We start from the raw sequence: 72089 nt of genomic DNA on the forward strand, positions 1-72089 counted from the left end.
GGTCTGGATTACCTCATTCAGGGTGGCTGTTGTTAGCTCCATCAATTTACTTGTTAATTTCATAATTCCACTGCTGAGTAATATTATATTGTGTAAATGTAACACATTTTCATCATATATTCATCAGTTGATGAACATCTAATCTGCTCCCAATTTCTGGCTGTTATGAGTAGAACAGCAATGAACATGGAGGAACAAGTGTCTCTGTAGTAAGATGTAGAGTGATTTTGATAAATGCCCAAAAGTGGTATGGCAGGATCTTTTGGCAGATCAATTTTCTATTTTTTGAGGAACCTTCATACTGAAACTGTGTCCTCCAGACACAAGACTGATACACATATGAACTCACAAAGACTGTGACAGCCTACGCAAGACCTTCATAGGCCCAAACCAGACAAAATCCCAGCAGTGAGAAGGGGAAGTGGACACAAGTCCTACCCCTAATGAGAAGCTATTTATAACTGATACCTCCTAGGTAAAAATCAGTTTTCTCTAATGGAGTGACACTGGGCATATCAGCTATATTTCAGGGCATGCCCCATGCCAAGGAGTGGTTGCCTAACACAAAGCAGACTCCTTTTTTTTTTTTTTTAATTTTGGTTTGGTATTTTTGTGTTGCTATTCTTAATTCATTTGTTTTGATTTTTTCCCTTTCTTTCTTTCCTTTCTTCCTTCTTTTCTTTTCTTTGAAAGAGTGAAGGAGAGAGTTCTGAAGTTGGGTTGGTAGTGATGTGGGGAGGATCTGAGAAGAGTTCCAGGAGAGGACAGAATATGATCAAAATATATTGCATAAATTTTTTTTAAAAATAAATAAAAACCACTACTGATATTCTCAGACATGAGCATGTTATATAGAATATAAAAATGAATATAAAATTAGGATATAGGGGTAAGAGTTGGTAAGTTGTTAGTCTGTCCTTTCTCACCTAAAGCAAATTGAAATTCTGAGACCCACAAAGCCTGCATCTTGTGCCCATTTTAATAAAAAACCAACCCCTGAACACACATACAATTCTAGCTAAGCAAAAGAGCAAAATGTGTATTTGAAAACCATCCTTCTCTCTATAAAGCAAAGATCTGGACTCAGCTTCACTATTGGTCTATAGCTATCACATCCCTGAGGTGCTTCCCATGAATCCTCCCTCACCCGAGCTCGCTCCCTCTGTGGTCCCACAGCAGCTCATACATAATTCTGTCAAAACTATCCACACAGTTTGTGATTGCCCTCGAGCATGCCTGTCTTCACAGTCCTGATAGGCATTCAAGGCCCTGGGCTTTGTCCCATTCATCTTTAACTTTCTATGTAGCAGATGCTTTGTAACATAATAGGTATCTGTCAGGTGCTTCTCAGAGTAGAATCACGGCACCGAGCATAGCAGGGCGGGGCTTCTATCCAGAGACACTTGGTAGGCAGAGGCAGGGATGTTAAGGAGTTCAAGGCCTGCTTGGAAAAGTTAGTGAAACTCTTTTTCACAAAGTAAAAAGAGGGCTGTAGATGCAGCACAGTGGTAGAGAACTTACTTAGCATGAACAAGACCCCAAGTCTAACCTACAGTAAAAGTGAGGAGAGTAGAATAATTTTCAAAGCAGTTTGGAAATATTTAGGAAGATAGTGCTTTATTTCCTCACTTCATCTATGTCTGACTTGACTACTTCTTTTTACATACTCATTGTATACAGTACATGCTGGTTTTCTACCTACATATGCTATTATATGGAACAGATAGTCACACAAGTAGATAACCGGATTACACCAAAACTGACCTTTTAGGCTTGTGCTCAAGCTAGTAACAGTTTCAGCAGTGGAGGTGAGTCTAGGCTGTGGTAACAGACTCAGGGACAGTGGCTTAACACATGCAGGATGACTTTTCTGACTTATGTCAAGTACAGAGCACATCTGGTCAATCTCAACAGCTGCTTTCTTGCAAATTCAGAGTCTCCAGCTTCCAACACTTTGTAACTCCACTATGTCAAACAGTAGGCTTCCCAGTTGCCACTGCAGGAGGTAAACGCTGCACAGTGCTTTCTAATTGCTTTGGTCTTGACATGATACACTTCTGCTCACAGCCCTTTGGCAAGGACAGCTCTGCCAAGTTCAAGGGAAACATAAAAGACAAGAGCTTGGAAGCAGAGCAAGAAAAATAGGATCCAATGGCTGATATTTATGTTTCGTTTCCATCTGGTATGCCTGTTTTTAAAAGTAGAAGTAACCAGCTTTTAATTAATTCGCTATTTTTTTTTTTTCAGTAATGAGGATTTAACCCAGGTTTCATGTATCCAGGTAAGTAAGTACTCTACTACTGAGATGTATCCTCAGGCCCTTAGTAATGGGGAAAAAAGGCTAATACGTTATTCTAAAGAAGTTTTCACCTAAAGATCAAAAAATGTTCCTTTTCCCCCAGTGACAGGGACCAAATTAATAAATGAATAGAGACAATTAAAACTGAAAGTACACAAGAACCCTTCTGGTAGAGTGTAAAGACTACACAACTAAGTTTACTCCATTTCATTATTCATTATTGTTTTTTTTTTTTTCATCATGTATGATGATCCTGGAGTGGCCCAAGCCATGATATAGTATGCTTCTCAAGAGCCAGATTTCTCCTCTGCATCTCTGTGATAATTGGAAGCAGTGTTCCCTGGCAGAGGCCCAGCTGGTCCCCTCAAGACTGTGTTGGGGAAGCAGAGGTACTCAATCTTCCAGCCATGTGATCTCCTAAAGGAATGTAAACATGGCTGAACTGGTCTCAGTATCTCAGAGGACTCATGTCACTCAAATGACCAGTGATGCCTGATAAGAGAGGATGCGTTTTTGCTACCTATGTAGTGTGGCTAGTGTGGCAAATGACCTTTCGGTGCTATGGAGGAACACCTGGCTCATTGTTAGACACTTAAGTCAATGAGAAACCCCTGTCGTGTTAAGGCATTGCCATTGCTGGGTTTACTGACCATAGCATCGTACTTTCTAACTTGCCTTGTACAGTCCTGGATCTATAAGGCATTTTGCTTGGGTCCACTGTGCAGATCCATTGTCCTTACTGTTCTATGGGAGAAAACTGTTGTAAGGGGCTGGAGCTTGCTCCAGCTTAGACTCTTGATTCTATTATTGTATTAAGCAACTAAAAGCTTGGTTTGCACTTTCATTTTGAACTGTTTTAGTGCTTATTCTGCCGCATGGCTGCTCAGTTAGCAATGTTAATATCTCTACATAGATTTAATCACATAAATTCCATTGTAATCTCTTTTGATGTTTCATGTTTTAGTTGGCTATTATGTTAGTAGGTATCTCTTGCTGATTTAGAAAAGATTTTTATATATTAAAGAATTGCCTACTTATTTGTTGTATTTGTGGCCAGCTTTTTTATTTGTCTTTTGATTTAAATTATGGTAAATGTTTCTGTGTATTAAATTTAAAACACTGTAGTTTAATCTACCTTCTTTCTTGTACTGTCACTGGTTTTATTTTCTTGTTTGGGTCAGATTTTAGAAGAAGTTATTTTTCTACTGTGAGATTATGAAAAATTGCCTCTATGTTTCTTTTTGATTTGTCTTTTACAGCTAAATCCTTGTGTTATCTTGGATTTGCTATGCTGTAAGGGGTAGGACAATTCAATTGCAGTTTTCCTTACTGGTATCTAAATCATGAGATAATTTGTGATTAATTTATTTCTTTGTCATATAAATGCCATCTTTCTTATATACTAAATTCTATGTGCACTTACTTCTTGGTAGTTCATGGATCTGTTTACATTGTACTCTTGTACATTTTCATTTGTTTCAGATTTAAATATGTTTCAGTAACTCATTATACACTTCACTTACTTAGACTGTTCCTCTGTTCCAAGCTTTTTAAATTTTTTCATGTGTTCTTTATGAATTGACAAATTAGCAGTGAAATCAATTTCTTTTTATTCCAAACAGATTATGTCTTCTAATTTATACTGTTTTCCTGTTAATTTGTTTAGTTGCTGTGGTAGTTTGAATGCAATTGACCTCCAAATCTCATAGGGAGTGGCACTATTAGGAGGTGTGGCTTTGTTGGAGTTGGTATAGCCTTATTGGGGGAAGTATGTATCTGTGGGGGAAGGCTCTGAGGTTTCCTATGCTCAGGATACTACCCAGTGTCTCAGTCAATTTCCTGTTGACTGCAAGATGTAGGACTCTGAGCTACTTCTCTAGCACCATGTCTGCCTATGTGCCGCTATGCTCCCCGCCATGATGATAATGGACTGAACCTCTGAAATTATATGTGAGCCATGCCCAATTAAATGTTTTCATTTAATAGAGTTACTATTGTCATGGTGTCTCTTTACAGCAATAAAAACTCCAACTAAAATAGTTTCGTTAAAATTGTTTCATTTTAATTTCGTGAGGCCTTTTATCTTCTTTCTTTGTTTTCCTTCTTCATCTCTTTATAGCCTCCCATTACTCACTGTTTTTAAATAAAAGATTACATTTATCTTTTATATCTGTATAAACATTTCCACAAATAACATCACAATGATTATTAGTAAGAGTCTGTCAGTAGGCTGATTCAGATCTGATAGACAGGCGCACCAGACAAGCTGGCTTGGAGTCCCAGGCTTGTGGCATAAATGGCTACTATTGTGAAAATTAAAGATAACCCATGAACCATGCTTAGAATGGGACTCTATCAAGGTAACTACCATCCTTAACCAGGAGGTAGTGTAGAATTTTCTAGTTAGAGTTTATGTTGCTATGATTAAAACACCATGGCCCAAAGGAATGTGAAGAGGAAAAGGCTTGTTTTGGTTAGGATTTTTGTTACTGCAATAAAAGTAACTTGGGAGGAAGGCAGTTATTTCATCTTTAAGTTTCTAAGTCCATCCATCGTTCAGCAAAGCCAGAATATGAACTCATAGCAGGAACCTTGAGGCAGGAGTTGATGCAGAGGACATGGAGGATTGCTTTTTATTCCGTTTCCTCATCATGGCTTGTTTACTCTACTTTCTCATAGCATGCAGGACCCTTAGCCCAGGAGTGGCACTGGCCACAGTGAGCCGGGTCCTCTTAAACAAATCATTATTCAAAAACTATGCACTACATGCTTAACCCCAAGGCAATCTGTTGGGGTCATTTTTCTCAATTGAGACTCTCTTTTCCCAAATGACTCTAGATTGTGTCAAGTTGACATAAAAGTAGTTAACACAGACATTTCATTTCAGAAAAAAAATGGTGCTTTCTTTTTCTATAGTTTGGAAAAGATAAAATGGGATCTTCTTTTTTTGCTAATAGAAAGATGAATATAATTGGCTTAAATCTGGCATTTCTTGTATGATCTCACTCATCTGTGGCTATAAGAGGCTGGGCAGGGCCTGGGGATGATGGTTAGATATTGGTCAGTTGGTACAAAATTACAGCTGGATTTAAGGGCTAAATTGTGACATTTTGTAGCACAGAAAGGTGACTAAAGTTAATACAACTGTATTATGTGTTTCAACCTAGGTGGAAGAAAAACCTCTGAATGTTTACACCACAAAGAAATGACAAATGTACAGAGGGAGAGGTGTACTGCCTACTATGATTTGATCAAGAAACAATGTACACATGGATCTAAATATCATGTGGCACTGCATAAATATGCACAATTATATGTTAATTAAAAACAAAATCAAAGTAGATCAACATTTTGTTCCATGAAGGGACACTTTCCTTATGAACTAACTCATTTGATCCTCCAAATCCCTTTTGGTAGAAGAATAATTATTAGGATTTCACAAATGTAAAGTCTATTACTTGTAGATGTTTAAAAGGTATTGAAATCAACCTTTAAACCAAGGCTTCCTATTCTATAGCCAGTCAGGAAGATGTATTTGTATAGAAAAGCTTTGGGGACTTGTTTAACAATACATGCTCTTTAAACTTCGATTTACTTTTTAGTCTTTGACATTAACCAATAAACCAAAAGTTTATGTGCAGCACGCTTTAATGTGAGATGTGTTATTTGCTTTTCAGATTATGAGAATATCTTAAGTATAGTTTCAAAGAAAAGAAAAGGAACACAATTGTGCTGGCTGGCTTTGACCCTTTTCTTTCATGTGTTCTTTTCCTTCAGGTTCTCTGGCACATCCATGCTACTGCTTTTATCTTTTTACCTAGAGAATAACCAACACAGACACTATGGCAGCCTGGAAAATGGTCTTGGGAATCTAGCTTTGCTCTTCTTAACCATTCTCTATGCTACCACCAGAACAATACACTACAGATATAATCACCCCTTCCTTTCTGCAGGAGTGAGCATGCACTGGAGATTCTCAAGGCTCTTCTTGATGGAATCTCTGTTTTCCAGACTGAAACATTGCTCGGCAACTCTACAAATGCCAGTGCTCAAAGCTTTTCTAAGTACACAAAATGACTTTTGGTCCTTCTCCATTCTGCCCATTACTACCAAACACTCCTGTTTGTACCTAGGTCAAAAAGTTCCTTTCCAACAGCAAGCTACCTATCTTTTTCTCAGAACCTAACTGCTTAAATTCTTTCTTGTAGTACTTGCATTAGTGTGTGTCTTAGAGTGCTTAGTAGTCTTGTCCTGAGACTGTGGGTGTATTGAAGACTGTACCCACATCTTATATTCCTGTTCCTATGCAATGGCTAATCTTGGATTCAACCTTGAGACACCTGAGAAGAAAGTACCTCAATTGAAAGACTGTCTCCATCAGATTAGCCTGGGGTTATGTCTAGTGTATCTATGGGGACATTTTCTTGATTGCTAACTGCTGTAGTAAGGCCCAGTCCATCTTGGACCATTCCCAGGCATGTTGACTTGCTGAAGTGAGATAGCGGAATGTAAGCCTGGGAGTAGGTCAGTGAGCAGTGTTTCTTTTTGGTTTCTACCCCAAAGTCCTTTGATGATGGACTGTAACCTGTACCATGAAATAAATACCTTTCTCTCCATTTTGTTTTTGATTGTGATATCTTTTATAGCAAGGGTAGCACAAACTAGAACACCCCAGCACCTTCCAGTGTGCCTCATAGAAAATAGGATACTCCAAACACACTAGTTCTGTGACAATATAAAGAAACCCTTCTCCCTTCTTTTAACAAATACTTTAGGAAAACATTTTTTAACATAGAAAAAAATCTCAAGAAGATTAAACCAAGCTTCAGAAAGCTTAGTTTTAATCCTGGTTGTATCTTCGTTCTTTCTGGATTGCTAAGACTGTCTCTGTAGGCGTGTGCGCACGTGATTCTCCATGGAGAGTTTGGAGTCTGCATCAGCTTGGAATCTGGGTAAAACTGTGCTTGTTAAAGTTCAGCTGTTAAAATCAACTTTGCTGTACCTCAGAGTAGACCATTCTTTTCCCACTCTTTTCCCTGTGTAGTCTCCTTTTTTATGTTTTTCCTAGGGATTTATTAAGGCATGGTAATGTATTTTAGAAATACATATGCTACAGTATATATATCATATACACAAAGGGCTCATTAGCTTTGTGATACCCCACACCTCTTCCCAGATCTCAAGGCTAAGGCACTAACTTCGGATTTAATGTAACTCAAAGCTGGAGACGAATGAGCTACTCCTTCAACAAAATAATGTTGAGAGGGTATCTGAGTGGAGTTGTATTTCTCATCACAACATGACTTGGTTGTTTTCTCCATAGAGTCTGGATCACCATGGAAAAAGCAAAGTGCATTTTCTATCTATTACCCAAAGCACCAGGAAGGAAATGAATGACTGAAACCCTCTCTGTGCTAGCTAGTTGGGAGAACAAGGAACAATGAGTGGGATGAGTGAACCAGAGGCGAGCAGGGGAGAGGGCATGGAGGCCTCTGGAGACAATTCTCTCATGTCAAGAGAGACATTGTGAGCCAGGACTGAGGTCTCAGGACCTAAGTAGAAGTGGAACTTGTTTTTGGGAAGGCTCTCAGATTTCTGACCCCCTGGTCTCCTTTCACTTCTGCCCAAAGTAAATGAATACCCAAACTTACTAAATTTTGTTTGATCTTCTTTCTGACCTAGACAGGTGGTATATTCTATTTTCTTCCTCTTCTTGATCTAGAGTTTGAAATGCAGGATGATGAAAAGGCCTCCTAGGACTCTGTGGGTTCATAGAGGACATATTGTCTTGTCAGTGACACAACAGCTTCCTTCCATAATATAAGGTTTAGTATTCAGGAAAAACAGTGGGGACCAGCAAAAAGGAAATAGCATTTTTTTTTAAATAAAAATTCCGCTCAAGTAATTTAGTCTCCTCCCCTTTCATCTTTTCCTGTCTTGAGTTAAGCATTTGCATTTGCATTTGCTTCAGGCTTTGAAATAGTCATTTCATCAAACCATATTTTCATATATTGTAATAGAATACATAACAATATGTTGTCATGGAAAGTATTTTATAGTTGTGTAAGTTAGGAATCCATAAAGAAAAAAGCCCCAAAGAATAAAGTGCTTTAAAACATTTCAGTTCCAGCCTCTTGTTGTTTTTACATGACATGATGGAACATCGAGGCTAATGTTTTTCTTCATGTCAATTTAAAGTATAATTTCCCTAGGACAAATTTTCTTTTCCTTGATCCTAGCATAGACAGTAACCCAATCTTTCAAGATATGCTGTGACCAAAAACTGAAACAAACAGAGATAGGGCAGAGAGGGCACTTTCTGCTCAAGGCCCGCTGCTGGGCTTCACCTCAGTATTAATTAGGGCTTCACTAGAGGTGGAAGGTGAGCTTTGAGTCTCAGTTCCATCCCTTCTGGTGTCAGAATCTACATACAGCTCCTAACGTCTTCTGACAGCTGTGAGTCTGCTGCTGCTTTTATATACTTCCAATTTTATTCTTCTGATAGCTAGAGCTAATCAATTTTTTTTAAAACAAAGAAATTACTTTTATAATTATCACCTAGGACAAGAGATAGTGATTTGTCAGGCACCTCTGAAATACCTCAGGGTTGCAAAGATGCCTATCAAAGTAAATGCTCTTCTGAATTTTATAGAAATAGCATCCTTGTGTTTTATTTACAAATTTGCCACCTAAGATTGTGTCCCTGTGTGTTATGCCTTAGCCTTTTCCATAAGAATACTGATGTGTTTAGATTCACAGTCACATATGACATCTCATGTCTTTCTTTTCCTTACAGTTTTCTCAATCAAGAGCTCAGGCAATCTAAGCTTTCATTTCCTATTGTCTTGATTTTGTTAACTGGGTTCTCCTGTCTAAATTCTCATGTTCTTCTTTACTTTCTGTTTCCTGAAACACAGCAATTTAATCTAGAGGGCTGATGTTTTCACAAAAGTATAGGAAACCCAAAATAACTGCCTGTGCTTTTGTTAGCAGATATTAGCTCTCAAAATACAGATCTACTAATTTATTGGCGGGGGAGCCATGGTAAATAGAAAGTCTGTTACTTAAAAGAATCACTATCTGTGATATTTTAAGATAGTTTTTATTTGTTAATTCTTTGAGAATTTCATATTATTTATTTTGTCCATATTCACTTCTCACTACACACAACTTGTTCCACATCTACCCCCAGCTCACCACTCCCTCAACTTCATGTACTCTTTTAAAGTTTTTAAAATAACCATGCAGTTCAATATGTGCTGCCCATATACTCATGAGTGTGGGACCATCCACTGGAGTGTGGTCCACCTAGCAGGAGCCATACCCTTAAGGAAAACTGACTCCTCTTCCTCAAGAAGCCATCAACTGTCCATAGCTCCATAGCAGTCAGAACTTGTGAGTCCCTACCCATTCCATGCTGGAATATTGACTGGATGACCTTGTGCAGGTGACAACAGCCACTGTGGGTCATGTGTGCAGTGATTCTGCCATGTTTAGAAGAAGATGAACTCTTGCTCTGGTCCTCCTCAACCTCTGGCTTTAACAACCTTTTTCTCCCTCTTCTGTGATGGTTCATGAATCTTTCAGATAATGGATGATAGAGAAGTCTCATTTGTGCTAGAGCATGTCAGTGACACTTATTTTCTGCATAATGATCAGTTGTGAATTTCTGTGATTAGCACCATCCACTTCAAAAATAACCTCTGGTGAGGTCTGACAACTGTGCCAATCCATAGGGATTGAGGTATAAAGTTAGAGGGCAGCTTGCTGCTGTGTCCATTTAGCAGAATACTATTTAGATCCATTTTTGGGGCCTGGGAGCAGCCCATCCATGAGCTGTTGGCCAGATTTACAGTATAAAGCATATGTTTCCTCTTGTGGAATGGGGCCTGAAGTCTAATCAGAAAGAAGTTGGTAATTCCTATAATATTTATGCCACTATTGTACTCTAGGGCAGTCTATACCCCTTTTCCACATCTATTATTTACTTATTCAGGGTTATGTTTACAGAGACTAAGTACTTGATTTATTTTTAATTTAAAGTTTTATAAAAGATTAATTAAAAAATTAAATATCATGAATTAGTAGATGTAGAAGCACTGGTTAGTTTTTTTTCATCCATGAGAAATTATTGTCTTTATTGATGGCACATATTCCTATCTTTAATCAGTAGAAACCTCATAAGGTTGGCCAGTATACTAGCATGCTTCTTGTAGTCTTTGGACATTACTTGACAAACTGTTAATCGTGTTTTGTATATCTTTTCCTCAAGATGGGTCAGCCCATCCACCAAGGGGCCGTATTTATTTTAATAGGAAAAGGCAAATAAACATCTTAGTCTCTTTTTTAAAAAGTATTCTCTCTCTTTTGATTATTTGTTTCATTTATTGTTTTAATTATTTTTCATACAATATATTTCGATCTTATTTTTCCATCCTTCAACATCTCCAAGTTCTTCTCTACCTTTCTACCCACCCAACTTAGTGACTTCATAATCTCTCTCTCTCTCTCTCTCTCTCTCTCTCTCTCTCTCTCTCTCTCTCTCTCTTTCTCAAAATAAACCCCAACAAAACAAAAGTTAAAAAATCCAATAAAACAAACAAACAAACAAAGAAAAACCCCCCACTAAATCGAAGTAAAAGACATATTTGTAAAAACATGGAGTTCATTTTGTGTTTCCCAACTGCTCCTGGGTGTGGGATCAGCCTCAGAGTGTGGTTGATAGACCCAGAAATACTCTGTTGGGGAAAATGGATATTTCTTTTCTGAGCAGGTATCAATTGCAAATAGCCTTTTGGCTAAGGATGGGACTTTGTATCCGCTTCCCCTTCCCAATGCTGTGATTTTGTGTGGTTTGAATCTTGTGCAAGCTGCTACAGTCTCTGTGAGTTTATATTTATATCAGTCCTGTTATGTCTGGAAGATGCTGTTTCCCTGGAGGTGTTTCCTCCACCACCTCTGACTCTTTCAATCTTTCCAACTCCTTTTCTGCATAGATCGCTGAATCTTGAGAGGATGGGTTTGATGAAGACTTCCCACTTAGGAATGAGTGCTCCAAAGTTTTTTTTCACTCTCTAAGATTGTCCAGTTGTGGATCTCTGTGTTAATTATCATCTACTGCAAGAAGAAGCTTCTCTGATGAGGGTTGAGCAAGTCATTGGTCTACAAGGATAGCAATATGTCATTAGGGATAATTTTATTGCTATATTCCTTTAGCAGAATAATAGAAGTAGGTTTTCCCCTAGTCCCAAGACTTTACTACTCTTAGGTTCTTGGCAACTTTAACAGTGTCACATATGGTTTCCATTTCATGGAGTGGGTCTAAAATCTAATGACAAAATGTTCAGTTAATCCCATGTTATAGGAATAACATTGGCCACTATTGCATTAGTATATATTGCAGGCATGTTGGGTGATAGGTCACAGGTTTGTAGTTGGGTGATATTGATAGTAGCATGAAAAGTACCTTCAAGCATAATTAATGTTAGTCAATAGGCATAAAGTTTCTTGTTGACACCAGCTTAATTTCTTAGTGTTCATTGAAGTAACAGGAATCTTCAGCAATAGGGTCTTACCATCAGGTTGTGGAGAATAACCAGTAGCCTTGGAAATAGCCTAAATTTTTTTTTTGGGGGGGGGGAGTATATGAAGTCTCCTTGGCCAATGACTCAACAAGATGTTACTCATTCCTAGTATTGATGGTTTTGTTAGGTAACATGATTTCTAAGAGGTATTGTCTCCCCATAATATGGCAACTCCATTTCAATTTATTTTACATATAAATATATTTTTGGAAGCTTCTATAGAAGTTATGTTTCCATATAGCTTTCTAAAGGACATTTAATGTTATTTGGTCCTCTCCATATTCTCTCTTTTACTCTGCCCTTCCATACCCGAACACATTTAATCTTCCTATTTTAGTTTCTTTGGTCCCTCTTTATAAAACTGTATTGTAGCTAGAGTTTTCCTGCCTTGCCCACAGTCAGGACAAATCTCTATCACTCATCAGTCCCACAGCTGCTCAGACCCAACCAAGTAAACACAGAGACTTATATTGCTTACAGACTGTATGGCTGTGGCAGGCTTCTTGCTAACTGTTCTTATAGCTTACATTAATCAATTTCCATAAATCTATACCTTGCCACGTGGCTCATGGCTTACCAGCATCTTCGCATGCTGCTTGTCATGGCGGCGGCTGGCAGTGACTCCTTCTGCCTTCCTGTTCTTTGTTTTCTCCTCTCTGTTAGTCCCACCTATTCTTCCTGCCTAGCCACTGGCCAATCAGTGTTTTATTTATTGACCAATCAGAGTAATTTGACATACAGACCATCCCTGTATTCTATTTCCCCTTCCTTGGGAGATCTTTAATTTGAGTTGGCTCTAACCTGAAAACCTCCTTCCTGTGGTCTACCTTTCATGGTACCAGAAAATACTATGTAAGCTGTTGGGGAATATTATTTTAAGGTGTGTTACATTTGTTTATGTTGCATTTGTTTAACTCCGTGGAAGCTGTGTTACTGTGCCAATGTTAAACACCTGATGATCTAATAAAAAACCAGCCAATAACAAGGGAGGAGAAAGATAGGAGGGGCTGGCAGGCAGAGATAATATATAGAGGGAGAAACCCGAGAAAAGAGAAAGAAGAAGCCAGAGAAGGAGGAGGACTCCAGGGGCCAGTCACCCAGCTACACAACCAGCAAGCTGCAGAGTAAGAGTAAGATTTATGGAAGTAAGAGAATGGGAAAAGCTGAGAAGCAAAAGGTAGCTGGAATTAGTTAAGAAAAGATAACTAGAAACTAAGCCAAGCTAATGCTGGGCACTCATAATTAAGAATAAGCCTCCATGTGTGATTTATTTGGGAGCTGGGTGGCAGGGCCCCAAAAGAGGGAAAAACAACCAGTTTTACAACAGTAAAATGATCAGCATGACAAGACATCTCTAAAGGTGTGATCAGTAGCACTCACATATTGGTAGTAACCAACAACTGTCTAATTAGATTTAAGGTCCACTCAACAGGAGGGAAATATTGGCCTCTACCAAACCTAGCCAAAATTTCCAGGGATGGTGTAGTCATGGAACTTGGAAGAGAATCTCCTACCACAACTTTGCTAGGTCAGCATAATTCCTTTCTACATTCTAAAGCCTATCCTTATACCCATAGCTAAATGTAGTTACCACCAAAGAAGCTTCTCTCTACAGCATATGGAGACCATTGCAGAAAAATACAACCAGACACAATTCAGAGATCAGTGGATATTGGGGGCCCTGCCTCAATCCATACATTTATATCAAAGCTCCTGACTCTGTGGCACAAAGAACATCTCAGAAACAGGGTTGGAAAGATTGTGAGATCCAGAATACAAACCTGGTCTGAATAGTGAGTTCCAGAGCTACACATTGAGATCCTGTCTCAAAAACAAAAAAGCAAATAAACAACCTCAGTAAATAGTAGATGTGCGTTATTCAGGTTCCTCCTGAAATCCTCTTCTGTGACAAAGTCAAGAACCCTGGCTTCATTGGAGTTGAGCTCTGTGAAGAAGTCCTCAAGCTGCTGCCAGTAGCATCTTGGATCTGTGTCTTTAAGCCCTGTCCCATTATCACTGATATCTTTGACATGTAATCATAGCACAAGTGATAATACTGTCATTTAAACAGAAGTTTTTATTATTATTATTGCACGTTATCCTTTATTTTCTTGTATTTAACTTTTTTATAATCTCTCTTTTCTAGTATACTGCTTATACAAGGTGTTATATAACTGCCAGTACCTTGCAGTATTCTTCAAGTTAGCTTATAAACAACCACCAATCTACTTCTTCTATTCTTCCCCCACTTAACCCAAGCCAGTTTTTATACAGATGGAGAAGGTGTCTCATGACATAAAACAGTGACTTTATTTGATTAGCCTTGTGAAAGATAATTAAACAAAATTAGTTTGGTCTATAAACACAGACATCAGCTTATTCTGTTTTGCCCCCCACCCCAGTTTAAAATATAAGTTTAGTTTTAAATGTTTGCAGCCAGGTAGAATCATTAAGGCCAAAAGAAATAACTTGAGGAAGGTTGTTTTTCTTGACTCCATTAAATAACCTGACAAAGAGACTTGTTGCTTACCCAATACCCAGTATGTTCATTTGGAATGCTTTGATGTTCACTTTTATTAGGCATTTATAAAACAAAGCTTGTTTTCACTCAGCATTATAATTACTGTAATTAGAGTTTATGGGGGAAGTATCATATATCTATTGTGTACAAGTTTTTAAAAGTAACAAGCATACTGAATTACCTAACTAATTTTGTTGATTTCAATAATTAGTTTATAAAGGACATTTAATAATGTCTCACACTGCAAATTAAAGTCCCTCTAATCAAAACAACACTAAGATTTAGAGCAGGAGTGTTTTCTTGCTTGTACTCCCCATACTTTTCGGGGCTCTCTGGGCATAATGCTTGTATAGGAAATGAAAAGCAGAGAAGGGCAGGGTTATGGGATGATATATTTTTTCCCTGAGAGGCTAATGAGAATGAGTGTCATGCCATGTTTTCCCAGGGAACAAAACTGTAAATATGGAGAGGAGGAACAGGTCTCCAGCTTTATAGTGCTGCTATCTTATGGGGATTAGCTTTGCTTGTCACCATAATGTGTTATGTGGAAAGGGGCAGGCAGCATTATTGAGTGGCTGGTGCAGAGTCCCAAGAGTGTATCCAGGAAACCTAGTGGCAGTAGATGCTGCCTCACAAGTGAAAATAAATCCACAGGATGTGGTTGTCTGTCTGGAAACACTTGCCATTCACTGCATAGTTCATCTGAATGGTGATACATCATATGTTTCTTTCAAATTACAAAATATCAAATGCACTTCAGGTCAGCCCTGAGTCTCCAATCTTCTCTCCCAAGAGTAGGGTTTACTCATGCTATTCAGGAGCTATTGGGCTTTGTATGGAGTCACATTTTTCAATGGAGTTAAGGTTCATCTAAAGCGGCTCTTGTTATTTTAGATTGATTTTTAGTTAATTTTATTTTTTCTCTACTCCCAAACTCTGCTATTAATCACTAGTTAAATTGCATAAAAGTTCTGTGGATAAGATATTGTTATCTCAAAAAAAAAAGATATTGTTATCTCTGTTTAACATACTCTTCTCTCACCTCTCCAATCTTTTTGCTTTTAATTGAACTTAATTATGTTCTTAATTGAACTCAAACCTATGTTGTATTAAGTTCACATGATGTTAGAGTTCATGTATAGATTTCTTGCTGTTATGAATTCAGAAGAACATGCATATAATTCAAGTGAGTGAGTAGGGGATACATCAGGGGTGGTGAGTGATGGTGTTGTACAAAGAGGTGAGAGTTTTCCTGGGTTTCATCAGTTTATCTGAAATGAGAGAGACTGTGGTGCTATTTATAAAGAAGTCTCAATGATCTCAACCTTTAATTTGTTTCTAGATAAAAATCTTAAATTTTCACCATTTATTATTACAAAAAGTTTTCCTCATACTGCTTCTGTGGTAACTGCTCTGTCACCTTTGTTCAGTGGGTGGAGCTGTGTAGTATGTGTACCCTCTAGATGACCGACCATTTAGAAGGAGTTCAATTGTCCCATTGAATACATTCAGCTCTCTTTGAACAGGGAAAAGAGAAGGCCCAAAGTCAGAGATTCATGCCATGAAAACTTAGAAACTATTTTTGTGAGATGCGTTGGATTTTATTTTTAGACTAAGTTTCTGCTGTGATCATAATTAGAATTTTGGAAGGGGTGGAGAAGAATATGATTAAGGTCATGATTATGGTACATAAATGCTTCTAGACTTACTACCATATTAAAGATGGTTTTATACTGAATTCTTCACTAATGCAAGGTGGAATTGATGCCCAGATCATCTGTTCTACTCCAGGAGAGAAACAATTCAATCTTATTAGTTTCCTAGGTGTCAATGAGAAATTTTGTTCTCAACTGAATTGTGACACTTAAATGGCTCCTAGATGATATTTTAAATAACATTTACTTTCAAAATTATTTACCAAACACATAAAAGTTAATAATATTTAGTCATCTCAAGTCTCTATTTACTCATCTGCTTATATCTTGAAGGTGACTTTTATGTCACTTGAGCTTGACAGTTTTGTCAAGAATAGCCTACCATGGTTCCATGTTTTCTTGGCTCTCATGTTTCTGATAAAGAAGCATGTAGCAGAAACACTTCCAACCTCTATGCATATCTCTCTACATGTTATAGAGCATTTGGAGGGACATATTTGTTCAGCTCTAGACTAACTTTTCAAGGAGCTCCCTGTAGTTGGATACAGCCATGGGTTGGATTTCAGCAAAGGGAATGTGATTGGAATTGGTATACCTCATTCTCAGTCATAACTCACAAAAACCTTCTATCACTATGGTGGTTAGTTTTAACCCAACATAGTCTGGAATTATTGGGAAGGGAGTTTCAATGAGAATTGTCTAGATCCAGTTGGCTTGTAGATATGTTTGTGAGGGACTGTCTTAGTTATATGAGTTGAAGTGAGAAGATCTGCTCACTGTGGGCAGTACCATTTCCTGGGGTTAGGTCTTGGCCATATAAATGTAGAGATGAAGCTGAGCACAAGTGAGCATTCATGCAGTTACTCTTTGTTTGTTCTTGACTGTGGATTGTGATGTGACTAGGCAGTTCAAGTTCCCCCTGTGACTTCTCTGCAGTGATGGGCTGTGACAGAATTGTCAGCTGAGTAAACTCCTTAAGTTGCTCTTGTCAGGGTATATTATCTCATAAACAAAACTAGAATGATCATACTCACCCTCAGTCTCTTTCTCTCTAGCTAGGTGGTCTGGAGATAACTTTGTGATAAAGATAATAGAACTTGTGCAAACTGGCTTTTTTATGTCTCCATCAAAAAATATGCTGTTCTTGTTTAGGTCTGTTACATGAGCAAGAAAGAAATTAATTATTTTGGGTCTGAGAAGTCTTTGATTTTATTAATTATAATGACCAGTACTCCTCTTATTAATAAGGGATATAAAATCATCCAAGTATATATATTTGTAAAACCTTAAATTAAATGAAAGACAGAGAGAAGGTTAGTAGAGAGGGTGAATGACTATTTTGAGTCCTATATTACTTCCGTGCGGTGTGGAAGAAGGACATTGATTCACTTTTTTCCCAAGTAAAATTGAGACCAATAGGATTCAAAACGCTTATTAATTTACTACTTTGTTTTTAAACTCAACAAATGCCTACTTTGTGTGAACACTGTCCTAAGCCCTGAGGATAACTCGGTAAGAACAAAAAAATAAATAAACCCACAGATTTCAGGTGATCGAGGCAAGAATGCACAGGGGTCACTTAGCAACTTAGGACCCCGCTGGCTTGAGCTATAAGCTCACTTCTCTACAAAGCAGTCAGATCACTCTGACTTAGAACTCCATAGCAACCCTTAGTAATTCCCCTTTTGTAGACAAACACATTCCTAAGCATATCCTGATCTTAGGGGCAGCACACCGATCCAGCCTGTACTAGTTTTAGCTACATATGCAGTAAGGCAAATTGTGTCCACTGAAGGGACACTTAGGAGAAATCGCCTATTTATTATATATATATATATATATATATATATATATATATATATATATATATATATCTCATTCATGTCAATCCAAATAAGAAACTAACTACCAATGTCTTAACCCTTAGCAGCTAGACCTTCATCCTCTTGGACTCATTACAGAAATCTCCAATCAGTAACACAGGCTTCTTGATCCATGTACATGCTCAGATCAAGCTACTCTTTTGCCACATACCTAACCAGAACTTTCTCTTTGCTTAGCAATAAAATCCTTTGATACTTTGCAATTTATATGTGCTTCTTCAAGTTTTGGAACAAGACACCAAGCCCTGGGAAACACCCAGTCCAGACAGAGACCACGGGCAGCACTATCACTAGCCCTTATCCTTCCCACTCAGTAGTTTTTGGTTAATGAGAGAAATCATGATCACAGCTTTGGTTTCGATATTCAAATGAGTCATTAAGATCCCATTATACTTTGCTCTTCTAATTTTCGGTCTCTCTGAACACTAAGTGGTTTTAGATAGGATGCATTCAGACTGCTAGAATTTCTCTGGTCTCTTTTTCTACCTCAAGCTTGCTTCTGACAACAGAATAAATGAAAATATGTATGAGTCTGTGAAATAACTTCTGTTAAAATGTGCAGGATTCAACATTTAAAAGGAATTCCATTTCAGTACATGATAAAATTTCCAGATTATCTTGAGAATTGGGGCAGTTACTGTCAGTTCTATTGAAAGAATTCCAACATGGTAAATTACCTGACAAGTTGTGGTATTTTATGTGCTGTATTGAAATTGGAGTATTTGTTTTGCTTCAGTGGGTACTTAATTATTTGTTTCTTCTTGACAATGTGCTAGAATTAATTCATAGCATTATGAAGCTGCTTTAAACATCCTCTGGAGAGCACAGATTGGTTCCTGTGAATTGATACTCTGTCTGAATGCTTTGCCCTCATTTTAAAGATACTAAATCAGGGTCATGAATTACTTTTATAAGGAGGGAAATTATAGCTTTTCTATCCTAAAGGAGGTTTCAGGGATGCAAGCAGAAAGGAGACAAACACAATGTGTCAAGTGGAACCTTCTGTCTGAATTCTGTTTGTGCTGTGCTCATGGAGGTATGGCTCCCAAAGAGCATACTGCACAAGGCAAGGCACACTCTCCCTCGCCGGCAGTTAAGCTGTGTGTTTTCTACACAAAGTTAAATTCTGGCCAAAGCCCCTGCTATAGCATGATTATGATTTGTCCCATCCAAAACTCATGTTGGAATATAATCCTCATCAGGAAAGATTAAGAAGTGGGGAAGGGCAGCTCGTGACCCTCCCTCCAGTGTCTTTGGGCTAAGTCAGGAGTGTTTGAATGAGGAGTTGGACAATGCAGTGTGACCTTATTATTATTATTTTTTAAAGAAGGAAGAAACAGAAAAAAGATGTGGTGCCAATGGAGACCTTTAATGGTGATTATGTCTTTGCTTTCATGAGTGGATTAATCCATTCAAGTGACTAATCCATCCGTTGATTTTTTTTTTGTTTTGTTTTTTTTTGAGACAGGGTTTCTCTGTGTAGTTTTGGTGCCTGTGCTGGGATTAAAGGCTTGTGCCACTACCGCCTGGCCTCCATCCATTGATTAAAAGATCAATTCATAGTAAATGATTATTTTGAGAGTCAGTCTGCTACAAACACTAGTTTTACTGGTTTCTGTAGTGCTCTCTTTTGTGCTTCCTGATTCCCTGAGCCACCTTGGGATTTGGCTTCCAAGAAGGCCAACTCTAGCTGCAACTGGTTTCTTGGCCAGGGCTGTGAGCCAAGAATAAGCCTTTTTATAATTTATGAAGACTGTGGCATTGTGTTATCAATAGTAGAAGATGGACAAAGATCATTCTTTGTGGGCAAACAAATGGCATAGAATGAATTGATCCAAAGGTTTTTATAAATTCGTGATATCTCTTAAGATCATACTTATATATTATATCCATTCAACTTTTGCAAATTCTTTAGTAATTACAACAGCCCAGAATGTTAAATGGTAATTTTTTTATTTAATGCTGGAATTTCATTTTTAATATGGAAGGAACTGAGTCTATCAGAATGGTAAACTAATGTCCTTTAGGGATTCATGAGAATACATTTTACCCGAGAAAAGAAAATTCTAGGGATAGTGAAAATCGACTTCTACTAGAAATGTAATCTTTTATCTCATAACCAATAGTTTCCAATAAAAATTAAACTGATGTGTGTCAGGTTTTATGCTCAGCAACTGAAATGGCGTAAGCAAAGCCCCATTCTTTATAAAATTGTGGCAGCCATTTTGAAAGGTAATTGTGTTCTCAATAATTTAGTTTTCCTTGCACTCTTGTAGTATATTTAAATGTGATTAAAATACTGATACTCTCCCTCACTAGGAGTTTCAATAGAGGCTCATTTTGCAAGAAAACACCTGTATGAACAAACCATTCTGTCATCTTTCTAAAGTGGGCATTTGGGAGACATGTGGGAAGCAAAAGAAAGAACGCCATTGTGTTCTCCTGGGCTGCGCATGGTTTTTCCTGTTGTCATCACAGAAGAAACATGCACTTGATGGGTCAAGAATAATCAGAAAATGTTACAAACTAAAACCCAAATAAGGCCCTATCTTTGTGTTCTTAGTGTCACTAGCATTCTGCACAGGTTAGGATAGCTATAGTAGTCATATCAACCATTTTATAAGGATCCAAACCAAGATTGCCCATTTATGCTTCATTTTTCTATTGTGTTCATTTTTGTGAGTTGGCTTTGGAGAAAATACAGACAATATTAAAACCTAGCCCTTTCAATGTTTAGAGAAAGTGGTTTGATATTTGTTCTAGGGTTTTATGTGTGGTTGAAGATGTCTGCCTTATATTTTGAGATATTTTCTCGCTCGGTCCTGGAGATCACCGACTAGGTGAGGCTAGCTGCCCAGTGAGTCCCAGAGATCCACCTGTCACTGCCTCTTTAGTGCTTGGATTACAAGTGCACACAACTATAGGCCTGATTGATTTTTTTCCAGATGCTGGGCATTGAAAACTTCCCAACTGAGCTATCTCCAACCTACATCTCAAATTATGTTACTAACAGGTAAATTTTCCAAGTTCAAGAGTCCTTACTGTAAGGAAATAACAAAATAAAACATTGCTAAACAGTATAGTATTAAATACTTAAACATAGTGTTAGGATTTTTTTTTCTGTCTGTGAAGAATCACCTTGGAAATTTGATGGGAATTGCATTGAATCTGTAGATTACTTGTGTTAGAATGGCCATTTTTCACAATATTAATTCTTCTGATCCTGAGCATATGAGGTCTTTCCATTTTTCAGTATCTTCCTTGATTTTTTATTTATTTATTTATTTTACAATACTATTCAGTTCTACATAATAGCCACAGATTCCCTTAAAGGTCTTAAAGGTTTTATTTAGAGGTCTTTCTTTTTCCTTTGTTAGGTATTTTTTTTTCAAGTGTTTGGAAGTAAAAATGCTTGCCCTGTTATTACTTATATATGTTTACCTGTATAGATGTCCACATAAATCCTAATAGTGCACAGAAATTCATGTGTCCATCCTAGAGGAATGTGAATTAAACAAAAGACATATAATGATGTAGCCACTCCTAACCACATTTTGCAAATCAAGCCCTTTGCTATGATATATTATTTGTGGAGACTGGTGACAAATATCTGCGACAATTTTACCTGAAAAATAGTGAATGATTGCTTATTATAGATTATCCATTAAATTATGCAACTTATTTTGTTATTAATAAGTCAATATGTTGATAATAAGATAATAAAAGTGCTTGCTGGTAAGCAGGCAGTTTATTATGAGAATAATTCTCTGTTAAAAGGAAGTAACCATCAGTAATAGGCACATTAAGGTAGAAGCTTAAATTTCCATAGCTCTTCTTAATATTTAACAATAAAATTTCTCCTGGGATGTAATCTGTGTTAGACAAATAATTAACACTAATGAGCTCATCATTTGTGTTTGAGGTCTGTTTGTTTCTGCTGGTCCTCCATCCCTTTGCTCTCCCTCCCCTTGCAGCCACACAGAAAAAGAATAATCATTTCCTGTTTGTGTAATCTTTCCAAATTCGAATCAGATCCTGTTACACTAGTTTTTCATCATTTGGAAGGTTTCTTCTTTTAAATTTTCATACCTACATCTCTGTACCTCCTGCTTATCAGCTTAAGTGGTCCTTAGCGCCTGTGGGGGCAGCATTCCAATAGGAACTGGAGTGTGTGGCCAGGTAAAAGGGTACCAAAGATTTTATTTCACTCCGTATGTCTCTATGGTAGTTCCAAGAGTGATTTCCCCCCTTAAATTTCAGATCTTTTCTGCTTTTGTAATTTTGTCTCTGGTAGTGTGTCTCTGTGGATCACTTGAGTGAAACCAATCTGTGTATGTTCAAATCCATTAGATTTGGTATGTTGCTAATGGAGTGATTGTATCAGTTTTAATTCCAGTAATAGAATGAGTTTCTATTACTTTGTTTCCTTCTCAACATGTGACAAGACCAGATGGATGCAAAATGCTAACTGGTTTTACTTTTAAAAGCAGATTTCCTGGGGCTAGGGAGATGGACTAGTGGATAAGAGCACTAGCTGCTCTTCCAGAGGACATGGGCTCTTCAAGAATCCACATGGTGGCCTGCAATTCCAGTTCCAGGGACTCCAAAGCCCTCTTCTGATCTTTGCAGGTACTAGATAAGCATGTCCTGCATAGACATATATTTAGGCAAGATAGCCATATGGGGAAAAAAAAAGAAGTAAAAACAAATTTCTTGATTTCTAGAGAGCCTGAACACCTTTTCCTATATTTATTGATGACTGAGCTTTTTCTTCCATAGGCTCCATTTGATTTCTTCTGGCCTAAGTGTGTTTAGGCTAAATAAGGCTTATCTTCTTAGGCTTTTTCTTTTAATATTGACTCTCAATATGCAGAATTTCCTAACTTTATTACTTTATAGCTTATTAATCTGATCCTTTTTGTTTCACTTCTGGTCTATTAAGAGACAGCTTGCTTTTATTTCTTCCAACTGTTGCAATACTTTAAAGGTAGCTCTTGAAGCTATCTGGAATTCATTTCAGTTCATGGGATGAGGCAGAGAATCTGATATTTTCCCCCATGTGTCTAGTCAATTATCTGAGCCATACTTGTTGAAATGTTCATATTTTCTTGGCTGATGTAGACTTCTCTTATACATCAAGATAACCAATATACACAGGCTGATTCTGAGCTCCTATTCTCTGCTATAGCATCTTAACGTCTTTGGTAATATAATTGGTAATAAAACTTGCTGTTTTGAAGGCAGACTCCCTTTTGCTCCCTAATAAAAGCTTGTCAAGGTTCCAAATAAGACAAGGCAAGTGGGGTTGTATTTGAAATTGCATTGAGTTACATTTTTTCAAGTGTAGAAAAAAATTAAGTCCGATTTTACTTAATTTCCTATGCACCCTATGAAGAAAATTTTGTACTTTGTATTTTAAGAGTTGTACATTGGCCTCCTGAAGACAGCTGCCTTTGGAGCATTATGGGGAGCTGTTCTTTAAGCATACTGCTGGAGAGAGAGAGAGTCTCAATGGGAGGGCTCCATCAAATTTCTGCTCTCAGAACTCAGGGAATCCCATTGAAGCAGAGGAGGAGAGAGCCAGAGGGGATGGAGGACACTAGAAGAACAGGCTCTCTGAATCAACTAAATAAGGCACATATGAGCTCACAGAGACTGAAGTAGTAATCATAGGACCTACATGAATCTGTGGTGGTATTCTAATTGTACTGAAATGTGATTTTGATTGTATGTTAATAAATAAAGTTACTCGGGGGTCAGAGCTATTAGAGCCATAGCAAGAGTGTGGCGGTGGTGGCACATGCCTTTAATCCCATAGATCTCTGTGTGTTCAGGGATACAGCCAGCATGGGAGACATATGCCTTTAAGACCTGGGGGGCTGTACATACAGACAGTGACGAGGCAGTCATGTGTTTGGGTTTACAACCAATGAGAAGGCAGAACAAAATACTATAAAAAGACGGACAGACAGGATATAGCTCTCTTTCAGGAAGCTGGGACACAGCAGGAGGAAGGGTGAGATTTTAGCTCTGAGCTCTGACCTCTCGGCTTTCTCTTTTACATTGGTTCTGTGTTTCTTATTTAATAAGACTGTTGGTTACATCTACATGAATCTGCACTAGGTCCTCTGCATATATATTATAGCTATTAGCTTAGTATTTTTATGGGACTCTTAACTATGAGAACAAGTAGGTCTCTCTGATTCTTATGCCTGCTCCTGGGACTCTTTTCCTCTCAGGGTCATGGGTTTGTGCCCCACATTGGGTGCCAGATGTTGGTGAAATTATTAAGGCCACTCCACATAGTTAAAAGGGAGGCTTATTTTGTGGGGTAACTTACAAATGAAGGGATAGGTAATAGGGTCTGAGAAAGGTGTAGCGTAGTTCAGCAGTGTTCTCTGGAGAACTCTGCTTGGTCTACCTCCAGTGTCCAGGTCCAGGAACCAAGAGAGCCGGTACATCTGGATCTTGGGTCTTTAGGGTCATCTCTTGGCCCTGCCTTGTAGGCATGACAGTTACCAAAGTCTCAATGGGGGTTGGAACTTCAAGATCAAAGCTGGAATGGCTACCCACTACAGGTTGCCATGTCCAACTTTGATATGATAGTTTTTGTTTTATCTTATATTTTATTTTGTCATGTTTTATTGTTTTCTCTTAGATGCCCTTTTTTTTTTCTAATGAGAGACAAAAAGGGAGTGGATCCAGAGGGGAGGGCTTGTGGGGGGTAGAACTGGGAAGAGTGGAGAGAGGGGAAATTATAATCAGGATATGTTGTATGAGAAAAGAATCTATGTTCAATAAAAGGAAAAAAAAAAGAATGCTGCTGGACACTTCACACTTCTTTGACTCAAAGATGAAAAACCAAGCAAGGTCATCTTCTGGGAGCAGCCTCTGTGGTAGTCAGTTTCTTGTTACTTTGAAAAACTCTCCAAGAAAATAGTGAAAGAGGAAAATGGCTCACAATTCAGAGATTATAGTTTAGGGTCTTCTGGATCCATTGCTTTGAGCTGGAATTGAGGCAGAACATTGTGGCAGGGGGAGGGGAGTGGGTGGCAGAAGAAGCTTACCTCATGTTGGCCAAGAAGGGCAGAGAAAGGAAGGGAGAGGGAGGGGGAGGAGGAAAGGGAGTGAGATGAGGAAAAAGGGGAATGGGGAAAGGAGCAAAGGTAGAGATGGAGAAAAGGGGGGGGATCCTGGAACACGATATATTCTCCAAGGACATGGCCCCAGTGATCGACTTCCTCTAACTAGACCCCATCTAAGAATAATTCCATCACTTCCTAGTATTGGTATCAAATTAGGATCCAGCACTAGATTAATCCACTGCTTAGATCAGATCCTTCAGTGACTGAATTAACCAGCCGAGGCCTGAACATTTAACATTTGCACCTGATACAGACACTTGATATTCACATTATAGCAGCTCATAGGATGTACAAATTAAAACTTGGAAAAGGAAAAAGTCAGTCATTAGAAGAAAGATGATATTGAAATTCCACTTACATATTCTCCAAGTCTATTACCTTTCTGACTCCATAGTGATGTAACTTTTCTTATACAGGAGAGGAAGGAAGAGATAAAGAAATGGGGAATAACTTTAAGATGGTAAAATGGTAAGAGGTAATGCATAAAATCCATACATCGTACATTACATGCAGATATAACTTTAGAGATTGTCTAATCCACTCATTTAATAGATGGGTAAAACGACTCAGATAAAGAAGCTTGTCCAAAGAATTTTAACTTGGCATGGAAGAGGCAAGATTATTGGATTACCTGTCTCATTATTCAATTGTGAACAAATAAAAATATTCAAAGAACAAAAATAAATAATAATTATACTTTCACTGAAACTTGGTGCTTCCAGATTTTACCACTTCCACGATTTTATCACCGTTTTAAATGTCTTCATGTTTCAAAATTTTGAATTTTTCACAGCATAAAACAAAGCCTCAATAAGTCTATTTATCTATGTATCTACCATCTACCTATCAATCTATTCATCCATCCATCCATCCATCCATCCATCCATCCATCCATCCATCCATCCATCTACCTAACTACCTGTCATCTATCTGACATCTAATAGACACCTATCTCTATTTCTATACTTTATTCTGCTGCTGTATGAATCATTCAAGAGCAGCTGGTACTCACTGGTTTGTGTAGTTGTATAGGAACATTGCCTGTTGTAAGTCTGAATCTGTTGAAAAAGAGTTCCTAAATATTTTTATTAAATATAATGATATAATGTATTTACAAGCATTTTAATAGACATGTTAACACTATTTTCTTTTTTCACTTAAAAATGGGAAAAATAATTTTTGTGCCAATTTTAATCATTCAGACATAATTAATAGTACATTGAAAAGTCATTTCATACTTGTACTTCAAAGTGGTAATATATTTTATTTAACTGTGATTCAAAATTATATTACATTAAAGCATGACAAAATTATAATAAAATCATTTAATCTAGAAAGATTAAAAGAGTAGTTTTAGGGATGTGCTAAATAGAAAAAGATAACACAGGAAGCTATTCCTCTTTTACAGAGTATATTTATAGAAAGAGCTTATTATGTCATTTCTTACATTCATATCAAGTACTTTAATTCTTTTATCTCATCTCTTACCTGCACTTAACCTCACAATTGTGGTCCTTTCCCTATTCTCTAGTAGTTTCCCTTCTAGATTCAAATTCATGACTTGATTTTTTAAGATTCCAATGGAGGTTTCTCAGGTTTTGGACTTTTTTGTAGTCTCTGGCCCCTGTGGCAAGCATTGTCAGCCCAAGTGGCATAACTTCTCTCTCTGTCTCTCTCTGTCTCTCTCTGTCTCTCTCTGTCTCTCTCTCTCTGTCTCTCTCTCTCTCTCTCTCTCTATATATATATATATATATATATATGTGTGTGTGTGTGTGTGTGTATGTGTGTGTTTGTGTGCGTATATGTGCATAAGCTTATATATTATATATAATTGTTTATATTTTAGGTAAATAACAATAATTGATTCCTTTAGGATTTATCAAGCAACCGTAGTGTTATTGTCTCTCCTCCCTCCCTCTCTCTACTGTATTTCCCCCTCTCTTCTCCCCAGTTAGTGTCATCTTCCTCTTTTTCCAGGTTCTCCACCTCATATCACTTCTATCCTATCTTCCCCTCTGTAGTACTCTTCTCCATTGTCCCTTTTTACTTGACTGGTTTCTGTGGTTATTCTAGGTTGTATATTCTCATCTGAAGATTAGGAGCTAGAGACCACAGGGGAGAGAGAACATGGGATGTTTGTCTCTTTGGGTCTGGGTCACCTCACTCCATATAATATTTTCTAGTTCCACCCATTTACTCATAAATTTATTGATTTCATTTTTCTTTACAGCTAAATATTATTCCACAGTGTATATGTTCCACAGTTTCATTATCCATTCATAAGTTTAAGGGTATTTAGTTTGTTTCCATTTGCTAAATATTGTGAGAAGAGAGGCAATAAATACAGGTGAGCAAGTATCTGTGGAATAGGATGTGGACTCCTTTGGGTATATGCCAATGAGTGATATGGCTGGGCCATACTGTGGATCTATTTCAGATTTTTGAGAATCTTCCAGAGTGGCCATGCCATTTTGCATTGCCACCAGCAGTGAATGAGGGTTCTCCTTTAAAGACATATCTTTAGTTGTTTTTCCAAAGTGATTTTGAATCCTGTTAAGTTGACAATAAATATTAACCCCCACAGCACTCTTTGTGAGAAGATATCTCAAAGCTGGTTCTTTCTATTCTTAGCCACTCTCTTAGGTCGATATTTTGGGGGCCCTGTAATGCTACATTGCTCCCCAATTCACATCTCTACTATCTACTTACTGATGTAAGCCCTGTATCACAGCAGTTAGAGTTCTCTGTTGAAATCATGTAGCTCAAATCTGATCCTTCTCTGCAGCATGAATTCAATCTGTGTTGTAAATTTGGTCTCCCTGACTTGGAATGTTCTGGAATTGTAGGCACCCTCTACTGCATCCCCTATCTCTTCACTTTACTGTGGTTACTTCTCTCATCCTTGGGCTTATCATGCACTAGCCTCTGTACCTTTCAACAAGGATTATATGTGAACCCCTCTGAAGAAATCCCCTGGAGTCCCTTTCATTTGGCTTGAGGTACAGTGGGAATGAGAGAAAATACCCAGCCTACATCACCTCCATGACTCTCTATAAAGTATTCTCAACTCAGGAGGCTTAGGGCATCCATCTTCTGATGGAAGTGTAAGGGGTGAGTGGTGAGGATGTATTTGCATAACTAACTTTGGACCAACTCTCACAAATCACATATAGGTGCTTCAGCATATCTTTTTGGCATACTTTACAACCTTTCTCTTCAGGTTTAGGGCTTCAGCTAAATCTGTGTGACAACAGGAAATTTCCTACCAAGCATATACTCTTCTGTATGCCAAGGTACTTTCTTGGGTTGCTCAGTTTTAAGCTGAAAGAAGCAGAATTCATTTTTGGCCTGTGGTAGAGTCACTACAGCATACACCACATTTTCAAATTTCAGCTGTCTTTAATTTTTAACAATGATGCTTCCATCTTTCTCTTCTTTCTTCTTCCCCCATCCCTCCACTATGTACATAGGTTTATATATGAGCATTATGGAAAATAGTGGTATATGAAAGGTTATTTAGAGAAAGAGAACACTGTTCAGAATTGGTTCATGTAATTATGGAAACTTAAATATTCAAAGCAAGCTGGAAATTCATCTTAGAGTTGATGGTGGTCTTGAGTCTAACATTTACAAACTGAGTCAGCAGACTTTAATCTCAGGGAAGACTTCTGTATTACAGAGTATTAGACAATTTTCCTTTTGCGAAACTTCAGCTTTTTATCTTAAGGCCTTCAATTAATAAGCTGAGCCTTACCCCTACCATGAATGATTTACTAAAATTCACTGACTGTAAATGCTGGTCACTCTTAAAAAAAATACCTTCAAAGCTACACCTAGATCCTAGATGAGGGTTGATCCTATAGCTTGTCTAAACTGACAGAAGTAATACCCATAGCTAGGTAGAACTGTGGACTTTTCTTTTTTTCCTTAATTTATTTCTCAACAATGTAAAAGGCTAAGACCTGTTTTTATCATCCCAAACATTCACCTCTCATTGTTCATGGACCAAAAAACATCAGACTACTAAGCATTTGGTCATGTAGTGCTCAGGTTTACATCTGTCTTCCTGACTAAATTATGAGCCATTGAAGGCAGGTCTCACATCACCTGTCCATTGGTAACAACTGGAATTTAGGGAGGAGAAACCGAGGGAATAGTTGCAGTCATCCAGCCTATTTAACCAGGCCCAGAAAGAAGACTTAGGGACAGAGATTAGGAAGGCACAATCAATAGGTATATGCTAAAAAAATTCCTATATTCAGTCTCAAAACCAAGCAAGGCAGCTGAAGTAAGATGGGGTGAAGATCAACATGGCAGGAAGGTCGTCAACAGACATCTTATTCTAGGGTAGTTTATTTCTTTGCATTATCACTGTATGTAGAAAGAATCAGGGAGAAGTAATGTTGTATAACCAAGCGACTGGGTCTTGATATTTTGACAAGCTGAGGATTAAAATACACTTGTTAAAAACTGAAGTGCAAAATGTTTCAAAGGGCTTTTGAAGCTGGGCTGTTTTGAAATTGGGAACTCAAGGACAGTGGAAATGGAGAAAGCATTGTATTCAAGGCCAAAGAGGTTGATGGGAGGACCCAAGGGCTGTTTTGTCCTCTGTGTTGTGTGACCATGAGATTCTAGGAAAGAAATAAGAAACTTTCCTGCCCCTTGTGTATCCTTACATAAATTCTGTGATTTCCACCCATTTATTTTTCTCCTTTAATCACTCAATTAGTATATCTGATGCCTGGAATGGGGGAAAGTAACTGAAAAGATAGTTTTCTGCAGTTCGTTTTCTTCAGGCCTTGGATTTAACACAAGGCTAGTCTCATTTCTTCCCTGCCTCCACAGGGTGTAGTGTTCATGGAAGATGAACTCTGTGTGGCTACAACTCATGTGGCTACCATGAAGCCAACAGTTAGTGCAAGGATGGAGGAGAGGTGAGAAGAACAAATCTACTCATTGCTGGCCAGGTGGAAATATCACAGTGGGTGCTCTCTCTCTGCCACTTCTCACTTACTCCATGGATGGAAACTGATGCATTTTTTTTTTTACAATTAGAGGAATGTAGATTTATCCAGGAAAAAGAAAAGAATTTAAGTGACTGTCTTTTTCTCTCTTTCTGCTTCTGTCTTTGTCTCTCTGTCTCTGTGTTGTTGAGGAAACTAAAGTTCAAAAATTTTAGTGATTTGCATAGGTTATCAACAAGAAATTAATGGATTTGGGACTGAAACTCATTTGATCACAAATATTTGTTGCTCTTCTCTACTGTTTCCTGCCAGTGTTGCAAGTAAATAAACATCTTGTAGTAAATGACAATAAATTCTGCAATATGACTAGACTGTCAGTTCTCCAAATATCATCTTTATCCCTTGATCTATTGGTAGACTCTGAAATACACCCATGTACATACATAAACACAATTACATGCCCCTTAGGGCACCCCGTGAGCTGTATGTGTAATACATACATATGATGTATACATTGTCACCTGTAGTACTACTTACAATTCTAAAGGGTAGGTAATGTAATTCATACTACTAAGAAAGAAACAGAGACTTAGATGGGTATATTCCTTAAGGCATGTATCAAGTAATGCAGCTGAGATGGGAAGCTATGCACATGTGCAGTCAAAGCTGTGTTGTTAGTAACAAGTACTATAGTACCACTCAAGAAGCAAATAATGAGAGGGTTCCCTGTATCTGCAACTATAATTGGTAACATCTACAATAAAAATAAAAATCACATGTCTTCTACATAAGGGTGCTCCATAAGTTGTTGGAACTAAACACATAAAGCAGGCAATATGATCTGATAAAGCAATGATGGATATTAATGTAAGGCCACCATAAGCATCAAGTGTGAAACCTGTTCACATCCTCATCACAGCAGTTCAGTTACTTTTCTCCCATCACAGGATTTGTGCTTATTGAGGATTATGTTAGGAAAGGAGGCTGTTGGGGAAAGATGGCAGGAATATTAATCAGTGAGAAAAAGCCTATCAGATGCAGACAGCTGAACAGGAGAAGGTACCACACAGAAAGGGAAGTGTGTGTTCAAACACACAAAGGAGAAACAAAGGTGTCATGTACAGGAAAAAGACCATAGATGTTCAGTGATGCTGAGATCTGAGAGAAAGAAAAGGTGTATGGAGAGTTTGGTTAGAGAGGATTTGTTTTTTTGTTAAAAGTGAAAACGCTGATTTCTTGACTGATGGTTATGGACCTATGAGAATCTGAAGAAATATATAAACTTTTCAACAGAGAAATAATGCGCACTGGGACTGTGTGCAGAGCAACCCACCATGCACTTATACAATGTCATGTATGACTCATATGGCTGTCCTGAGTCCCCAGGATGTAGACTAGGGAGTATTTCTGTTATAGAGGATGCTACAGTATAATGGAGGAAGTTGGGATACTAGATGGTTAACTTTTTTTCCTGAGGAAAATGTTGCTCCTTGTATTTGAGATTATTCGCCCATTTCTGATTTTCCTCCACCTATTTTAAAAGCTGTTTTGAACAAATGAAGTGGCACATGATGTGAGAGAGAAGAAAGATAAGGCAGAGGGAAACACCACCACCTCTTGGGTGTCTAATGAGTCCCAGCTGATTGACATAAGTTTTCACAATGCATCTTCAAAATCCATTCTTATGTTAGAGAAAAGAGAATGGAAACACATTTACAAAAATCCTGATTCATCTTCATTCAGTTAAAGGGAGTCCCAGATATGAACCCAGAATTGTTTTTTCTAAAGCTCCATGTTTTGTACATAACACTACTCAACATCTCGGAGACAAGAAGATGATGGTTTCTATGGCATTTCCCACTCACTACATTTCTGTGCCATCGAACAAACTCAACAAAGAAAACCTCAGATTCTCTTTCAGTAAATGCTTGGGTAATAAAACAGTTTGGCATTTTATTTGTCTGTCTTCTCAAGTTGGAGTTTTATTTACTGGATGAGTTTTATGTAAGTTAATAAAAGTCAATAAACTCAATATTCCAGAAATCCTTTGCAATTTAACATCTAGATAATTAGGGTAACAAAAGGAAGTTAATTCGATGCTGGTTTATGAAGGTGATTAACTCAATCCCATTTGTCTCCCTGAAGAGTTTCGATAGAAAGTATTGTGCATCTTCTCCATCTAAGGAGATAGATGCAGGAACAAAAGATATGCTATGAACTCTTCCAAACCACCATGCCCTTTTAGCTAAGTATGGCAGCTTAATTAAAGTTATTTTAAGTAATAGTTAATTATGCTTAATTAAAGTAATTATGGAATTAGCCTTGGGAATATGAATGAACCACAATGCAGACATGTTTGGCCTCTTCAGATCAAGTATACTAGTTTTCTTAGATCCCAAAATACCTCTGTATGTGTGAATCAGAGACAATATGACATAAAGCCTGGATTATAGCTTTGATTATCCAAAACTAATACTAACAATGAGTAACTGAATGATAGATATAAATATCTGTGTGTGTATGAATGATGTCACAGAGTGTACTGTGTTTTCCCCCAAAATACAGTGTGTGAGAGTATATTAAATTTGATTTATTTTAATGTAGGATTACTTTGGGGAAAGCAAATGAAGATCAAAGGTCTAGAAGGCAATGCTGTTTATGTTTTCAAGGACTAAATTGTCCTTTTTTTTGTACATGCATTATTCATATTTACCAGATGCTTTAGGGATTCTGGCTGACTTTAGGAAAGATCTAGCATGTTTTTACTTGGAGATATAATTTAAACTGAAACATCTAGGTCTGGCATTGTTACCACAGTGGTCTTGATTTAATAAGAGCCACTGGATATGAAGGCAAATGGATAGTCTTCCCTGGGTCTTGGTAGTGCTTGCTAATAACATCCCTTAATGGCTTCTTGGCTTTCCTGAAGTTGAAAATCTATCATTATGTTTATTGGGAGAATTTCTAGTGAATTATAATGAGAATGATTCTTAAAGTATAGTGTCCCAGAATCTTTCAAGTTGTATTTCCTCAAATTTCATTTCAGATTTCCAAAGTATTGTCCATTTAACTGACACTCTCAGAAATAAAATAGTCTCAAGAAGGCTCCTGACTGACATAGTCTTTCTTCTACATGTTCGACCTCCTTAGTTACCTCATTGGTTTGTCTGGTGGGTAAATCTCTCTGTCCTCTATTAAAATGAGTGTTGTTTGTCATAAGTTTTTATTGAGTATAAGGCACACTGGAATGGAGGAGTGGGGTGGAAGCCACAGAGATTAGGCCATATAGCAGGGAAGACAAGAAGAGACCCTTTCTCAAATGCTATGGAAGATGAGGACTGGTACCTGAGGATGTCATGTGACCTGTACATAAGGACTGTGGCACATGCACACACACACACACACACACACACACACAGTAGAGAAAATAAGTTCTGACACTCCCTTCTCAGGGTTTGGTTGGAGGGGGCCACACAGGTCATTCCCAGTAGTAGAGGATCACAGCACAAAGGGCTCTTAGTAGAGTATCTAACTTTCTCAAAGTTTATCAAACAGCTCATGAATCTCCCGGAAACTAGGAGATACATTTAAAGCATTGATCAACTTTTATAATGAGTTTATTTTTATTTTAAGTAGAAATGTAGTTGCCACTTAATGAAAAATTATAGTAATTCATGTTTATTATATAAAAGGTCAGAAAACACCACCTAAAGGAAAAATATTAACAAACAAATACATCCCACTGGCCAGAGTTAAATATAGCAGAGGTGCCACAGAGGTCAAGTACAACAATTTTCTGTACTTCTGGGTAGATATCTAAAAGAAATTCTTGGTGTGCTATATATATTATATATATATATATATATAATATATATATATAAGCTCTGATAAGACATTATGGCACAAGGACCCTCAAACGATGCTGGGTTCTTGTTAGAGATGGAGATGTATGTTCCCTTTTCCTTTCAACTCTAGGACTGAAAGACCCTTGCAGGCCCTGTGCTTCCTGCCTTAGTCTCTGAGTTCATGTGTTATCAGTCATCTTGGACTTAGAAGACCTTGTTTCCTTGGTGTCCTCTATCCTCTCTGGCTTTACACTCTTTTTGCCTCTTGCTCTTCAGGGTTCCTTGAGTCCTGAGGGGAGGAATTTGATGAAGACTTTCCATTTAGGCCTGAGAGTTCTGAGGTCTCCCACTCTCTGCATATTTTGTGGCTGTGGGCCTTTCTGTATTTGTTCCCATCTGCTGCAAAAAGAAGCTTCTCTGATGATGGCTGAACAAGGCACTGATCTAGGAGTATAGCACAATGCCATTAGGAAACATTGTATTGTTATATTCTTTTAGTAGCACAGTAGTATTTGGCTTTCTTCTAGGTCCCTGGGCTATCTAGTCTCAGGTTCTTGTCACTCAGGCAGTGTTGGGTATAGGTTCCATCTCAAGGAGTGGGTTTTATGTTGAATCATATGTTGGGTGGTTACTCCCACAAGCTTGTGCTACCATTGCACTAGAATATCCTGCAGGGAGGACATCATTGTAGATGGAAAGGTTGTAGCTGGGTTATTGTTTACCTTTCTCCTTTGGTAGTGTGCAGAGTACCTTCCAGTTCCTACAACACTAGACCGTAGGTGTGAATGCTCTAGGTTGGCACCTGCTCAAGTTCAATGAGTTGTGCAGAAGTTGTTTCCAGCAATAGGGCTTTGCCTTCAGTTTGTGGAGATATCCTTGGCAACAGCCTGAGTATTTTGTGGGTTCCCATAATTAACTGATCAAGAACTCAATTATGTGTAAATCATTGCTGGTACTGGAAGCTTCAGTTGACTACAAGATGGCCAATTGGGGCCAAAGTAACCAGTGGGTTCCCAGGCAACCTCTTCACGCCTTCAAAACCAGTACCACCTGCATGACATTTACACCACCAAGTTTGGCTGCCAGCAGGAGATAAAAGCTCAGCCAGTTCTGGAACACAGATTATGTGTACTGACTCAGAGGAAATACTTTCTGGAAGATTTCACCTCAATGATACTGATCTATCCTTAATCATTGCTAATTTCTTAGCTCCAGCTAACCTGCCCTAGTAACGTAAAGGTTTCACTTCATTTGTGCTGGTCTCTTGTTAATCATGGTTGACTCTTCAGCTCAAGCTGACCAGAATGACAGAATCTTAATTCAATATAGCAAATGACCTCATAGATAGAGTCTTTGAACTTCCTTTTGAAACTTCACAAGCCAGGCCTCCATTCTCTTCATGGCTTTTAACATTCTTATCTTCCAAGCTCCCACAAAATATCCCACTGTTCTCCATCCTCCGTGACTTTTCTAGCTCAAAGTTCCAAAATGCCTCCACAATCCTCCCCAAAACATCATCAAGTCTGTCAGAGCAATACTCCACAATGCTGGCACCAACTTGTCTAAGTTACGCTTTCTATTGCTATAGCTTGCTCAGTCTGCTTTCCTGGGGAAGATTGTGCTCCTGCTCTCAGCATTCCTTAGTTGCCTGAAGTTCATTGTCTAGAATTGAGTCTTCCTGAGCTTTCCTCCTTCCATGTTAGCATGCCTGTTGATGCTGTCCCGGCTCAGGTCTTCTTTTGGCATCCGTGTTGGTGAGACTTCATAGGTATAGCTTCTCTGACATTTCTAGGAGACACAGTATCTCAGCACACTTCCTGTTCCTCCTGCTTTCTGTCTCCTCTTCTGCAATGTTTGTGAGCCTTAGGTGCAGGGGTTGTTTTCTAGATGAATAAACTGGGATTGGCCTCTCCAACTCTGCCTTTTGGTCAGTTGTGGTCTTCCATGATGGTCTTCATCTGCTGCAAAGAGAAGTTTCCTTGGTGAGGGTGAGAAGCGCACTGAGTTAGTTAGACTCTGGAGAAGGATGTGTCCATAGCAGTTTTGTCACACGTATCCTCTGTTTCATCAATGTGGCATCAGCTCTGTCTGCTCTGCATTTTAGCAGTTGTCTTTCATTTTGGTAAGTTCCAGTTGGTTCTTTTTCGCATCCTGTCTGGGCATTCTTGATTGTCCTCTGTGTCTTTCTTGGATGCAGCAGAACAATGGGTTTATTTTCTATTCCATTCTGTTAGTCCATGTCTTTTTTATTGGGAAATTGAGACCATTAATATTTAGAGTTATTATTGAGCAGTGCTTATTAACTTTTGTTATTTGTTGTAGTGGTATATTTTTTCCTTCTCTTGATTAACTGTTCTGGGATTCTTTATTCATTTTTTCCTCTTGGGTGTAGTTAACCTTCTCTTCAGCCTGAAGTTTTCCTTCTATTGTCTTCTGTAGATTTATGTCTATCAAATTACTTAAATTTGTTTTTTTTTTCATGAAATGATTTTCTTTCTCTTCTCACTGTGATTGATAGTTTTGGTAGTATAGTAGTTTTGGTAGCATGTGTGATCTTTCAGCTTTTTTCTAGGCCTTTCTAGCTCTCAAGAGTCTCCATTTAAAAGTTGGGTGTAAATAATCTAATTAAAAAATAGGGTATAGATCTAAACAGAGAATTCTCAACAGAAGAATCTCAAATGACCAAAAACCATTTAAGGAATTGCTCAACATTCTTAGTCATGGAAATGCAAATCAAAATGATTCTGAGACACCATCTTACACCTGCCAGAATGGCTAAAAAAAAAAAAAAACATTGATGACATTTTATGTTGGAGAGAATGTAGAACAAGGGGAATACTCTTCCACTGTTGGTGGGAGTGCAAACTTGTACAGCCACTTTGGAAACAATATGGTGACTTCTCAGAAAATTGGGAATTAATCTATGTCAAGACCCAATGATACCACTCTTGGGCATATACCCAAGGGATGCTCAATTATACCACAAGGATACTTGCTCAACTATGTTCATAGCAGCATTATTCATAATAGCCAGAACTTGGAAACAACCTAGATGCCCCTAAACTGAAGAATGGATAAAGAAAACCATTTACACAATGGAGTACTACTCAGCTGTATAAAACAATGACATCATGAAATTTGCAGGCAATGGATGGAACCAGAAAATATCATCCTGAGTGAGGTAACTCAGATTCGGAAACAAACACAGTATGTACTCACTCATTAACAGATACTAGATGTAAGGTAAAGGATAACCAGACTACAAGCCACAGCTCCACAGAAACTAGGTATGGAGGAGGACCCTAAGAGGACTGCATGGATCACCATGGGAAGGGGAAATAGATGAGATCTCCTGGGTAAACTGGGGGAGAGGGATAACAGAGGGGAAGGGGTGGGGGATGATCAAGCTGGAGGAGGGACAGAGTGGGAGAACAAAGAACAATGAATCCCAGCTAAGACCACTAGCAGTATTAGAGAGTGTGCCTGAATTGGCCTTCCCTGTAATCAGATTGGTGAATACCCTGTCATGATAGAGCCTTTATCCAGTAAGTGATGGAAGCAGATGCAGAGATCCACAGCGAGTTCAGTCAAAAAGAGAAAGGAGGGATTATTTGAGTGCCGGTGGTGGTGGTGGTGGTGGTGGTGGTGGTGGTGGTGGTGGTGGTGGTGGTGGTGGTGGTGTCAAGATCATGATGGGGAAATCTACAGAGACAACTGAGCCAAGCTCATGGGAGCTCACAAACTCTAGACTGACAGCTGTGGAGCCAGCATGGGACCAAACTAGGCCCTCTGCATGTGGGTGACAGTTGTGTATCTTGGTCTGTTTGAGTGGCCCCTGGCAGTGGGATCAGGATCTATCCCTGGTGCATGAGCTGGCATTTTAGAGCCCATTCCCTGTGGTGGGATGCCTTGCTCAGCCTTGATGCAGGGAGGAGGGGCTTGGTCCTGTCTCAACTGAATTTACCATGCTTTGTTGACTCTCCATGGGAGGCTGTACCCTTTTGGAGGAGTGGATAGGTGTGGGGCAGGGGGCAGGTGGTGGGTACAAGGAGGAGGGATGGGAGAGGGAACTGTGGTTGGTATGTAAAATGAAAAAAAAAAATAAAAAAAAAGAAAAGGTCAGATGTTCCTGTTCAGGGCCTTACTTTATATCTGACTTGGCTTTTTTTCTCTGCAGGTTTTAATGTTCTATATTTATTCTATATGATTAGATTATTATCCTGGGAAGTTTCTTTTCTAGTCTTGTTTATTTGGTGTTCTATATGTTTCTTGTACCTTCATAGAACATCTCTCTTTAGATTGGGGAAATTTCCTTCTATTATTTTGGTAAAAATATTTTTTGTACCTTTGACCTGGGTTTTTTCTCTTTCTCTTTTCTCTATATGTATTATTCAGAGATTTGGTCTTTTCATAGTGTTTCAGATTTCCTGGATGATTTTGTGCCTATATATATTTATACATACACATACATATGATATATATAATACTATACATATATATGATATATATACATACACATATATGCATATGTATATGTTTAACCTTTCCTTTGAGTTTCCTCTCTTCCTCTCTTTCTCTCTTCCTTCCTTCCTTCCTTCCTTCCTTCCTTCCTTCCTTCCTTCCTTCCTTCCTTCCTTCCTCCCTCCCTCCCTCCCTCCCTCCCTCCCTCCCTCCCTCTCTCTTTTTCTTTCTTTCTTTTTTTTGGTGTTTTCGACACAGGGTTTCTCTGTGTGGTTTTGGTGCCTGTCCTGGATCTCACTCTGTAGACCAGGCTGGCCTCGAACTCACAGAGATCCACCTGGCTCTGCCTCCCTAGTGCTGGGATTAATGGAGTGCGCCACCACCTCCTGGGTGAGTTATTTATTTCTACTTTGTCTTCAAGACCTGAAATTCATTCTTCCATCTTTTAGTCTGTTGATGATGGAAGTTTACCTTTGAGGTTTTTTTTTAATTGACATCTTAAGATTTTCATTTCCAGTTTTATTTCTGTTTGGGTTTTCCTTAATGATTCTGTTTCTTTGTTAAATTATGATTTTTTGTCTTGAGTTATTTTCATTATTTTATTCAATTGTTTGTGCTTCAGGGACCTCCTTAAGGCATCTGTTCATATCTTCTTTAAAGTCCTTGAATATTTTCACAATTGCTATTTTAACGTTCTTGTCTGTGCTTTCAGCCCAGTTGCCATTTTCAAGGTCAGCAGGGTTGTTGGCTTGGGAGGAAGCCTATTGTCTTGGTTTTTCATGTTTGTGTTTTTGCTCTGGGATCTAAGCATTTGCAATTATGATATGTGAGGTGTATCTTGGTGTAGCCACACGTTCTTGAATTTGTTAGGTGGATCTTCCATCTTTTTTGTTACTTTTTGCCCATTGTGAGAACTAGAACAACGTGGCAGCTGTGGGATCCCTGGGTGCTAGCCAACTGTAGTGGCTGTTACGTCTTTGGTTGAGAGCAGTTCTGTGGCTAGTGGAGGATCACAGAAGAATGGGGATGGGCTAGAAGGAATGGCTGAGTAGGTTGTCAGAGCAACTCTGAGTCTAAACGAAGGGAATGGAGGTCAGCTAGAAAGGTGGGGTGCTCAGGTTGGTCGGCAGTGGCTTGTCTAAGAGTAGTTGAGAGAGCAGAACCGAAGTGAGGAAGGAGGACACAGATATCCTACTTGGGATACAGTTAATTGTGGTAGCTTCGGATTTCTGGTAGAGAGCATATCTGTGGGTGAATGAGAAGTCACAAAGGAATGGGGATGGTTGGAAAGGAAAGGCTGAAATGGGCAGCAGAGAACAACTAGGAGAACCCTAGGTCCATACCAGAAGTCCCTATGGGATGGAGGTCTCTCTTTTGGAATGGAAATGTATATTATGTGCCATTTAGTGTTGGAAAAATGTAATTTGATTTTTTATTTTACAGGGGCTGTCATTATGGAGAGATCGCCTTGCATCTCAGAAGACAATGCTGACAGTATTAAAGACTATGGGAACATTTGAAGTGTACTAAATATATTTTGAATCATGAGATAGACATGAGCCTATGGGTGCCAAGGGACTGAATGTGATAATTTGAATGAGAAATATCCACCATAGACTCATGTATTTGAAGACTTGATCCCTGGTTAGTCATACTATTTGGGGAGATAATGAAACTTTCAAGAGGTGGAACCTTGCTGGAGGAAGTGCGAGTGGCTGGGATAGGATGTAGGGTTTATTATCTCACTCACTTCTGGTGGATACATGAAAATGTATTCTCCCTGCTTGCTGTCTCTGCTGCCACACCTTTCTTATAATTATGGATTATAATTGGATCCATAAGCTAAAATAAACCCTTTCTTCTCCAGTTATGTGTAGTCATGGTATTTTATCATAGCAACAGGAAAGTAACTAATATGCATATCTATGTTTGTATGTTTCCTGCTGAGTAATTTTTTTCCCACCCAGTTACCAATTTTTTTAATAGATGTATTAAAAAAGTGGACACAGCCCTTGGATGCTTCTCTGCAATTCATTCATTATTTTTCTAACTTGTTCCTAGGTGCTTGTGTCCAAGAATCCCCCCTCTACTTTTCAATTGTTCTGATACTCCTTCTTTCCTTTCAGATTTCTCCTATTACTCCATGTCAATCTTAGGAATAGTCTATTCTTTTCCTTTGAGATTAAAAATCCATCATTCTTAACCTTCCATTTCCTTCTTCCAAAACCTCTCATGTATCCTTCCTTTCTCTCATTCAAGTTTATCGCATCTTTTTCTTTAACTGTTCACACACACATACACACACAACTTGCTTAGTAATATAATACTACTCCTATGTATATGGTTTCATGGCTGACAGTTTGCTATTGGATAACCAGTTGGTGCTCTCTTCCCTGGGGAAGACTATTTTTTTTTCATTCTCAGCACTCTTTAGTTGACTGTAGTTGTTTGTCTGGGGTTTAGGCCTCATGAGCTTTTCTCCTTTTAGGTTAGCATGCCTATCATTATTGTCAACTAGATTCTAAGTGTTTATCCTTATACCCACAGATAAATGTACTTCATTCTTAATGAAAGAAACTTCTTTTTGCAATAGAGGGAGAAAATTACAGAAATCACAACTGATCAAGATGCAGAGCTGTGGAGCCCAGTCCCAACTGATACATTTATAACACAAAAACCGGGCTTTAAGTTCGGGGATCATTGCAGAAGAAAGGGAGAGGGGGTTGAAAGATACAGAGGAGGAGGAGGTGGGACCTATCTGGGCGAAGTGGCTCACTGAGAGGGCAGGGCTTGAGAGCTATAGTCCAGCAACACTTCCAGCCCTGGGCTTCCCACTCCCCAGTCTACCAAGAAGTGAACAAGTAGCCTCATGATCCTCCAGGACCTGCTCCCATAAGTGTCACCTCCATCATACTTTTACACCGTGACACTGTGAGTCAAAAAGATCCTCCTTCCCACAAGCTACTCTATTTAGGTTCATGTGACAGCCACAGAAAAAGTAGCTGATGAAAATAGTGTTGAAGGTACCAAATGATGTCACCTGCTTCTGCTCCACGGGGGCAAGAAACATCTCCTGTCTGCATCTAGCTTGAGTTTAGTGAAAAAAAAAATTTTTTTTAAGGAGAAATTTGGTAGGAAAAAATCCCTGCAAATCTGAATGACTTTCATAATCCAAAAACCTTAAGAGATTTTCTTGGAGCTTAATAAAAACTGCATATTGCTCTGTGGAATGGATCTTCTTTGCTTTTTGTTTAGAAACAAATAAAAATAGCTGAATTATTAAAAAAAAAAGAAAGATACAGAGGAATGGAAGTTTTGCTTGAGACTGTGTCTTCTGGAAATGTCAGAGAAGCTACACCCATGAAGTCTCATCAATATGGCTGCCTAAACAAGATCTGAACAAGGAGTTTATTCTTTTTCTTCATCCTGCCTGATGATCCTTCACTACTTTACACAAAAGCAGCTTCTGACCCAAGATCTCGCAAGGACCTTGGAAAAAAACTATCCATGGATATTTTAGTGTACATTTTTTTTAGAGGAAAAAACCCCCAGGCATACATATGTTGTCATTGTCTGTGTTAGTTAGGAATATATTAAATGCAATCTAAGATCTTTATATAGATGTGGGAGCTTATTGGGAGGAAGCTGTGGGCATTATTATTTATAGCTCACATAATTAGATAGTGCTTAAAACAGAGTAGATGCTCAATAATGTTCAGAAATGCCACTAAAATGATTTTTTGATGTCAGCTACATATTTGGAATCTTATTATATAATTCCAAATAGGTAGTGAACTTTGCAAATTTTATCATATTGCTGAGGATGGAGTATGAGGCAGACAGTATGCTAACTGTATTATATACATTCTCTTTCTCAATATTCACACTACCTATGAAACAGAAACTGTTCTTAAAATTTGAAAAAGGAGAAAAACTGGGTCTAAAGAAGTTAAATAGTTTGTTTCAGCTCACAAATTGCTAAATAATAAAGCCAATTTATGATCCTTCTGTCTCATTCTTAACGTCATGAATGCTATAGATTCTTAAGTAGCTGGAAAATTTATATTCTAAAAATTGATATTTGTATTGGTTTAAAAATATAAATGGGGACTAATATATCTTAATTTTAACATTAGAGGCAATATATCGATTTATCATCCAGATGCTTTGCTACTCTTACCTTTGTTTTAAATTTACTTAGATTTTTTTAATGTACCTGACATCATCAGATGAGAACAAAGAGAGACATTAATTTTATGACTGTTTTATCTTGTGTATGGTGCCAGGACTCCTAGCTCTGTGGAACCAGTCCCACTGGAGTCAATGACTTGTCACAAGCACACTGTTCTCGGGTACACAGCATACAAGTACATGTGTATACGTAAATGGAGAAAAAAGGTTGTGAGATATTTGTAGACTGTGAAGATGTGTTGCTGTGATTGATGCAGTAAAAAGCTAAACATCCAATAGCTAGACAGGAGAGATAGGTGGGACTTCCAGGCAGAGAGAGGAAGAGAATAATCGAGGCACGGGAGGTGCCAGGAGACATGGGGAGTAAACAGAAGGTACAAGAAGGAAGAGAGGTAACACCGTGTGCTAGAATGTAGATTAATATAAATCATTTAACTTAAGTTATAAGAGCTAGTTAGGAACAAGCCTAAGCTATAGGCTGAACTTTCATAGTTAATAAGAAGTCTCTGTGTCATTATTTGGGATCTGGCTGATGGGATAGAAAAAGATTTAATACACAAAAATATTCAGGTTTATATAAGATTTAATGCATTTAAGTCCATTTAATACTTTTTATATGATATACTTTTTACTTTTAAATATGATTATAAAGTACTAAAAATTTGCTACAATTGCTCTAAAAGGTTAAAACATTTAGAAGACTTGAGATGAGTTTTCTGTACACTCAGTTTTAATGAGCTAAGAAAGGGTGCTTTTCCTTACAATAAATTATTTCCTTCCTAATTGGTCAACACAGGACAAACACATCATTATACATACAGGAATATTACTATAGTATAAAGTTGTACACAACTGTACTGTACGGTTTAGCTTTTATCAAATTGACACAAACCCGCACACATTTGTGAAGAGGGAATCTCAGTTGAGGAACTGCCTCCATCAGATTGACTTGCAGGCCAGTTTGTGGGGGTATTTTCTTGATGAGTGATTGATGTGGGAGGGTCCAACTCATTGTGGGCAGTTCAGTCTTTTGGCAGGTGGTTCCGGGTTCTATAATAAAGCAAGCTGAGTAAGCCAGTAGCAAGCATTCCTCCATGGTTTCTGCTTTAGTTCCTGCCCTTTTCTCTCAAAATTTCTTTTGGTTTTGGTGTTTATTCAGTAGAAACTTAACTAGAATAGCAAACTAGACCCATCTGGAGTACTCAAGGTAGTTTGTTTCTGTATGTGCCAGAATTACCTTGTCGTGGATTTTTTTCTGTCTTTTGCAGAGCCTCCCTGCCAGGCCACCTTTATGGAGTCTCTTCAGAAGTTCCATTGATAGAAGTGATTATGAAATTTTTTCTACTCTGAAAGTTTTATTGCTGATAAAGAATTATATTTTTCTCTTCTGCAATGCAAGAGAGTCTTTAATCTCAAAGTGATAAATGAATTGCATTATTCAGAACCTCTTTAAAGTGTGTCCGTGCCCAAAGCCTATTCAAAACCTCTAGGCTTCTCAGCTAATGTAAGGTTAGAGTTGCCCAAGCAGAGAGCAGAGATCAAAGGCATCTTGTGACATCAGGGATCAATCTAGCAAACCATAGTGGCTGCTGAAACAGAACACTGCCAGCTGCTGACCCAACACTGGGAGGTTCAGAGTTATTTCACAGCAGGCTCAAGTGAATTTTTCCTTGTTGATGCGTGGCACTCTCTGTGACTCAAACACGGTGACAAATGCCAAAAGGGAACTACTCTGTCAGGATTTGGCTGGTGAATTATGGGGCAGGCTGGTGTGTGCCTGCTTAGAAGACTCAGGGTAGGTGGAATAGAATAGAATATCATTACCGGTTCAAGCTAATTTACAGTATTACCAAGTCATATGTTAGGGCTCAAGAGCATGACTGTCAGTCTCCTTTAGGAAAAGATGTAGATAGGTGTGAAAAATATGTAGACAGAATTTAAGAATACCCACTTAAAGAAAAGAGAGTTGAAATGAGTAATTATGGAAATTGAACAAGTTAATATTAGAATAAGCAAGAAATAAACCAAGAATAAGCAAGAAAGAGGAAAATGAGTTGGTTAGAGCTATGTTTTCTTACTATATTCTATGACCCTTTGGTGTGGATATTTATGGAAATGAGGTCTAACATGTCTCAGGTTCAGTTGTATGCTGAGATTTTTATGTTAAAATCAGAGCTTTCTGTTGGGGAGATGGTCAGTGAATAAAAGTACCTGTTGTTCTTGCAAAGGACCTGGGTTCAATTCCTAGCACCCACATTGTGGATTACAACAAACCATAACTTCAGTTCCAGGGGATCTGTTGACCTCTTCTGGCCTCTACAGGTACCTTGGTTATACATGCTTAGCATAAATAAATGCAGGAAAAGTGGTCATAGATTTAAAACCAAATTAAAAAAAAAATCTCACCTTTCCAGATGGGTTAGATAAGTGAGATCCCAGAGCTCGAGCAAGACTTTCTGGAGCATTGGAAGGGAACTTTAAGTGGTCACATATTAAGGATGATATAAAATACATGTTAGGATTTTTGTCTGGTATCTTAAATTCTTTAAAAGTGGTACTCATTCATGTCTTAGGGGTTATAAAAGAAAGTACTATAGTCTTTCTTCCTGTCTCAGTCACCTAATTAACTTTTTACAGATAAAAGACTCCTTAATATATCCCTCTGGATATATTCTCCATACCATTGCCTCACAAGAGAGTGTACTACACTTTGTCTAGATCAACTATTAAGAAACATCAGTTGATTGTCTGAAAGAAGAACATGACCTTGAGAATATAGAGAATGAAAAACCAACACATGAACAAAACCTTAGTCATGTGAACATAAATAAATATTAAAAAGAACACAAGGCCCAGAATGAACTATGTGACAAAGGACGTATAGGACTGACTGACCCTCTGTATCTCACTTTGTTGTTTGACTATGTCGCCCAGTTTTAATAAAATAAAAAATTATTACACTTATATGATGAATGTATAAAAGAGGGAAATATAACAGCCTACTAATATTGTCAACTTCAATTCTGTTATAAGTTTCTTTATTAGAGTGGAATATTCTCATGACCATAGGCATATTTGACCTTGGGGCAGATGATACAGAAATTATTATGGTTTGGATGTCCCACAGATAACCAATCTAAGCCCCTAACTAGTGTTGTTTTTTTTAAAGGGGAGGTTCTGGAGATGTTAGGAGATGCGATCTAGATGAAATAACAGGTCCTAGTGGGGTATTGTCATTGCTGTCTTTCTGGTGTGATTTCAGCTTCTTGACTGTAGTGAGATGGAGGATGAAAAAGTTCCTCGTCCACATTCTCCACTGAACAGGCTGTCTTTTCAAGGCCTAACAGCCATGGGCTAAAACCTCAGAATCAGTAAGAAAAATAATTTCTTACCCTAAGTTATTTATCTCAGCTAATTTAGTCACAGTGCTGAAAATATAATAATATGGGACACTTAGTTTTGTTTAAACCTACTAAAGCACAGCATGGCTTACTTTTCTGATAGTGATGGACTTGCTCAGACTGCATATGTGTGCGTCTGTCTGTCTGTCTGTCTGTCTACCTCTCTCTCTCTCTCTCTCTCTCTCTCTCTCTCTCTCTCTCATCTATCTATCTATCTATCTATCTATCTATCTATCTATCTATCTATCTATCTATCTATCTATCATCTATCTATCTATCTATCTATCTATCTATCTATCTATCTAATCTATCAAAACATAGTATATAAAATATTTCTACATCTTTTCATCAAGCTAGATTAGCTTCTTGTTCTCCTCTTCCATGACGCTCTTCCATCAGACCTCAGGGAATTTATTCAGTCTGAAAACTACCGTGGCAGAAAGAGGATCAATTTCATCTCATACAGAGAAGTAACCTTAATACATTTTAATACATCTGGGCACATATCTGGCTGGGATGGCTTTATTCACAGTTTAAAAAATAGTTTTTTGATTCATGGTATATTTTGACCCAAAATAGACCTAATTATACATTCATTCATCTTAAAGGAATAAAGTAAACTTGTTGAAGAAAATTACCATCATTAGTTTTATATTTCCTATCCCCAAAGCAAATTCAGATACTCATGAATGCAACTTTAAGAAATATTCTTATCAAGAGCTAGGGATGCAGCTCAGTTGGTACAGTGTTTGCCGAGCATGCACAGAAACTTTCCATCCTGGAAGCCCTTCGATCCTCAGCATGGCTCAAACCTGGCACTGTGTTACAAGCCTGTTGTTCTAGCACCTAGTAGGTAGACACAGGAGGATCAAAAACTCCAGGACATCCTTGACTACGTAGTGAATTTGAGCTTGTACTAGGCTATATGAGATCTTACCTCAAAAAGAAAAACAAAAGAGATAATTAAAAAATGAAAATTATTTTTTAGGCTGTTGGACTAAGATCAAATGAAGAAATACCCTCTAATATTGTAATGAAAAAACGTGAATTAAGAACTATCAGCAAACAGCCAATGGGAAACCAAAGGTGGCAGAAGGATGGAAGTGGCAGTCAGAATAGAGCTGAGCTGTCCATGATTTGTCCCCAGTGCTTGAGAGCTGTGTTTCCTGGGCATGTTATCCCAGTTGCCCAAGGGTGACTCAGATGCTCTTAAAGAGCCTTCTGTGTGGGCAGCTTTCTGTTTGTACTGGGCATTTTCTTTTAGAGTCCTAGGGTACAGTTTTCACTACCCTGGATTGCATCCTTGAATTTCTTCATGAACATTTCAAAAAGGTTTGAAATATTCATTAGTGCTACAGAAAATAATTAGAATGTGGACATATTGTAATTACCATTTGAGGCTAGTATCTAATTTACAGTTTATCTACATTGAGACAACAAAGTGAGTCTTTCCCTCTGACCTTGGAAGTGCTCCCCCTCATCATCTGGAACCCAGTGTGTGACATTCTGTATATAGTATCACAACATGGTTATCAGCTTTAAGGGGAATTTGCCAGGGTTGTTTTGTATTAGGTATGTTGTCCTTTAGTATTTACTACTTAGAGTATAACCTGCAGGGAGATAATATTGCCATTACCCAGAAGCTTGTTATTACTGTAAGTCCATGTCTACCCTAAGACCTGTTAAATCAGAATTTGCATGTTAACATTATATGCAGGTACTTAGTAAGCATTTTGAAGTTTGAAGTAGTTCTATGGAGAATTGGAAGGAAGATGAGGGGATGACTCCTTGTCTGGGTAACCTGCCTGGCACTCATAAGATCCACTTTCTTAGAATGTATAACTACATCCTGATGTGTTTCTAGCAAAACACAAATCCTGTTAAAAGAATTCCTCCAAGCATGGATGTCCCATGTTTTCTGAATGCTGCCACTGCTTTTGTTGTTCTTGTAAACACAGCAATACCTTGGGAAGTCTGCTCCAGCAAAAGGACAGCTGCAACCCATGTCCCAACCCTTCAACCAATTGACTAAAGTACTGGTTTTCTTATATTTGGAAAAGATATACCGTAAAGGAAACTTTGATTGTGGTTTTTCTCAGACATTTGAGGTCATTCTAATGAATCCCAAGGAAGGAAACTACAGTCATCAGATGTAGATATTTGTTATGTAAGGTTGCTTTTTACCTGTTGGCCATTTTCAGCAAATGATTGCCACAGTGTGTGTGTTTGTGTGTGTGTGTGTGTGTGTGTGTGTGTGTGTGTGTGTGTGAGAGAGAGAGAGAGAGAGAGAGAGAGAGAGAGAAAGAGAGAGAGAGAGAGAGAGAGAGAGAGAGAGAGAGAGAGAGAAGAGAGAGAGAGAGAGAGAGAGAGAGAGAGAGAGAGAGAGAGAGAGAGAGAGAGAGAGAGAGAGAGAGAAACTGGGTCAGGATCATGGAAGTGCATATAAGATTAAAATTGTGTGTTAGCAGCTTAAGTTATAAAAGCTGATTACACAGGAAATCTAAGAAATGTTAGGTTAGCTGTTGCACTCTCTACTGTAGACCATGATTTCTGAGGCTCAAGGAGAAGAAATGGAGATAAGATGATAACCAATTTTTTATTCCCTTACATGGGCCTTTATTTTGACTCCTAAATAAACTATGTAAATATGCAATGTAAATTTTTGAAGTCATACAGAAGACTGGATGGATCAGCATCTTTTTCTCTATGTGTTATAACAATAATTGTTAAGAGCCCAGGGAAATCAGTGTATATTGCCATAGACAATGATTCAGAAGCCTAAGGTAGTACTTGAAAATACAATATTTGTTAAACTCTAGGTAATTGTGCTGTGAAGATTGTGTTTAGTGTTCCATTTTGAAGCAAACATATAAAAGTTTAAAACAGTATGATTTCAAGGATCTTAAGTTCTGTGGAACATCCAAGCATGTAAATGATATACCATACATTAATATTTTAGGTCTCTGATAGAGGCAAGCACAGAGGACTCTAGAATGATTGTTGCCAGAAAAAGGCATCAAATTATTTTGTGGTCATATCTCTCTGTGTTTTTGTGTGCTCTCAGCAAATTTGGAGGCTTTGTGTAAATTGGTGTGAATTTACCCCTTTGATGTCGTGCAATAATTCCTGACTGAGCCCTTGACTTATTTCCACATCTGCAGTATCTAAAGTCATCTGGTCTGCTTATTTCTACTCTGACAATTATACAAGGTCATGTGGTCTGTATCATAAATCCTATTGTTGAGAAATGATCTACTTAAAAGTCCCTATTTTCTTCTGATGGAAAATTTTCATATTAGTAGACTGTTAAGAACGAAATGGGCCTTGGAGAGCGGCAGCCTGGGTCTGGGATGCACATGTGTATGTTTGGGTGTATGGATATGCATATGTGTGTGTGTGCCTTATCCATAAGTAGGAATGAAGATCCCAAAGCTTGTTGTAATCCCACCAGTAGTCACTTCTTTTTTACTTTATTGGAGGCTGAGTATTAGGTTTAGAAATTAAGTAGGAAATAGAGTGGGTGAGTAGTGGATCACGATATTAACCACTGCTGATAGTTTACAGTAGCTATAAGTTTGAAATGATGCTATAATGCAGAGAAATATTGGACAAGAAGAGACAAAATAATGAAAAGAAATGAAGCTCTAACAAATAGTTGATCATGCCTTAATGAGCAGTAAGAATTGATGAGGTGAAAAATGTTGGCCTGCTCAAAAAGTTGTGTCCCTGGCTTTAAAAATAATCAGATAGCAAATCCATTCTACATTTTAGTGATAATTAGCATATTAGTGTTTTCTTCAATTCTTATAAAATGGTATTTCCTTACAATTTTGTCTTATACAAGGATTGACTGAAGGGAGATTATTGCTCCAAGGTAAAACAGCTTATTTTTGAATTTTCACATTTAAAAACTGAAATAGAATTACAGCCTTTTATTCCATCCCTTTCTTCCCCTAGTCCCTCCCAGTTGTCCACTCTCAGACTCCTCCTATGTTTCTGATTACTCTCAGGTAGATAGCCTTTTTTTCTTTGATTATCATTGTTACATACTTATGTATGCACAAATATATAGATATACACATACAAATATATATATATATATATAAAACTTGCTGAATTGTATACATTTTTTGTTGGTTGGATGTATATGGTCTCTGAGTTTGGACACCTGTGGGAGAGGCTAATTTCCCCATTTCCAGTAGTCATATTTGTCTGTAATTCCTTGTTTGGTTTTTGGATCCTGTGAAATCCACCCCACCCCCCACTACGTTAACATGTCCATTTGATATTGCCATCTTTGCTGTCTTATTTATGCAGACATTTCGAGGAAAGACTGTTTAATGGAGGATTTCCTGGTGTTCTGGCTCTTACAATCTTTCTGCCCCCTTTTCTAAGATGTTCCATGAGTCACAGATGCAGGAGTTTTGATGTAGATGAATCTGTTGGTGCTAGGCTTCCCATGATCCTTTGCTCTCTGCATTGTGTCCTGTGGTGGTTTTCTGTGGAGGTCTCCATTTGTTGTAAAGTAGGGCGTCTTTGATGAAGCATGGTAGCTACACTTATCTGGAAAACACCCGTTTAATCTTTTTCTTCCTCCTCCTCCTCTTCTTCATTTGAGTCTCACTATATAACACAGGCTGGTATCTAAATCATGATCTCACTGCTTCAAGATTGGGATAACAGGAATACATCACCATGCCTGGCTACAAAACTGGTTCCTGACCATGGTTTTAATTCATGCTTTTCTGGATAGCTATACCCTTATCAATGAGCTACAGCAATGGGAAGGTTATTAATGTCATCATTTAGTAAGATGAGATACAGTAATAGAGATCTTTGATCTTTTGAATGGGTTACATGTTATAAAACACAAAATTCTTTCACTTTTCGATTTATACTTATTTTGATGAGCTACTTAGCTTGTATCCTACATATGGATTCAGGGAGCAAAAGCCAAGAAGGATAGAACATTTCTTCTGTGACCTCTGTCTTCTATACAAAAATGCTTGCTTTTGGTGGGTATGTTGTCCAGGAGTTGAAGCTGAGTTCTTGGATGATTTCATCCTTATTGACTACAGATGTTCCTGGATGTCTACACTTTAAACGTTGCTGATAAAAGTATCCAACAAGAACTCACAGGAATTCTAGGATACTTTAGAATGTCTTTATTTCTGAAGTGAGATTAATGTGCCTGTCTTGAGATTTCATTTGCAACAACGGTCATGATTTTTGTCCCTTATATATGCTGCTACAAAAGATGAAATATATAACACAAATTTTATGAGCAATTAATCTCACCTGCTCCATAACATCTCTTTGAATTCTCCCACATTTGAAATCATAGAACCTGTACAAGGACATTACTAGGTCTCTAGCATGTGTTGTTTTAGCTCTCAAGAAGGTCAGTCACCATTTTAACAGGAACATGACTGATAGTGATGTTTAAAAGCTCCGGGGAGAGAACTGCATGGCCTTCTGATTTGTTTGTCAAGCTTGTCTGAGATGACGTGCAATTCTGTTTGCTTTTATGTGAAAGAACACAGCACAGCTGGAATTCAAGTGAACTCGAGTGAAATGTTTCTTGATTTGTTTTTCTTCCTTGCACTTTAAAATGGACAAAGCCATTTCTTTATAGTATTGTCAGGATTTGAGAGCTCAAAAATGTAAAATGCAGGTGGTAGTGGGGAATGCCTGTGTATTAAACTATCTATTGAGCAGCATCTCAGTCTTCTGTACAACTTCTTGTAGGAAATGTGACAGTCTTGAATTTCTTTCTTTCAGAAACAGGATTTATCTTCAAAGCAAAAAATTTCATTCCAAATCCATGGCAAGATATGGGATTATACAAATCTAGGCTGCATGAAGATAATTCAAGAGCTGCAGAAAAATAAAACCAATCAGTCATATTTAAACAACACACAAAAGTTTGCAGTCTATCAATGAACACTGATTAATTGTGTATCAGTGCTAACCTTAGGAGATCAAAGCATCGATACTCTGTAGTGTGTGTAATAGAATTTGCCAGGACTATTGAAAACCACCTCTTCACCATTTCCTGTGATCTGTACAATTAACCACATGACATGTTTGATTGCCTGAGTGCCAGCCTGGAACACTGAATCTCACAGTTCGTTAGCATGAATTGTTAGATGTTCCAACTCTAACATCGCAGGCATGGTGGTGTTTGAAACAACAACTTTAGGAGAGTAGTAGATTAAGCAAGCAATGGAATTTTAAATCTTTTCTAATTAAAAATATCATGGGTTATATAATATACCTTGATTTGCTTAAGAACCCTGTTAATACAATTTTTGATTTTAATACAAATTTTGATGTATGACAAATATTCTTTTTTTATTTTATTTTTTTTTTATTCATTTTATATACCAACCACAGATCCCCGTCTCATCTTTCCTCCTGCTCGCCCCAGCCTCCACCCTGGCCCATCCCCCCACCCCCTCCTCCAAAAGGGTTAGACCCCCATGGGGAGTAAGCAAAGCCTGGTACATTCAGTTGATGTAGGACCAAGCCCCTCCCTCTGCATCAAGGGTGAGCAAGGAGTCTGACCATAGGTAATAGGCTCTACTGCCTGTAACTATTCATTGTCTAGTAATAAAGAACAACTTTACATTTTCCATGTTACATATGGGTATATGAGGAAAAAAACCCACAAACCTTATTCTAGGAAAGGATGTGTCATAATCACTTTTATTATGTTAAATATCTTGACAAAAGCAGCTGAAGGAAGGAAGAGACCATTTTCAATCTCTCTGTGAGAATATAGTCCACTGTGGCAGGAAAGTCATGTTGGCAGGTGCTTTAGGTAGCTTGTCATGTTGAGTATACCATCAGGGGAAGGATGCATGCTAGTGTTCAGTTTACTTTCTCTCTTTTTAAAGTTTTGTCCAGGACCTTAGCCCATGGGGCGGTGCTACCCATGGTTAAAGTGGATCTTTCCATCTCAACCTGAAGTAGATAATGTTTCATTGGGACACCAAGATGTTAATCTAATTGAGAAAATTCCTCACAGACATGTGCAGAGGCTCACCTAAATGAGGGAATTCTTCACAGGTATGCCAGGCGGCTTGTTCTCTTAGGTAACTATAGGTCCTGTCAAGTTGACAATTAACATTGACCACCAAAGAGTGAGATCAACAGTTAGTTGTTAAGTTCTATTTCATAGGAGAATTGGGCATATTCATCATAGTAGGCTGCTTATCTTAGTCCTTTCTTTTGATCACAAAGCTCTGGGATCATCAAAATGGGACTAAAGCCAGACACAACTGAAGAATAGTTTTGAAAAGAAAGAAAGATCTTAGAGTTATATTCTGAATTTCCTGTTCACTGAAACAGTCTTAACCACAGCGAAGGCCGATAGCAGCTATTATTGAATTCTATATGGTCAGAGAACAACTAATTTCTATTTTTCTGTTTTGGTGCCAGCAGTAATAGTACTTTCTGTAGCGTTGACTCTGTGTTACTCACTGTGTAAGTGCTCCATAAAGTTATTCTCCCATCTGGAAATCCAAAGATCTACATAAATATTATGCTCTTCATTTCAATAAGGAGAAAAGTGAATGGTTGGATGAACAGGCTCCTTGCTAATAGGTCATGGGTCATTTTTGTCCCTTGTCCATCTTGTTTTACAGCCCATGTAAACCATGTTAAGGAGTCAGTACAATTTGTAGGTGTCTATAATATGACCCCATCTTGATGCATATATATGACATTTTTTGTGTATGATAAAAAAATCTTCCTATTTAAAATTCAGTGTCATGCATCATTAGTTTTTTTTTTTCAATAGATGCTTCACTTATTTTAAAAGCAGCAAAGGATACAAATGGTGAGGCAAATGGTTGTTGCTCATGTAATTATTCTTTGTGATTTCAAACAGTTTTTACTACCCTGGTCGTATTTATGGATATAAGGAAAAAATTCTGAGACTCGATGTGATAGGTCTGAAATATGCTGATCATTTATCCTGTGAATATGCATCTACTCTATACATAGTAACAGTAAAGGAGCCTTCACCACAAAGTCTATCAATATGCAGTTGTCAGTCTGTGAGTTAATTACAATTAATGCAGTTGGCAAGGCGGAGCTCGAATGCGTATTAACAATAGTTTGCATTCTCTTACCATGACATTTAAGCTATCATAGAATGTGTAAAGAGTACACATTAAAAGTAATGAATCCCCTTTCAGCTAAATAATATTGACATAATGATGATGTGTTTCCCTTCTCCCTTTTCCCGAAGCGCTTACATTACTTCTCTTTTATTTTAAAACTAAGTAAGGCAAAACAAAGAAAACAACTTTCAAGGACTAAGAAGACTATTGACTCAGTTTCCAAAAGGCTGCATTGCATGGGGTTGTTAAAACATCCTGTAGAAAAAAAATCTCCCTTGCTACCTTTGTCTTAGATTCATCAGTGCAAGGACTTTGCTTTTGCCGTCGACAGCCCAAAGTACATAAAAGAAAAACAATTTTAGTCGCATGTTAAAAGAGAAGTGATCAGAAACAATTGGCACACCCTGACAAGTGTTTGCCTTTGTAATTGGGTTTCTATTTGGTAACTGTATCCCTGGAATGTGAAGATTTACTGGATATTTATGTGGTATCTTAAATATAGGGCAGTTCTGCCAAATGACACAGAGGTGGGTGACTAGGATTTCAAGTAAGAATACTTACTTGAAAAATCCTAGAAATCCCCAAATCTATCTCAGATCAGTTTATTTTTGTAAATGCCTTTATCATTTAGTTTCTTTCTGTTGTTTGAAAAAAAAAAAAAAAAGACCATGCCAGGTTCTGCAGTGTTTTAGGTCTTTTTGGTGCCTCAGAACAAAGAATTGCTTTTTTTTTTTTTGAGCGGAGGACCGAACCCAGGGCCTTGTGCTTGGTAGGCGAGCGCTCTACATGGAGCTAAATCCCCAACCCTGGAATTGCACCATTCTTAAGAAGCCCCTGACACCGATATTATTCAAGCTACTAGTTCTTTCTACATTCTCCTCTGTGATATTGTTGTTGTTTATTTCTGATTTGACTTACCAATGAGTAGTTTCTCAGAAGAAAGTTAGAAGATTAAATTAATGGGTGATCTGTTTACTCTCTGAGCACTGCCCACTGTATAGGTTTCTGACAGTCTCATTCAGAACAGCATGCTTTCCTGGTCATGACTAGGCAGGAGCAAGCAGTTGATTGCCATTGACATGAAGATCTTTGCATAGAAGTGTAGGGTGGCCCAACTTCTCTGCTATCTTTTGGCTACTGAGTTTTGTGTCATGACAACTTGTCACTGCAATGTGTTCCCTTTGCCCTGAACTGTCACATTTCCCCCACGTTGCTTACCACCATGGCAGAATACTTTAAGTACTTTCTAACATTTTTCTTTGACACATGGCAGAATGGATCCGACATTCTTTAAGAAGCAGAACACTCAGTTCATGTTCTTATTTTCTTTTCTTTTCTCTCATTATTACATTTTGGTAATCGGCTGAATATGAAAAAATATATAGAAGTCTAAGGCTAATGATTAAAACACTTTAAACCTCTTCTCATTGAAAGAAGGAAATTGTATGCTTGATCTGTCTTTTAGTCCTATGATTAAATCTTTTTATTTGAATTATTGTAACAATGTACTCATAAGAATTATTCCCTCTTTTCACTCTTAAGACCACTTTACAATTAAACCTATTGCATTATACCAAGATTTCCCATTAAGGGACATAATTTATTCTTCTCTCCTATTCATAATATATTTCAACATAATTCTTGAAACTAAATTAATTGCATTTTCATGTAGTCAAATGTTTTTGAAAGGATCCATGTATGGCAAAGTAGATAATTTTGATTCCTAACAATTTTGAAAAACATAATGGAAAAATATTTTGTGTGGTGAATAAGTTTGTGAAAGTAAGGTTGTTTTTGTGTCTGTATGAAGGTTAGAGGATATCCATGGATATCATTTTTGTGGTTGTTTTTCAAGACTTGATTTCTCTGTATAGCCTTGACTGTTTTATAACTCTGTAGAACAGGCCTTGAACTCAGTGATCCACCTACCTTTGCCTCCTGAGTGTTGGGACTAAAGTCATGTGCCACCATTGCTTTGCCTGGATATATTCTTAAAGCTTTGTTTGTCATTTTTCTTACCAAGTAGGGTAGTGTGGGTTGCCAGAAACCAGAAGGTTTCTCAAACAGATAATGATATTACTAAATACTATTTGTCTTTCTCAAAATGATACCTAGCTTTTCTAAAACAAAACTTCTGGAAATTTACCTTCTCTTTTCCATGATCCATGGAAATTATTCCCTCTCTGTGTGTTAATATTTATTGATTAGAAACTGTAAGATCTTGCCAAATAATATTTGTGCTTGACTCAAAGCATGACATTTTCCCATCATTGTGGTAGGATCTGTGCTGCATGGTCTAGAATGTATTATGTTTTTTTTTTTCGTTTTTGTTTTGGTTAGGTTACATCTAGTAGGAGAACAATTAAGAAACACACAAAGGCAATTTTTTTTATTGTTTTTGTCTTCATTTGTAAGATTTATGCACATGCATAGGCAATGTTCTAACATTTAGAAGTAAATCTCCAACATGGGCTTTTCTTTTTTTTTCATTCTCTTTTTTTTTAGTGGGAATAAAATCAAAACTTTTAGCTGTAGGACTTAATATTTTAATCTAACACTAAGATATATTCAGACTGTTAGATCATTAGTCTTAAAGACCTCATGAATTACCTCTATTTTAGTCAGCAAGAGTGAGAGATTCAGATTAGTTATGGCTAATTTGACAATTCAAAATCAGGTAGAAAAAAACAAACACCTGATTCTGGGCTAATGGTCTGTATATATAGTCTGCGTTTTTCTTTCTATTTTTTTCTATGATGATATTTTATGATGATTGTCATGTTGTTTTGAGAATGTAAAATTCAACTTAATATATATTTGTTTGTACAGTAATAGATAAAATAGGCAATGTAGCATAAATATAGAGGGATCCTGAGCTCAGTTTGTCGTTGGAGCCTTTGAGAGTTTAGAGCAGCCCTATTGGTGAAATTACTAAGGTCACTTCACGTAGTTAAAAGGGAGATTTATTTAACAGCGTAACTTACAAATGAAGGGATAGGTAGGTGGCGGGTTCTGGGAAAGACGCAGCGTAGTCAGGCCATGTTCTCTGGAGAACTCTCTTTGGTCTACCTCTAGGGCCCAGGGTCCAAAACAGGAAGAGAGCACAGTGCATCCTGATCTTGGGTCTTCAGGGCTCTCCCTTGGCCCTGCCTGGCAGGCGTGATAGTTACCGAAGCCTTAATGGGGGTTGGAACTTCCAGACCAAAGCTGGAATGGCTACCCACTACACAGCCCAGATACACTGTGCCTCTATTTTTCTCTAAGGAATTTTTAGCAAATTGGTCTCTATTCACTTCTACCGAGCTTTAGCAAATGCTAAACCTAGCTGGAAGGTGAAGGCTGGTGGTAGGTAGTTCATGGTGACCATTTGAATTATCTTCCAGACTTAGTGTGGAAAATGATGTTTCTGTTACTATTTTTTTTGTTTGCATGAACTATTCTGAAAGGATAGGTGGATTGGAGAAAAAGAAAAGGAAAAAGGAGAGAAGAGACAGAGAAAGAAAAAAGCAGACAAGTTTTCTGTAAGAGGTTTTGTTCACATAGAAGCTGAAGATAGAATAAAGGAAGAGCTAAATGATTAACTTCAGGCATTGTGAGGTCTTGAATGACTGTCACTGTTTTGTCCACTGTGTAGCTAAGGGCAGTCAGCTATTGATTAAGTGGCAATGCGCAGAAGGATTATAACGTGGTCTTGACATACATAGGCGTTCACTGCCCTTATTGCTACAGTGTGAATGAAGATTAAGACCTGCTTGAAAACTTGCAAATCAAAACAGTTTTCATTTAGAGCTTTAGAAAACATCGCTGACATATGGAATATTATTTATCCTCAGTAGGAACTATTTCATTTTGGATTGGCTTTTATTTATTCTTTCTTACTGATGTCTAAGGAATATTGGTAAGACAATGCCTTTCCTTTCAACCCTTTGGCTTGCAATGCTTCTCTCCCCTGAAATCCAGTGCAGGTTCCCTCTATGAGACTTGCCTCTGTCATTCCCAACTGTTGCCTATTCTCAGAGAGTTAAACATGACTTTAGACCTTAGAAAAGTGATTGTAGCTATAACTTAGTGCTGTGACATTAAAAAAAGAACCACAGAAAGAAGGCCGGTGCAATTATCTTGTAGGCATATAGGAGGAGAGGCAGCCACCAAGTGAGTGTGATGTCTGACTGAGCTATAAATCAGCAGAGCATGACAGGCCAATTCCCATTATCAAGAACCTCATGGGGCATCACAGTTTCATTGTACTGGAATTTTGTTATTTTCAGAACCCTGTTAAAATGATCTAGTCTTCAGGAATACAGATGACACATAGCATCTGTTCCTCTGGAGGGCATAAGAAAGTAGAAAAGACCTACCTTCTTAGAAGTAATGAAAAAGTACAGCAAGGGTGTTAGGTAGCAGATCAGTATAAAAAAATCAACTACTTTCTTATGCCCTGACAATAACCCAAATATAAAATGGAATAGAAAACGGATTCCATTTAAAATTGCAAAAAAAATCTATGCCTAATAATGTTCTTCACAAAAAGTGCACATGCTTGAAGAAGAGTTTTCCAATAACAAAGCAAGCTGTAAATTAATGTACTCACACAATACATTTACATTCAGAATCACCCACAGAAGCATGCTATTTAATTTCAATACGTTTATGTAAAAATCATAAAAGCAGGCTAGAAGAGTATATGCCAAATCCAATCTACTCCAGAAACTGGGATTGAGGCTGGTATTGAAATGATAGTCAATGGACATTTTAGTTTTATTTTTATACTGAAAAAAGAATTTAGTGTCATTCTTCATGTTCATTTTTTTAGAAAATAATTTATTTACATATTTCTAATTTATTGCAGTTTTTCACCCAGAGAAAGTAACAGAATATGCATAAATAGGTCAGAACACCAATTTTTACAGGTATTTCTTACATTTTTTTTCATTTTTTAAAAATTCCAAATATTAGATCTTATTATCTCAGAAATAAAAAGAATGTAATCAGAGAAATTTAGTCAGAAAGTATTAGAGAGTAAAGTTATGGTGCTAGACAGAGGCCAAAAGAGCCAGACAGTACGACAGGGTAGACAAGCAAGACAAAGCAATACTGATCCAGACACATCAAGCCAGCATCCAAGTGCATTGCCGCTCCCCTGGGAAATGTATTTCAAAGTGGTTAGTATGGAGTAGCGTTCCCTTCTTTTTGGCTGCCCTTTTCACCCCTACAACTTCCAGATTTAAAAAGATGCCCTCTCAGTCTTCCTTATCTCTATCTACAATGTTGGCCAACATGGTTTATGTGAGTATTGTTGCCTTTACTAGTTGACTAATTGGTAGTAAAAACTCTTAGTTCTGTTTATTCATGATTGCCTAACACCAGACTGGGCTGCATCTTACAGTTGATCTCCATTGCTGTGTGCCTGATAGAGGGCCCCATTGTTATCCAGGAAATATTGAGATCATGATAGACTTCTGTAAGCAGAAGCTGAGGGAGGGAAAGAGGCACCCAAACACTATTTCACTTGAGAAGTAGCAATACGAGAACGTAACTGTAGCTCGGCAACCTTGAAAAAGACAATATGTTAAAGGAAGGTAGCAGCAATCCTTTTTTTGTTGGACAGCTTTATGTAGGCATCAAAGCAATTAGATTCCTGGGAAGACAGAGATGAAGGTGAAATGCCCAGAATTGCAAGACCTCTTATCTGGTTAGTCAAAATATTAATGGAACTGTTTATGGCTGTGCAGTGAAAATGGGTTTTATTTCGATAATGTGGTGAGTCTCACAATTTGTCCTATCACTGTTATTCACTTCTACCCAGCCTTCCTCTCTCTCTTTCTCTCCCCCTCTTTTTCTCCCTCCCCCCTTTCACAGTGCCCCACATGGGTAACTCTCTAGCTGCATTTAGAACCCTGGAGACTCATCTAGAATGTTCTACTACTTACAGCTCCTAGCTTGCTCGATTTGTTTTTCCTGGAGTGGAGACTGAATATATTTTAAGAGAGTTGTGGTGGTATTTTATCTGTTTATCCCAATAAATCTTATCGGTGGATCAGAGGAAAAAGCCAGCCACTATAGTAAACACAGAGGTCAGGCAGTGGTAGCACATGCCTTTAATCCTAGCATTCGGGAGGCAGAGATCCATTAGGATCTCTGTGAGTTCAAGGCCATACTGGGAACAGAGCCAGGCATGGTGACACATGCCTTTAATCCTAGACTAACCATAGAAGTCTGGAGGTCTGTACAGACAGACAGGAAGTGATGTAGCTGGGCGAAGAGAGGAAATGAGTTGGCAGAACAGAAAGGCATATAGGCATGGGTATACAGGAAGTAGCTCTCTGGAGGCTGAGGGTTGTTAAGATTCAGTTGGCTGTGGCTTTTCCTATTCCTCTGACCTCTCAGTTTTAACCCCAATATCTGGCTCCAGGTTTTTATATTTTATTAATATGATCATTTAGCAATTTGTCTTACACAGAGTTATTAGAATGATGAGTTCATCCATACAGAATCAAAAGCCTTAGATACCACATTTTCATTTCTTTAGTTAGGAGTAAAACACTGGCGTGCTAAGTGAGTGTTACAGTAATTCCCACAACCCTTCTGTTCAGACAAATTTTAAATATGAAATGGATAAATCTTTTCTATAGAACACAGACTTTAAAAAATCAATAGTCAGTTTGCTTTTACCTATGCTACACAAATAAAGCTGGAAGTTTTCACTTTTCTTTATAAGACCTTTTCTTTTTTTTTTTTTAAGACACAAATTGTATTTCTAAAGCTGGTCTTTGGGACTGTAGTGAAAAAGAGGCTTCCAATGCACTCCAAAACGCTTTCATTTCTCCGATTTCCAATTTTGTATGGAAGAGTGCCTTGAAGTGGATGGTTTGTAGTTGCTAATCATGAGCTAGGGACCAGGTCCTTGAGTGGCCTGGATAGGTGGTGAAGGCTGCAGCACTGGCCATATACTGCTGGAGAAATTTTGGAGCAGCAAGTCAGGACTCTCCAGATACAGAGGCTTCCTGTCAGTAAGTATTTATGAACTCATTTTTAGATTTGGTGCTAGTATTTTAAAGAAATAAAGGCAAATGTCTAGTTGGTATCCATGGGAGGCCTACCCTTTTCTGAATAGAAATAGAGGAGGGATGGATTAGAGTGGGAAGGCACAAAGTGGGGGTAGAAGGGAGGGATGGGAAGGAGAGGAGGGAAGGGAAACTAGTCGGGATGTAAAATAAGTAAATATTAAAAAACAAACAAAAGAAATAAAGGCAAATCCCCAGAACATTGCTCCAAATATTCCATATGGATACAATTTTCATAATAGCAATTAAAATTAGAACTCATCTGAAGAATAAAAGCGTCTTATGCAGAGGAAAGATTTAACTGAATATCTAGCCATGAGTAAAATAGCAAGCACAAGATATTTAAATAAATCACCTTAAATTTTTTTGGTGCTGGTTTGGTCTTTGAGTGTGCTGTGTTGAGTAGAATCTCATTTGCACATTGGATAGTTATGCATGCACAGATTTATTCTCAGTCATTATTTCACGACACTGTCTTGGTGAGCCCAAGAGATATCCAAGAAAGAAATACTTCTTAAGGACCTCTAAGCCTAATACTGGGGGCACGAATGACTACAGGAAACACTAATGGTGTTAAGAGGAAGCCAGGACTCATAAGCCAAAATGAAACAAGCTATGAATTTGGGAGAGGGTGTATTGTTCAAGGAAGAAAATGATGAGAGAGGAAGACAAATGTGAATAGATTCCTAAGCTAGAGCTGGACTCTCTCGGCAGGTTTATGTGGCAGAGGTGATAGGAAGAGGGGGTGCACTCAGCAGTGGGGAAATGAGAGTTTAGGCGTGCACTCCCTCTTCCTTTATGGGTCTCTCTAGAGGCTATTTCTCAACCAATCGTGGTGACAATAACTCACCTGTCCAGCTCCAAGCCCAAGGTAAACAGACAATCAGTGGACTTGGGTTGCACCCTGGCTCCGCTCCTCTGCCTCCTTCTCAATAACTTTGGGTGTAGGATATCTGTCCACTTAGAAAAGAGCCTGAGAAAGGGGAAGGCAAGTCTAGACTACCGACTTTTTCTAGAAAAAAAAAATGGTACAAAATAGGCAATGCTACTGATTTTCAGACACTAGTAACCCTCAAATTAGTTCCAGCCCAGAGAGCACTATTTGATATCACTATTTGATGAATGTTTTGACACTTACATTATAGGATACCGTAACTGACCTCCTTCACCCTTTAAAGTCTTTGAGCAGCACCACAGTCCTCAACAATACAAACCACAGAAAGGGAGGGTCATTCCAGAGTCCTTTTCTTTCTTCATTTCGAAGAGTCATGTAGCCCAGCAACTCAACTCATAAATACTATTAATTTTCTTTTTATAATGACCTTGAAGTATACTTCTTTTTGCACCATATCTGGTCATACTGGTATATTAAATATTTCTTCACAAACCTAGAAGTAATATTGATGTTGAGTTAAATAAAAATCACAGCACTGAAGTTATTGAGAATGTGGATAATGTATCTGTCAGCTGTCAAGTGATAAGATTTTTTTCTGTGATATACATGTGTTTGGTGAATCAGCGAACACTCATATAAATGTTAACTGGTAATATGAATATATAAGCTTGCATGAGGGTATTGTAAATTCCAGCATTAAGAGTAATAAAATAATAGAGCTATCCAAGGACTAACTGATATTTGAATTTATGTAAATCTTCCAATCAAGTGAATTAATAGATGGCTTTCTGTAATATTTGTTAGTCAGTCAATTAGATTGAAAAGGCATTGGTCAAACAAAGCCTTGTGATTTCAATGATCACTAATATAAGGATTTATGGAATTGACGTCAAAAGTTGTATTAACACGGCTTTAGTTTTTGTGGAAGAAACTAGTAATTACCATTTTTCCTTATAATGGCATTCTATTTTTTATTTCATCAAAGTTATTTTTGCTTCAGTCACTGACCTAGGTTTATTATTGTTGTTGCTTCAATATTTATTGAGTTTTTTATATGGGCCAGGCCTGAGATAAGTCACATTGTGGATAGCATACTAAGATATGGTTTCTATTCTCCAATATAAACCTAAGGAAGCAAAACATTCCAAGGAGAAACAAGAGCATAATGCCTCTTACAAAGAAACTGTTCTTCACATGTATGAAAATCTTTCTGCAAAAGAAAAGACTAGACTCTTGTAAGTTATCGTGCTGTCTCACAGTGATGTCTGTCCATTCATTCTTCTACTGTGGTCACAGTCCTATTTTATAAATACAACATTTGGGCGAAAATTATAACCTTGTATAAAAGAGGCTTCTACAACTCCTCTGGTTAACATTTGTAGAAAATGTTAGAGAGAAAACAATTCAGAAAATTCGAACTAATATAAATACAATTATTTTAATCTATTGAGAAGAAAGAGAAAATGTGTGTTTTACAGCCATTTGGGGGGTAAACTGGTCATAAAGATATGAATGATTCTCTACATTCTCTATGATATGTTGTCAGGGACAAGGACAGAATCTCTCGTTAGTGGAAAAATACAGACCCCTGATAACACAGGGAACTAGATCAGCTTACAGTCAGGTTGCCTAGCCACAGGACATTGAGTCACAGCCCTTGACCCTTTCACCCTGTAAACATCCAATACAAACATCCTGTTAGCTTGCCCCGCCTTATGCAGATGACAGCTTCTTGCTCCCCGCACCCTGCAGGAACTATATAAACCTTTCTGGAAGGAAATAAAGTTGCACCTTGATCAGAATCTAGACTTGGTGTGTTTTCCTTTGTATCTCCTATTCCTACATTCCCTCTTTAAGGTGGTTGAGAACCCTTCGTAGCCCTGCAGGCGGGGCAATATGTCATGCTTTCTTTCTTCAAAGTCAGCACCTAGGTTGCTTTCTTTGTTTTGTTTTAACTGGGCTAGTTGGATGACACCTGTTCTCCATCATGATGATGGAGGGAGTCCTGCTTGTACTGGGCTATGACTAACCTTTTGCCAGTGGGCATGGCAATACCAAAAAGTGGCACTTCCCATTGTGTGTGTGTGTGTGTGTGTGTGTGTGTGTGTGTGTGTGTAGCATAAAGTATTACTCTTTGGCAATTGAGTAATTGCTATATATATCCTCGCAACTCTTACTCTTTTCCCAAAATGTTTTATGAATTCAACTTCTATAATTGTTCATATGATTATCTCAGTTTCAAGTACTGTGTGATTAATCGTTTGGTCTCTGCTCTAAGACATCTTCATTTGGTGCTAAGACAGCAAAACTAGTACAACCTAAAATTTTGCCTGGTGAAAGAAACATGTATTGTAATTGCCTACAATAATAAATGTTACTTTGTACAGACATATAATTTCTTAGAAAAACTGCACCATATAGTGATTTCTTCTTCAGAACATGTAACCACAGGCAGCTCTCTTCTAGGAGTCTATCCTTACTTTACAAATGGTCTTCTATGACCTGGTGCTTTAACTGAATCTTCCAGAAGCCAGTAGACATGATGTTCTGTGATAAAATCAACTTTTCTATGATGATACATGAAATAATAGGAAATGTTGGAATCTGACTCTTTACTTCTTTATGTTTAGACCAAAATATAGTTCTTCATCAGAAGCAAAGCTAATAGTATAGAATAAAAATAATAGTAAAGCAATAAAGCATTTAGTAAGCATGTCCATAGTGGGGTTGACAGAATGTCCATAGTAATGAAAAGTGCTCTTCCTTATGAAAAGTGCATATCACCTGCAATCAGACGGCTGGGAAGTTGTATAGGTTTTATTCCATATGTTTGCTAGATAGGACACTCAACAGTCATGGTGAACAAAAATGACTAGAAAACTTCTTTGGTTAATTCAATTCATTGGCTTTTCTCACATCACTTATAGTCATTCAAATATGCTCCCCTGATTCACTACTGAAGTAGTAGAGAAAGTGACTGATATCTGCAGGACATCTCACCTTTCTATTTGCTTGATAATCTAGTGAGTGTTTAGATGATTTACACACATACAAAACCAATACATGCTTACAATACAGTTGTTTTCGCTCTGTGGGGTCCATTTGCAAGATTCTTTCTTAAATCTTAATGTCACTAAACCACCATTACTTTCCAAGACAGTCCCTATCTATTCAGCTTGTGCCACGAATCTCTGATCCATATTTAAGATATCTTTTCTTTCAGAAGTGGGCAGTATTATTCACCATTCCTTTTTCTTTGTATTCTGATAGTTTCTTTTACAGTGTCCTCAGAATCATCCAGATTGAAGGATTTAGATATATGTTTTTTCTATTCCCATTGCCACTGTTCTAGAAGTGTTTTAATTTAGTGACTATAGTAATTTGTTGTTTGGTTTAATAATTGATATGTTGCTTGCTGAGTATAGGAAAGTAGGTGTTTTTAAATAGTTTCCTAAAGTTTTGAGATATATTTCTTTGAAAGGTAGCCACTCTACAGTTGTCCATGCTCTGATGGGTGACCCCATATCCATATGCATATGGACAACAGTGATTGAGTTCAGTGAGTTTAAGAAATAAATAAATAGAACATAAAAACAAAGACATGTCATTTATGACTGAGTGTTCCAAACTCTCTGTGCATTTTCCACCTGTGGCTCTTTGTATTAATTCTTGTCTATTACAAGAAGAAACTTTTCTTCTGAGGATGAGTGATACACTGAAACTCTTCCCTCAAAACTCTGGTATACAGGAAGAAGATGAGATGGGAGATTGTTAGAGCCAGAGGTGATAGATGACTCTAATGGACTGTGACTGAGTATCCCAACCCCATTCTAGGGAAAGTCCTCATCTCAGGAGTAGTTGGCCAACACAAAACATACTTCATAGTGTGAGTGAGTGTGTGTGTGTGTGTGTGTGTGTGTGTGTGTAGGGGTAGACTTTTTGCTTCCTTTTGGCATTTTTGTCTTATTGCTTCTTTTTATGATTTTTTAGCTTGTTTTTGTATTTTTTTAATGAAAGAGAGAGAGTGTGTATGTGCAAATGAGAAAGAGCATATGAAGAATGGGTGGATAGAAGGTGGGTAAGATCTGAAAGGAGTTGGGAAAGGGAAAACATGGCCAAATTATACTGTATGAAAAAAATTGAATAAATAGTTAAAACAACATGAAGTTACAAGGGGGATGCGTTGAGTTTCTGGGGAAAATTGAAGGTAGGGAGTGGGGAATTGATATGAACTAATACACTGCATATATGTATGAGATTTTCAAAGAATAAATTATATTTTATTTTAAAAGAATAAAATAGATTTATTTGACTTAAAAATCTGTTGAACTTTGTCTTACTTTTAAAATAATTTGAGAAAACTGACTTTTCTTTTGGACATCTTACAAAATGGAATTCAACTTCAGAATATCTTAGAAAATTTTGTCAGAATAAGCACAGCAAAATGCCCTCCATTTTCTTCAAGGATAAGTCATATGTCAAGTAAAATGTCTGAGTATATGACAACATCTTGTGGAGAGAGTTTGACCTGCAGTATGTATTGTGCTGTGGTCATGAGGAAATGTTCTACTTGGTATGAGTTTTCTTATTTGTCAAGAACATGACAGCTCCCACTTGTAAAACCCACTGGTTAGACTTGTAGTCTGAATAAATGGCATAAATAGTTTGAAGGCATTGCCCGCTCAGCTCAAATATGAATTCCAGCAAGATAAAAATGGAGACTTTTAATCAGATCTAGGATCCTCTGGTCCTAGCAATGTGTTTTCTGTTCATTGAGTTATGTAGCTGTTGGAGAATACCAACCTTGGAGAGAAGGGCTACCATTGCAAATACATTCTCTTTGGATAAGACTTTCCTTTATAAAACGTCTTGATAAACTGGGTGGGCTCACTGTTGTTAAATTATAAATTTCTTTAATTTTATAAGTACTAGTGGGCTCAAAAGATGCATTTTCAAAAGTGAAGTAAATTTAAACTAATAAAATCAGCTTGGCAATTCTATTTGACTTAGATATGTAGAAAATAGGATAAATAGCATACAATTTGTTCTGCTAAAATTATACATGTCCCTTAAATACAGACTGGCTCATAAGCAATTGGTAAATGGAGGGGAGGGGAGGCTACCAAAACATGGGAACTGTGTTATGCCTCAACAAGTTAATATTATGCACCCAAACTTCTTTTCACAGTCAAAACGGAAATCTCAGAAGTTAGAAACATTTTAATGAAGTAGCTAAATATTCTCTCTCTTGCCAGAAAGTATCTTTGTGTATAGTGGCTCTGAGAAACATGATCCTTTCCACGGTATGATGTGTATGTGGGTATAGGGGAGCAAAAACCACAGAAGCAACAGCCAGAAGTATAGTTCTTCCACAGTAAAACAACAATGAAAGATTTCTCTAGGTTGATTTTTTAAATTTTCGTATGATTGGCCTCTCTTAGAACTGAATCTGCATCTGCAAATCGATCTACTCAAATCAAATGATCTGCATCTCTAAATCGATCTACTCAAATCAAAAGGCATATGATTGCAAAGGAAAGACTGAAGATCATTTTCAAGAACAGAGCCTATGGAGTATTAATTTTGCTAGTAGATTTATTAGGAACATAGTTGGATGCCGGGTAGTGGTGGCGCATGCCTTTAATCCCAACACTTGCGAGGCAGAGGCAGGCGGATCTCTGTGAGTTCAAGGCCAGCCTGGACTACCAAGTGAGTTCCAGGAAAGGTGCAAAGCTACACAGAGAAACCCTGTCTCGAAAAACCAAAAAAAAAAAAAAAAAAAAAGGGGGGGGGGAAATCTAGTTGGATGGTTTTGTCTTCTTTTTATAGAGTTCTATGGGCTTTGCTTGATATGTAATTATCATGTTGACCTCAAAAGCTTTTCAGGAAGGTGTATGTGATGGCTAACTTTATGTTTCAAGTTGACCACTTTAAGGAATGCCTAAGTAACCAATAAGGCACTATTTTTATGGGTCTTTCAGAATAAGTATCTGAAGTGGTAAACTGAGTAAAACATGATTCTTCCTAGAAGGTGGGTATCTATTTGACTGAGTACTCATACAGAACAAAAAGGCAAGGAAGAGGGAACGTTGCTTTCTGTTCTGGAAAAGACATCTATTTTCTTGAGTCCTGCCATATTAGCACTATCACTTATCAGGCATTTGGACTGGATCTGAATTTCACCATCTGAACAATGTCATGTGATGGAACTTTTCAGTCTTTATAACAGCATGAGACAATTCTCATAATCTCTCTTTCACACACACACACACACACACACACACACACACACACACACACACACACACATCTGCAGAGATTTGTAGTATGGATACAAATCGACAGAGATTTGTAGTAAAGATACATTGATAGGGGTTTATCTTACAGAATATTATGTAGAAATAATGTGATTATGTGTGTGAAAGTACCTTATAAAGTTTCAATAATTTTATTTTCTTATTAAAACACAAGAACAATCTCACTTTTTAGAATTCTTTTTGTTAATACTTAGGATTCTGCCTTGTGGCATGAACTTTTGAATCCTTAAGTCTCACTCCTAGTGACACACCTTCTCCAACAAGGCCACACCTCCTAATCCTTCCCAAACAGTTGTGCCAAGTGGGGACCAAGCATTCAAATATGTGAGCCCATGGTGGTCATTCATATTAAAACTTCTACAGATAGCATACTGACCCTGCCCTTGGGGAACTCACAGCCATGTGAGGGAATTGGAAGTAAGATAATCACAAAAGCAAACATATAACTAAAATCCATGAAGGAAATAAACATGCAAAGCAAGAGCATATAATAAAGCTTCTTTATCTTTCCAAAGCATTGAGGGAAGTTCCTCTGAGGAAGGGCCATTTGAACAAGGTTAGTATGAAAGCATTAATTATTGAAGTGTGTGTGTGTGTGTGTGTGTGTGTGTGTGTGTGTTTATGTGTGACAAAGGATCATTACAAACAGGGAGACGATATGTACTGAAACACTACAGCAGAAAAGAGGACACATAATTGAAGATTTGAAAGGTTGATATGCTTTAGATCCCAGCAAGGGAAGAGAATGTCAGGTAGGGCTATCCTTTGAGCAGTCTTATAAAAATATTAAAGGAGAGTGCTTTCATGTGTTAGAAACCAATAACAAATACTAGTTATTATGACTGATATTGAATTATTGAGTTGGTCTATATAACATCACCCATTTCTGACAAGAAATTTATGTGATTCATGGTAATCCTGTTGTGTTTCAACATGAGAACAATGAAACTCACTGAAGAATTTTAAGGACATGAATAAATTTGCAAGTTACTTGTTGGTTGAGGAACATATTAGATAGAGGGAAGAGAAGTATTGCAGTCTGGGCAGGTGGCACCATGGTTTTCTTTCAGAGTGCCACATTATTCCTGTCTCTTGGCAAAGGATTGTGGCAGTGGAAATGCACAGATATAGGAATGTAAGATCTGGAATCAAATAGACAAGCTATATAGAATATAAAGATTGAATGGAAGCCAATAAACATCACATCTAGTTTCTTCCTTAAGAAAGAGATTGGTAATAGTGCTACTCATGGAGTTGGTCATTACATTTTGGTGAAAGAGTGAATTTGGTCTTAGATGTGCTTCTGAGTGGCCTTGGGGATTTCCAAGTGAAGACAATGAGTAGCAAGTTGGATAGGATACATGGCTCTGTACTTCAGAAAACAAAATGGACTGCTTTGGAGACAAGCAATTATGAAATCCAAATGTGCTCATTGAGCCCCTATACACTGATTAGCATACTTATGGAAAGAGCACAGATGGAAAAAATAATGCTGAGTTGTAGCTGACCTTCAAGGAACTTCTAGGAATTCAGCACAGGAAGGTCAGTGAGTCAGTGGAGAGAAGCTGGAGAAATACATGATATGACACAAAGCATTTGAAATTCTCCATTTCTTTCTTAAAAGTAGAACATCTTCAACATGGAAAGCAATGATTCAAATGAGAGGGACATTGTGAATCTTGTGAGAAAGTGGTACTTTTTAAAGCTGTTTAAACACAGTATTGGTCATAAAGACTATTTGACATTAGTTCCTGACACATGTAAGCATTCTCTACCTTAATGCATCTGTGAGAATTGTGCTCAGTAGGATGCCTTCTATTAAATGGGATTTTTCTTTCATGTGTTTTAGATAAAACAAGGCTATATGCCACTTTAGACAGTGCTTATTTTCTTAGGTTATTTATAATGCACTTGGATATATTTTATAATTTAAATGCTGAATTATAAGCTTCATTACTATTAATATAATGAATATTATAGAAGCAGGAAATCATGTACATAGATATAGCCAGAAACACACAAGAAAAATACTTACAGCTCCTGTCTTTGTGTGTTGAACTGATCATATGGAACACTACATATTTATAGCTCCCTTCTTCCAGGATCTACTACATGTTTCTCTTCCTGTGTCAGTGCCTCAACTGCTTGGAATTTTTTGTTGGAGCATTACACTCTTCATTTCTGGAATAATCCTTTGCTGGGCTAAAGGGTCTCATTAGTAACAGGTTTATTGAAGTAATTTTTAACTCAGAGGAGTCTACACATATTCCTGCTTCTCTCCAATATATAATAAAATCACAATTTCCTTTGATAATCAAGATATTTCTAAGATAATGGAGTAATATCCTAACTTCCTTTTTTGCTAACTCAGGCATAAAGAATCAAACTGGCCAGGAAGTGATGTCAGCCCCTCGCTATTGATAACAGAGGTTTTTATTACTTTTTCGAGGAAGTATTCCTTGCTTGTAAAACAAGATAACTAAAGCATCAGGCCATGGAGATGTTGGACATAGAAAGTCATTTTACCAGCAGATTTTTATTATTATAGATAATAGTAAAGTGGATAATTTTCATTTTCAGCATCTAATTTAGAGAAGCCGTGTGTTGTTTGCTGGCTTAAATTCCCCATTACATATTGGATAGCACTCACTGTGATATGATGGTATATTTTCCCAGATCATCACAGAAAAATATACTCATATTTGAGGCTGCTAGAAGAGCTATTAGCAAAGAACCTTTAGCTCTCAGCCCATGTCTAGGTTTACTGCTGCCCTATGATACTTCCTTTTCTGCAGTACTATCCTTTCTGCAGGTGCTATTGCATTTGGTTACTGGACAACATTAGATTACAAAGCTCCAGCTATCATCAGTCCCAACCAACTCTGGCTGGCTTTCTCTCTCTCTCTCTCTCTCTCTCTCTCTCTCTCTCTCTCTCTCTCTCTCTCTCTCTCTCTCTCCTCTCTCTCTTCCCCTTCCTCTTCCTCTTCCTCTTCTCTTACAAAGTTAGTTGAGGCTTCCTTGCATGGTAGACATACTTCTGTGTTTGTTCTGTTCTACTTCCTTTGTCTCTTTTGCAGAAGTTGAGTGACAGACTTCCTACATGCTAACCTCATCATAAGTTTTCTGAGAAACTGAGTATGCAATAGCCCCGTCCTGTAAAATATCCTGGCTGGCTACACAACACAATCCTCAGTCTGTCAATTTTTTTTCCATCAGACCTGCTTTTTGGGTTGACAGAGTAAACATGAAGAATTCAGTAGATGTGATCTTTCTTTCTTCATTTCCTGAATGAATGTTCCCATTTCTAAAGCAACTATGATAGCACAAAGGACATAAAGGATGCTCTAGGTCCATGTTTGCCAGTAATGGCAAATTCTTTGTAGGCAGGAGAGGCATGTTTGCATCTCTAGTATACAGTCATGTGTATAACAACATTTTGGTCAATGATGAGCCACTATATAATGACACTCTCATAAAACTATAATAGAGCTAAGTACTGTTTCTTAGTAGCATCATAACCTCACACTTCATCACTCATGGGTGTTTTGTTAGTGTTTTTGTGTGATAGCTGTTCCCCAAAGTAGTAGAAAATTACCTTTGTCACTCACCTTCAGCAAACTTTGATAACGGTCAGTCATTTTTAACTTAATTCAGATGGATTTCCAGATGATCATAATGATGAAAACAAAACAAATCGATGAAACAAGATGCTGTTCCCAGCCCCAACCCCAAAAA

At 37.7% G+C, this 72089-nt stretch overlaps 1 long non-coding RNA gene across 2 annotated transcripts; it reads left to right on the top strand.

The window, feature by feature from the left end:
* The first annotated feature begins 2247 nt into the window (after positions 1-2247).
* Positions 2248-41091, top strand: LOC143267193 (uncharacterized). 2 transcript variants are annotated; one of them, XR_013042110.1, is made up of 3 exons: positions 2248-2281; positions 39801-40001; positions 40905-41091. It is a non-coding gene; the product is annotated as an uncharacterized LOC143267193 (long non-coding RNA). The 2 variants fall into 2 exon arrangements; XR_013042109.1 differs by lacking the exon at positions 2248-2281 and adding an exon at positions 2289-2688.
* Positions 41092-72089: the final 30998 nt, after the last annotated feature.

The sequence above is a fragment of the Peromyscus maniculatus genome, chromosome 9 (genome assembly GCF_049852395.1).
Source record: "Peromyscus maniculatus bairdii isolate BWxNUB_F1_BW_parent chromosome 9, HU_Pman_BW_mat_3.1, whole genome shotgun sequence".
NCBI lineage: Eukaryota > Metazoa > Chordata > Mammalia > Rodentia > Cricetidae > Peromyscus > Peromyscus maniculatus.